This window comes from Lithobates pipiens, unplaced genomic scaffold (genome assembly GCF_037356315.1).
Source record: "Lithobates pipiens isolate NorthernLeopardFrog02 unplaced genomic scaffold, aLitPip1_a1.2 Scaffold_19, whole genome shotgun sequence".
Taxonomy (NCBI): domain Eukaryota; kingdom Metazoa; phylum Chordata; class Amphibia; order Anura; family Ranidae; genus Lithobates; species Lithobates pipiens.
Window position 1 is genome coordinate 359,640,452 of NW_027507764.1, and position 72,089 is coordinate 359,712,540.

General features: G+C 42.4%; 1 protein-coding gene across 1 annotated transcript; it reads left to right on the top strand.

The window, feature by feature from the left end:
* Window positions 1-10,453: 10,453 nt before the first annotated feature.
* Window positions 10,454-49,462, top strand: MYLIP (myosin regulatory light chain interacting protein). The gene is made up of 7 exons (XM_077492229.1): window positions 10,454-10,734; window positions 22,094-22,284; window positions 35,125-35,310; window positions 39,914-40,111; window positions 42,979-43,143; window positions 44,690-45,110; window positions 49,164-49,462. Exons 1-7 carry the CDS (start codon window positions 10,519-10,521, stop codon window positions 49,251-49,253), a joined length of 1,467 nt encoding a protein of 488 aa, XP_077348355.1. The 5' UTR covers window positions 10,454-10,518; the 3' UTR covers window positions 49,254-49,462.
* Window positions 49,463-72,089: the final 22,627 nt, after the last annotated feature.

Below are 72,089 nucleotides of genomic sequence, written 5' to 3' on the forward strand. Positions count from 1 at the left end.
TCAAACACATGACGACAACCAGGTGCACCTCATTTCTGCTTGCAGGATTGCAATATATTTATATATATATATATATATATATATATATATATATATATATATATATATATAATATAATATATTTTTATATATATATATATATATATATTATATTATATTTATAAGATCTTGATTTGGTCTGATTTTGGATCATGGGTTAATACTCCCATAGCCACTGCTTCCTTGCCTGACAAAACAACACTGTCTGCCCCTTCATCCCACAAACGTAGAATCCAACTCAATAGGGGTTCCCCGCACCTCTGATTGTATTGTTTTGCCAGCTCGTTGAGTTCAGTTTGTGTAAACTTCTTTACTGCTTCAAATTCCACATCTCTGGGGTTCGGTGTTGCCAACCTACCAGATTGAAATTTACTGACACAACACCCAAAATTTACTGGCACAGTCCAGTTTTTACTGGCATATGCAAAAGTTACAAAATCACAGTTTTAAGTGCAAATTTCAGTATTTAGGCTGCAAACAAGTACAATATACAATTAACAAATTGATTTAAGGTAGCTATTAAGGCAAAAACATATTACTTATTTTATTTTTGATATAGAAAATAAGTAGCTCAGGGACAGGAATCGAGAGGGCAAGAAATTAGAATGGGCGCCACACACACATGAAATTGACCCTCACAGTGACACTGACAGCAGAGTGCAGCAGCACAGATGATGATGGCACCTTACCAACATGACACCTCCCCTCCTGAGTCACCTTGACCCTCTCTCTCCATGCCAGGTGGTCCCTTCAGTCCACTCCAGCTTGCCTTCTTCCCGTTCCATAGACCTGCACATGAGGCTCCGGTTGCTCCGTTCCCTTGCACCATGACTTCAAGCGACACACTGCTGGCACAGTCCAAATGCACTGTAGCAGGTACTCGGATGGTCTCAACCAAACGTCACAGCCATATTTTTTACTGGCAACCTTTTTCTTTCACTGCCATTTACTGGCAGGAGAAAAGTGCCTATTTTTTACTGGCTGCCAGTAAAAATACTGGCGGTTGGCAACACTGCTGGGGTTGCGATAATGCACCTCCCCATCTGCCATATACTCTATATCATGTTGCCCTTTCCTACACTTAGTAATGAGAGGTCTGGCATACTTTTTCTTTCCCACTGCATGACCATCATCAGAATCATCAAACTCTATCTCCTAATCCTCACTATCAATTGAGGCGAGCACGCCCTCACAATCCCAGCTTTGGGGCGTGGCAATGGCATGTACCCTAGCTTTAGTAATTTTATGAGACTCGGCTAATCACAGATCAGAGTAAGGCCCCTTACTACATGATCAGCTATTAGCCAATGACAGCTGATCATGTGATGTAAACAGAAGACCAGTAACCGTTTTTTGTTTTCCCTCACCCTATCAGCGTGAGGAGAAAGAAAAGCCAATCACTGGCTTCTGTCAGAGGGACATTGGTCACTCACACAGAGAGTCATGGCCGCCTCATCTGTGCCCGCCATTGCCACCTGCTAGTGTCACCTATCAGTACCCACCAGTGACACCTACTAGTGCCCACAGTGCCACCTACCAATGCCACCTACCTTTACCCAACAGTGCTGCCAATCAATGCCCATCGGTGCCTCACCATCAGTGCTGCCCATCAGTGTCACCTACCAGTGCCACCTATCAGTGCCACCCATTAGTGCCAACCATCAGTTCCACCCATAAGTGCCCACCTATCAGTGCCCATGAGTGCAGCATATCAGTGCCCATGAGTGCAGCATATCAGTGCCCACCAGTGCAGCCTCATCAGCGCACATCAATGAAAGAGAAAAATTACCTGTTTTCAAAATTTTATCACAAACTATGAAACTGTTTGTTTTTTCCAAAATTTTCTGTCTTTTTTTTTTTGTTTTTTAACAAAAAATAAAAAACCCAGCTGTGAATAAATACCACCAAAAGAAAGCTCTATTTGGGTGAAAGAAATGATAACAATGTAATTTGGGTACAGCGTTGCATGACCGCGCAATTGTCATTCAAAGTATGAGAGCGCTGAAAGCTGAAAATTGGTCAGGGCAGGAAGGGGGGTTTAGGTGCCCAGTAAGCAAGTGGTTAAAGTATGAATATTTTACTAAGGCTTATGCTAAATTTGTAACTGAAAAAGTCTGTAATTAAATATGTTTATCGCTTGGCTGATGACATAAAACACAGCTAAAAATAAGGTAATATTAATATCTTATTCTAAAATTATATTATTTCACAATAAACTGTAATCAAAAACCCTTCCTTCTTTCAGGACAACCAACATCAACCATGCAACATTTTACTCATTTAGCTGTTCTATTAAAATCTAAGTATAATCTGGTTTATTCACTTTAGAAATGCATATGATTTACTTGAGTCATACTTCCTATCCTAATCTTATCTTCACCTGCTTCTGTTTCCTCAGGCGGAGACGGCACCTCCATGGCTTTCCAATAGCTGGGAATAATCATTGTAACAATTAGTAATCAAATTGTTGTACAGCCTCTTACAATAGAAGAGAGTGTTGAATTTTGAAACAGCGCTAAAAAGTGTCTGGCTTGATCTGATGGTATAGGTCAGAGGTCTTCCAACTGCGGCCCTTTGCTTGCTTTTATCCAGCCGTTGGGGCACTTTTCCTTCCACTGACACCAACAATGGGGCACTAGTTCTCACATTGATGCCAACAAAGGGGCACTATTCCTCAAACTGACACTAACAATGGAAAACTATTATTCCCACTAACAAAAATGATGGGACACTATTCCTCCCACTGACACCAACAATGGGGCACTATTCCTCCCACTGACACCAACAATGGGGCATTATTCCTCCCATTGACACCAACAATGGGGCATTATTTCTCCCACTGACGCCAACAACAATGGGACACTATTCCTCCCACTGACACCAACAATGGGGCACTATTCCTCCCACTGACACAAACCATGGGGCACTATTCCTCCCACTGACACCAACAATGGGGCATTATTCCTCCCATTGACCCCCAACAATGGGACACTATTCCTCCCACTGACACCAACAATGGGGCGTTATTCCTCCCATTGACCCCAACAATGGGATACTATTCCTCCCACTGACACCAACAATGGGGCACTATTCCTCCTAATGACACCAATGATGGGGCACTCCTCCTCCCACTGACACCAATGATGGGGCACTTTTCCTCCTGCTGACACCAATGATGGGGCACTATTTTTCCCACTGTTACCAATGATGGGGAACTATTTCTCCCACTGACACCAATGATGAGGAACTATTTCTCCCACTGACACCAAGGAAGGGGCACTATTTCTCCCACTGACACCAATGATGGGGCACTATTTCTCCCACTGACACCAATGATGGGGCACTATTTCTCCCACTGACACCAATGACGGGGCACTATTTCTCCCACTGACACCAGCTATAAGGCACTATTCCTCCCCCCAATACCAAAGATGTATTTTTTTAATCCCACTGACACCAGGATAGTTTCCATTCCCAAAGGCCACAGCCCCCCCCCCCCCCCCCCCCGTAAAGTTTGGAGGACAGTAAACTGGCCCTTTGTTTAGAAAGTTTGGTGACCCCTGGTCTAGGTGAACATCAGTATATGGCCTATTTATACAGTAAATTCTTTTGAGTGGTAAAGTACCCATCTTGCTTACACTTTCGTTGTCGAGTCTGCCTAACAAAGGGAAACGTGTTTAAAACGCTTGTGGTGGGAATTTTTCTTTAGCTGTTTTGAAGATTTCTAGAACCAGACCTAGAATCATTTCCAGGTCTGGAGGAGCCTAGCGTAAAAAAAAACAGAAAAAGAAAACTTTTCCACAAAAGTGACCAATCAGATTCCTTGTTTCATTTTCACAATGAATAAAAGCTAAAACCTGGTTGAACTCGATAGGCAAGTTTTTTTTAACTTTGGTGAAGAACTTTCACTTTTTGCCAGTTTAAATAAATCCCCCTAACTTGTGAAATAGAGGGATAACTTCTCACTCAGAGCTTGGCTAGCATGTAGGGTTAAAGAGAATTATTACATGGGGTCAGAGGCGCTTGTTACGGTATAATAACAATATTTGTGTCCCACTCAACTGCAATGCAATCTAGCACTGCGCTGCAGCATGCTGTGATAAAATGTAGACAAGCTGCATTTTAACACAGCACACCGGCCCGAATTGCCCTGTAATGTCAGGCAGTGCAACGCGTTACGCCACCCGACATTGCAGAGAATGGAGTGTACATTTTGTACACTTTAAATAAAGCTGGTACAAAACAAAAAAAAAAGTGGGGCAGTGCGATGCACTGAATCGTGCACCAACCTGCCCCCTAGCAAGCTGTCAACGCAGATCGACCTGAGCTCTGAATCGCTCCGGCTACTGTGCCACTTAACAGTGTTGCAGTGTGAATTGGCCCCAAAACCTCATAAATACTGGGTGTTTTTTTGCCCAACTCCTCTGAACGTCTTTTCTCCTTGAAGGAGCAAAGCAGCTCCTAAGGCTATTGTCACATCTATGCGTGTGCGGTTGATGCATTTTTTTTGTGCGTTTTGCATTTTTTTATGTGTGTATTTGATGTGTTTTTTTTTTTTATCCATTCAGCATTTTGGGAAATATTAATTTTGCTAGAAGGAGGTGTCTGTTGTTATGCAGGAAAATGCACCAACAAAGGCATGTACATGCGGTTTTTTATGTGTTTTTGATGCGATTCCATTGAAATCTATGGCACCAAAAATGCACAGTGCTTTAAAAAAAAAAAAAAAAAAAACCCACACTGATGGAGACTGCATAGATGTGAGCGTGACTCATAGAAACCAAAGTTAAATTGCATTTCTGCAAACGCACTGCAAAAACGCATAGGTGTGAACCTAGCCAAAGCTGTGTTTTGCAAACACGTTTAGGCACGTCAAGAGTTTGGGTGTTCATTCATTCCACTGCCCAGAATATTCATTTATTCGGACCGTTATAATGAAGGAACGCTCAAGAACTAAATGCGCTAAGCGTTTTTTCAGCTAAAAAGTTCCTCACTTGAATGCACGAGTGTTTTTTTTTTCCTGCCTCTAAACGCCCCTATGTGTACATGGACACCTACCTAGACTAACATAGATGGGCGTTTAGAGGCAGAAAGAAAAAAAAACTCCTGTAAAAGTGTCATTTTTGACTCCCAGTAAGCATGAGCCCTTAGGCAGAACTGACGTAATTTTAAAACAGACTGTGAATAGGCAAGCTATTATTGCCAAGGACTCATGCAACATCTCTTCTGTGATAAAATACACTGCCTGCTCACAGCTGCGCATGCACAGATCAGCTTACATCACCGGTGTGGCCCCTGTTTGCTGAAATAACTGGCTGCTGCTCACGTGTAGAAGTTACGTCATCCAATCAGGGCCGTCTTTAACACGAGCAAAAGGGACAGCTGCCCATGGCCCGGTCATTGTTGTGGGGCCCAAATCAGCTGCCGCTTGAGCCCACGCGCAGTTGATAAATGGATTCGGAAGGGCCAAGAAAATGTTTGCGCAGGTTCCAATCAATATTAAAGCCAGCTCTGCTTCCAGTACCAACCAATGGAGATGTCTGAAGACCAGCATCTGGGGGGAAGATGCCATTAGCAACGAGTGACCGTACCGTTAGGTGCCTATGGTATATATGGCCAATATACCTGTATACCTTAATAGGAGGGACTGCATATAGAGGAACCAATCCCCTCCTTGTTCCTCCTGCAGCTGCTGAATGCCCTTTTTTCCTCCTCTCCGTCCCGCAGGCATTTAGCGGCTGCAGGAGGAACATTGAGGGGATCAGTACTTCTATATGCTGCCCCATCCTATTCAGCTTCCTTCTGCTGCCCCCCAACCCCCCTGTGCTCTCTTCTGCCCCCCTCATTACAGCTCTGCCAGGTCCCCCCCGTGTTAGGATGGAGAGTGGGGAAGGAGCTGGTAAATATATAATTTACCAGCCCCATCCTTGTCTGAATTGACAGGCAGTGATTGGTATTGATCACTGACTGCCCATCCATAATTGAGGCATGATAAACTGTGTTTCCTATGCTTCAGTTTGTGAATGAATGGGAAGCACCGTACAGAGCTATTCCTGTTCATTCATTCTGTGCTGCTGAGGCTGCAGAGATGGACATTGAGGACGGAGCCCTACCTTAACCACTTCAGCCACGAAAGATTTTACCCTCTTCTTGACCAGAGCACTTTTTACAATTTGGCATTGCTACGCTTGTGCCATGTTGTACCCAAACAAAATTTGTGTCCTTTTTTTTCCCACAAGAGCTTTCTTTTGGTGGTATTTGATCACCTCTGTGGTTTTTATTTTTTGTACTATAAACAAAAAAAGAGCAACAATTTTGAAAAAAAAAAAATATTTTTTACTTTTTACTATAATAAATACCCCCATTTAAAAAAAAAAAACGAATTTCTTCATCAGTTTAGGCCAATACATATTCTTCTACATATTTTTGGTAAAAAAAAAAAAAAAATCGCAATGATCGTATATTGATTGGTTTGCGCAAAAGTTTTAGCGTCTACAAAATAGGGGATAGATTTATGGCATTTTTATTATTATTATTTTTACTAGTAATGATTGACACATTTATACAGTGATCAATGCTATAAATATGCACTGATAAATGTCACTGGTAGGGAAGGGGTTAACACTAGGGGGCGATCAAGGGGTTAAATGTGTGTTCCCTTAGTGTGTTCTAACTGTATGGGGATGGTACTGACTAGGGGAGGAGACATATCATTGTTCCTACTGTGTAGGAACAAACGACATGTCTCCTCTCCCCTGACAGCACAGCAAATCCCTGTGCTAGCTCTCATGCACGCGATCACGTGTGGCCGACGGTGATCACATCTGCCGGCCACACACATTGGGTCCCCCGCTATGCAGTGGGCACTCACCTCCTGCGGCTCTTAAAAGGAACCCCGTACCTGTACAGGGTTTCGCGCAGGGTTGCCATTCTGCTCTCCCCCCCCCCATAAAAAGACGTGAGTCAGTCAGGAACCGGTTATAGCTCCATTTGTCTGCCTCCCCTCCCCCCCCCCACAGCAGGGGGGGAGTGGATACTTGGATTTGACAGGTACCCGCTCCCCCTTCTGTCTCAGTTTGCAGCTGCCTCAACTGCCAGTTTTCTGGGACACTTGACAAGTCCCAGAAGACTGCGGCCCATTCACAAAGTGCAGTCCGCTTGGAGCATGTGCAGTAGAAATTTGGTTATGAAGTTGCAAAGCTTCCGGTTTCCCTTAGGGCTAGCTCACACCACAAAAACATCCTCCAGAATCATTCTTGATGCGTTTCTGCATGTGCATTCTAATGCCGCGTACACACGGGCGGACTGCATGGCGTACTTAGTTCATCATACAATCCGACGGACAGTCCGTCGTACTTTTGCCTGAACGGACTTGACCACACACGGATGCACAAACAGTCCGTCGAAAGCTTGCGCGATGACGTGTACAGCACGTACGACGGGACTAGAAATAGGAAGTCCAATACACAGCAAAGCACCCTTCCGCCGTGTAAATCCTTTCTGGGCATGCGCCATTCTTAGTCCGTCGAACTAGCATACTGACGAGCGGATTGTCCGCTGAAACCAAAGTACGACGGACAGAATTTCGAAAACTCCGAAATTCTTAGTACGCCAGACTGCACGCTGAAAAAGTCCGCTGAAGCCCACACACGAGCGGACTGTCCGCTGAAATGTGTTTCGACTGACTAAGTACGCCATACAGTCCGCCCGTGTGTACGCGGCATAAGTGCTTTTTTTTCTTGTTTTTTGGGTTCCAGTATGTTTTTGATGCGTGTAGGGGCGTTCTGGTGCGTTTTACTGCGTTCCAGTAAAGTTCTGTGCAGGAAAAATGCAGCATGTTCTACTTTTTTCTGGAACTAAACGCATTGGTGTGAACTATGACATTGAAAATCATATAATCTACTTTCAATGCCTTTTGGGATGAAGGAAAAAAAGCACTGGAACGCATGGGGCATGAACTAGCCCTTAGTCAAGATGGTGGTGCCAGGACCTGATAGCCAGCTCAGGTGAGGACACTGCTGGATCCCTGGACAGGCAAGGAGCTAGAGATCTTGATGTCACCACTGGCAAGAGCCGTGGCTGGTTTGAATACACTGAATGCCGTTTTGTTTGGATGTCAGTGCTTACGACGTTTTAAGAATAATTACCTTTTAAATTTGAGTACTGCACCGTGAAGCCTCTTCTTTCCATTCCATTAATACATCCCTAGGAATCTATCCTACTAGAAGGTTCGGAGAGGAGTATTTCAGCAGAGAAAAACCGCTACAGGAGGAGAGATCCGTTATTGGAAAAATCAGTGGATAGAATTCCTTGGCCAAGTGATCCTTCCTGTCTGTGCCTATCCGCTCTCTATAGAGATCCATCACAACTGGTAAGAGGCTCTGTTTTACTTACTTTTGATGAACAGAAAAATCGTTTGTTCTTCTGAGACGTTCGTCCTGGTTATTCACATTGGGTTAAGCACTTTTTGGACTACAAAGTTTTAATGTTTTCTTATATATTTGTATTTGCATATTAGCACTTTTTATAGCACAGGAAATCAACATTGCACATGCGGGCATTTATGCATGCCTCTTCATTTGATTTTTGGATTGAGCGTCTTTATTAGTTACGTTTATGGACTGAATATATATTTTTTTTTTTTAGATGCAGTGCTGTTCTTTTTATACATATATTTGATATATATATTTTTAAATATATATTCACTGTTTTTGTTTGTTTATTGGGTTTTAGCGCAGATATCCTGCTATACACATGATTTGTAGCTGCTTACTTTGAATTTTTTTGGGGGGTGGGGGCTCCTCTTTAACTGCTTCCCAACTGCCTCACGCAGATATACTGCGGCTGAAGGGCACATACAGGCAGAATCATGTGTCACTTAGCCCCCCCCCCACAGTTAGAATCACTCCCTAGGACACACTTAACCCCTACAGCGCCTAGTGGTTGACCCCTTCACTGCCAGTCACATTTACACAGTAATCAATGCATTTTTAATTGCACTGATCACTGTATAAATGTGAATGGTCCCAAAAATGTGCCAAAAGTGTCTGATCTGTCTGCCATAATGTCGCAGTCGCAATAAAAATCGCTGATCGCCACCATTACTGATAAAAAAATTATTAATAAAAATGCCATAAAAATATCCCCTATTTTGAAAATGCTATAACTTTTGCGCAAACCAATCAATAAACGCTTATTGCGATTTTTTTTACCAAAGAATATGTAGAAGAATACGCATCGGCCTAAACTGAGGAAAAAAAGTTTTTTATAAATTTTTTGGGGATATTTATTATAGCAAAAAGTAAAAATGAATACTTTTTTCAAAATTGTCACTCTTTTTTTGATTATAGCGCAAAAAAATAAAACCGCAAAGGTGATCAAATACCACCAAAAGAAAGCTCTATTTGTGGGAAAAAAAGGATGTAAATTATGTTTGGGAGCCACGTCGCACAACTGCACAATTATCAGTTAAAGTGACGAAGTGCCGAATCGCAAAAAACGCTCTGGTCTGGTTAATCTGCTTTCTTTGTCTCAAAGGGGAAACATCAGAGCTCTGTTGGGCAACTAAAAAAAAAAAATAATTGTATTGTAAAAAAATAATAAAAAATAAATATTGTAAAAAAAATAATATTGAAAAAAAAAAATTTAAAAAAAATATAAAAAAGTAATATTGTAAAAAAATAATGTAAAAAAAATAAAAATAAATAATATTAAAAAAAATATTAAAATAAGTTATATTGTAAAAAAAAAAATAATATTGTAAAAAATAATAATACAATAACAAAATGTGAGACGTCTAAAGCTTGGCACACACAATGAGATTATGGGACGGTTTTGTTTTTGCACGCTAGTCTCATCTCAAATGGAAATGAAGAGGTTACTAAAGTTATGAAAATTCTCCTAGGACAGAATAACAATTCACAAGGGATGCAATGTATTGTATTGTATTTATATTTTTTTATAAAGACCAGTTAAATGTAAATCGCACGGGAACATATTGGGTGTTTGTTCCTTCATATAATATCGGATGAACTGTCCCGATCGGCTCTGGAAAGCTGCATACTAATCAGATTATCGGACGATCGCTTCTGATGGTGTACATTTAACCCCCCCACACCACTCCAGCCAAACTTCGATAAACTTCACAAACAACCCACCAGCGCTAGAGAAGCGGGCGGCTCCCCCTTCAGTCAGCTGGAGGGAATGCAGCCAGTCAGGTAGACGAGAACTCCTCACGCCGCACCAGCTCAGCTGGATATCCCGGCTGGAAGGTGAGCAGGCGGCTGGCGTCTGCTGGGGGCGGGACCGCAGGAACTCACTCGCACATGCCCAGCTGTCAGCGAACCAATGAGCGGGAGAGGGCGTTACTAGGCTGGTGGGAGGGATTATGTGCAGTGAGAAGAGGGACTGTGTGATTGGCCCCCACCATTCCCTGTGCGGAGGTGGCTGCTCTCAGGCGCCTTCCTGCGCTCCCTCTACATGCTCCTGTCCATAGGGGGGGCACGGACAGTGACCAGGGCGCTCCAGGATCCGGAGCCTTCTATTAGTGGGCTCAGCACTCACACAGACTACAGCGGAGCAGGCGACAGAGGACTCCCTGCTTATACCATGCTGTGCTATGTGACGAGGCCGGATGCGGTGGTCATGGAGGTGGAGGTGGATGCCAAGGCGAATGGAGAGGACTGTCTGACCCAGGTGAGGACCTTCATAGGGTGCTGATCGGACTCTTTACTTTACACCCCCTAAATAGAGTACAGGACCCCCCATACTTCTCTACTGGCTTCAACTCTCTAAATTCTGTGTATAGAGGGGAGAGCACCCCCAATGCTGCTAGAGCCCCCCTCCACCCCCCCATACTGCTAGAACCCCCAATACTACTAGAGCCCCTCTTTACCCCTCCCCCAATGCTGCTACAGCCACCCCTCCACCCCCCCATACTGCTAGAACCCCCAATACTACTAGAGCCCCTCTTTACCCCTCCCCCCAATGCTGATAGAGCCCCTTTTTCCCTCCCCCAATGCTGCTAGTGGGAGCCCCCCTCCACCCAATACTGCTAGTGCCCCTCTTTCTCTCTCCCCCCACCAGTGCTGCGAGTGGGAGCCCCCCAATGCTGCTAGTGGGAATCCCCAATACTGCCAGAAAGGACCTTACCCCCCAATACATGCAGTGAGCCCCTGATACTGCTAGAGAGCCCCCCCCCCCAATGCTGCTAGTGGGAATCCCCAATACTGCCAGAAAGGACCTTACCCCCCAATACATGCAGTGAGCCCCTGATACTGCTAGAGAGCCCCCCCCCCAATGCTGCTAGTGGGAATCTCCAATACTGCCAGAAAGGACCCTACCCCCCAATACATGCAGTGAGCCCCTGATACTGCTAGAGAGCCCCCCCCCCCCCAATGCTGCTAGTGGGAATCACCAATACTGCCAGAAAGGACTCTTCCCCCAATACATGCAGTGAGCCCCCAATACTACCATAGTGGGCCTCACCCTACCCCCAATACTGCCAGAAAGGACCCTACCCCCAATACATGCAGTGAGCCCCTGATATTGCTAGAGAGGGCCCCCTCCCCCCAATGCTGCTAGTGGGAGCCCACCCTACCCCCAATACTGCCAGAGAGCCCCTGATACTGCTAGAGGACCCCCTCCCCCCAATACTGCTAGTGGGAACCCCCTCCCCTTAATGCTGCTAGTGGGAGCCCCCCAATGCTCCCTAGAGGACCCCCTCCCCCCAATACTGCCAGAGAGGTGCCCCCCCTCATCCCCAAGCCGATGTGTCTCTGCAGGCGATCTACCAGGGTACCCCCTCCCCCATATGTCTGTACACACCATGTAATGCTTTACCTATCAGCCCTCTGGGGTTTATGAGTCTGTACACCGTGTGTTTACATATCTGCCAGGACTCACCGGTGTCTGTACCCCTGTATACATCTTATTGTTATAGAGCTGCACCTGTCTATACAATATGTAATGTATACATGTCTGAGGAGTGATTACCCTCTTCTCCCCAAGGGCTGATGTGTCTGTATACACCATGTATTCTTTATATATCTGCATGTAGACACATCAGCATGGTATGGGGGCATATTGACATTACAATGTTTACCTGTCTGCCAGGTGTCACCCCCAGACTGATGTCTGTGTACATCATTTAATAGTTTTATATATCTATCTGCCAGGAATATGACCCCCCCCCCCCCCACCCCAACTAATGTGTCTGTACACATCATATAATGTTTATATATCCTCCAGGAATGAACAACCCCCACCGTGTCTGTACACCTGTATACATGATATGTTTATATCTGCCAGGAATTGCCCCTCCCTCTTCCCTCACAACTGTCTGTATATATCATATAATGTTTACATATCATCCAGGCCGGGTGAGAGAATAGGCCACTAGATGAGTCCGGGGGTCCCTGCACTGAGGACAGCTTTGGTTTGTACCCCCAAGTTCCGTACATTGATACATTACCTTGCTGGTGACTGGGCTGGTTTTTGTTGTCTGCGTTTTGAATGTTGAGTGATTCACAATGGCTTTTATTTTCACTTCTTCTGCTTCCACCATTCCCGGATGGTGTCTCACCTGTACCCGTACCCCACCTCTTACTTGTTTTGTGAATGGAACCTTGTTTTGGAACAGAAGTCAAACAAACAATTACAACATATATATTCTATTCTGCAGTGAAATTGCACAAGGTAAAACAAGTGAGAGGATGCAAGCAGCTTTCTTCTATCTGTAAGACTCACAGCTACAGAAGAGCCATAGGTACATAATCCAAAAGTGGCCACAGCCTGTGAGCTATGCATGGGTATAGATCTCAAAAGCACAAAAATATTACAAAAAAGATCCTACATTTTCATAATTCTTTTTTCCCCCATATGGACTTAATTACACTTTTCACCATAATACTTTAGTGAGCCCTGTTGCCATACGCAACATTTTTTCTAGGCCATCTTTCAGCTCATTGCAATCTATGAGCAAACAGATGAGATGAAATGTTTTCCATATGCAAATATGCTTCTTCGTGCAATGTTTGTTCTTGCATTGGTTTCTGAACAATGTTTTTAAAACTGCAGGAAAAAACGGATGTAATTTTTTTTTTTTTTTCTAAGGGTTAAAACCGTAGAGATTGAGAGAATATTGATATTAAATTATCTAAAAGCTATCTCTAATTTTAATTGTCCTCTAAAAATAGTTTTACTGCCCACCTAATGCCTACTATACAGCCAGAGGGGTTGTTCACATGTGGCGATGCTTTGTGGCAAATTACAGTGTGTACTGTGGAAGACCAGATGGTCTAGATTGTAAGCTCTATTGAGCAGGGCCCTCTGATCCCTCCTGTATTGATTTGTATTGTAAGTGTACTGTCTGCCCTCGTATTGTAAAGAGCTGCACAAACTGTTGGCGCTATATAAATCCTGAATAATAATAGTGAATGCAGGGTCCTAGGCAAGTTTGACAGGCGGTGCTGCATTTAAAGTGTTACTAAACCCAGGACCCTGCATTCACTATATCGGGGCTCCCACAGTACACACTGTAATTTGCTGCACAGTATCGCCACATGTGAACAGCCCCTCCTGGCTGTATAGTAGGCATTCGGTGGGCAGTAAAACTGCAGCGTAACTGCCTATTTTTAGAAGACCATTAAAATTAGAAATATATTTTTTTTTTTTTTTTTTTTTTTTTTTTTTTGTGGGTGGGGATCTACCTTTATCCCCCATTGATGAGAGTAAGTTTATCTAAGTGAGGGAAATTACCTCTTGTTGTCAGTGCAGGTATATCATTGGGAAGGTTAGCACTCTGTCCTAGTGACGACAACTCAAGTTAGATTTTCATTGTCATTAGGACTAAAGGGGTGAATCTTGCCAGTGGGGTCACAGATGGCAAAAACCAAACAAACATGAGGCCTCTTATTGCATTACTCGGCTCTAGCAAAATTTGAGGAAATATCACTTTAAAGTCTCCATACTGGGAATTTAAGTACAGGTGTCCTTTTTAGAAAACCATGTAAAGAGTTAATCTAATAACACATAAGACAGTAACTGGATGATAAGTGTAACATTGAAGCTATGAATAATGGTGTTTTTTTTACATCTTATCTTTGCTTCTTTGTTACATTAGCAATGTGTGTTGTCAAGACTCGCAGGTTGCACTACTTGTGAGAAGGACCAGCTAGGAAAATGTTGCGGAAGATTCATGTTGCTATTGATCATTCTTATATTTCATTTAATAATGAATACCTAAACCCACGTTTTCCTGTTTAGCCTAGGTTCACGCTGACAGCGGGAGTGAAATCTTGTGAGTTCAGCTCAACTCGCATAATTTCATTCCCACGTTTGTCAGTCCCGACTACGGGGAGGATTTCAGGGACATTGGTGCAGGTTTCTGCACAGATGCCTATTGAAATCGCACCCCAGAGTTGCCAAAAGTAGTACAGAAACTACTTTTGGGAATCAGTGTGGCGTCGCACAGATTTGGCCGTGCCATTGCCGGTAATTGCTACTTTTTTTTTTTTTTTTTTTTTTTTTTTATTAAATCGCATGCCAAATCGCTATTATGTGAACCAGGGCTTAATCACCGGAAGAAAGTTTTCAATTTTTAACAAAACATTAAACTTTTTTTTTTTTTTTTCCCCAACAAAAATGAGACAAGCATCCAGGATGTTTTAATTAAAGTTTATTTTTTTAAATAAACAGATTTACCTGCCCTGAGTAATGTTTTTTGAGCAGAGCAGCCCAGATACTTAACTTCTCGGGTCCCTCGCTGGCTCTCTTGGCTCATCCCACCTGCCAAGTGCCTCCAGACTAGGCTTGCTCCTGAGCCACGTCTCTACATATCCATTCACACAAGAGGTTCTCCCTCTCCTGATTGGCTCACAGGCTTTGGCAGCAGTGGGAGCCAATGAGGAGTGAGAGCCCCCAGAGAGCCAAGGCTCTCATGCACCTCATTGGATCAAGGTGGGGCTCGGGTAAGGTTTTTGGGGGGCTGCTGCACACAGCCTTTTTTCTTTACCTTCATGTATAGAATGTATGAAGGTAAAAAACTTTGAGCCTTTAGAACAACTTACATTTTCAGTTGGCATGTCTTTGTTCTAGATACATAAACAAGTGAACTTTAAACTCTCCAAACGGTTGGCATGCAGTGATCTCACTTTTTCTGGGCAGCCATATATTCTATTTCCTCGGTGATTCATATGTTTTCAAGTTTATTCAGCGCTTATTGCACTTGTCTGCTGACTCTATTTGACGTTGCAAAGAATCTTGATGGAGAACTTTCACAAGGTTACTGGAGTTCAGTTTTGTTTCCATGCATCTGTGCAGCATCCATTGTTGTATTAAAGTATAGAAGTATGTGAACCCTTGGCTTGTAAAACATCCCATTTAGATTAGAAATGAAAGGCAAAACATTGTGTGTATGTGTGTCTATGGATGTGCTATCATGCCTAGCGTGGTCAGCTTGAAATAGAAAGGCAGGTACTGGCAGGATCACCTAGTATTTCACACAAAAAAGTGATAAAAATATGACCGGATACTTTATTATAAGTACTGTAGGCCCATATCTTGGAGACTAAATGTTGGGATAGCATTCTTTAACAGCAAAAGGCACTGGATGTTTTTAAGAAGGGGGGGGGGGGGGAAGTTATATTGTTAAAAATGAATAGCAAAGAGTTTTTATTATCTTGCGTTTTTCTGGTAATACTTGTAATATTGAAACAATCTACCTGTTCACAGTAGGTAGACACCAGAAAAACATGACCGTAAACGGATTCATGCTATTTGTAGGGTAAGTGAAACAAAAGGCTCAAATGTGATCTTGGGGTAGTCGTGTTGCTCAGCTTTGGTGAGTTTTTACTTGGATTGTAGGAGGTCAGGGGGGAAAACAGCTAAGGGATTATTGGAGACTGGAGTTTGACTGCTTGGAATGCCTACATTTTAGGGAAATCTCATGTGAGAATTGAGGACTGCCATCAGTTTGCTTCATCTAAAATGGTTTAGATTCTTTACCTGCCTCGGAGAACCTTTTCTTCTTTTTCAGGGGGCTTTCATTTGGATTTTTTAGTCAACTTGTTCATTTTAAGACTTTATTTTTATCAACAGGTTGGCCATTCAATGAAAGTCAACAGTGTCTTTGTAAAGGTCCCACCACCTCCATCCCTGATCAGTTATATTGCCCTTTACAGCCACCACTAAAGCCCCTAGAGTAGGTTTGTGTTGGATGCCAAGTGGCGCAGTGACATCACTCCCTTGTTCATGTTATGTTTGTGCTCCACCATACACAGAAGCATCTGTATTGTTATCAGCTGTGATAGGGGGAGAAACCGCCAGAAAGCAATGGTGAAGGGCTTCTAACTGTATGGAACCCTTTACCACAATGTCACTTTGTCCTGAATGGGCAAGGTGATGGTATCAGTCTAAGGACGCTATGCTATAACCAGCTACCTTATGTGCGTTTAGGTCAATTCACAAGTAAGGCAAGGATAAGGATCTTATCTTAGCCGTGTGGTCATAATTTGCAAATCCCTTTGGACTTGGCTGAAAGACTCTCATTTTGTAAAATAAAGTTCTATAACTGGTGTTTAGCTTTAATGAGTCAAGAAAGGGAACTGTACTAGGAACATTTTACTATCTATAGTAGAGCTGCATAATTCTGGCCAAAATGAGAATCACAATTTTTATTTATTTTGCTTGGAACAAAAAGATCAGGTTTCTCGTGACGTAAAATCTTTCACATTATACAAAAAATTAAAATAAAAAATAAAGGGGTAACTTTTAGTGTTTGGTGTGGTTTTTTTTTTTCCAAAAAATTGCATTTGAAAGACCGCTGCACAAATATAATGTGACACAAAATATTGCAGCAACCACCATTTTGTTCTCTAGGGTGTCTACTAAAAAATTGGTTTGGGGGTTCTAAATCATTTTTTCTAGCAAAAAAAGATTTTAACTTGAAACCAAAAAATGTCAGGTTTAGTTTTTAAGTGGTTAAACTTTTTTCACTTGGGCTGGATTCACTACTATGCATTTTTTTGTGCTTTTTGCAGATTTGCACTACAGAACGTGTTCCATAGGAAACCATGTTAAATGAATTGTAGTGCAAATCTGCAAAATGCAAAAAGCACTAAAAATGCATAGATGTGAATCCAACCTTACTATTCCATTGACAAATTGTTACAATGTTTATACTTAAGTTCAACTGATACAGAATGTTTTGATTCTTAGCAGACTGCCCAGCTTTTTCCTTTTGATGACTGTGGCTTCAGAAGAGGAGAGAGAATTCTTTGCATAGAAAGAATTCTGAAACGCTTTTTAGTCAAGATCTTGACGATTAATTGTGCAGCTCTAATCTAATAGTAACCTGAGACCTTGGGTAATTTTTTTATTTTTTTTCCCTGTGGCCATTGCAGGAAAAAGACAGCTGGTGGCTATATTTTATACCATAAGGGCTCCTTCATATGGACATTGCCTTTGACAGATGTTGCCATTCATCAACAGGAGTACCTTTTTAGTAATTTGGAGCTTTTATACTAGGCGCTCTTCTGTACACCTCCAAGAATTGCCACCCAGTGAACATTTCCTTGCCAGCTAGGACCAGAACATGGGCCGCATACTATATTTCAACCTTGGATCTACTGGTTTGAAGGAAAAATCACTTGTAAGGTAGCTCCTTCTGAGCCTAGTCAACTTCTACTGCTTCAGTGCTGTCGTAGACAGGCATACGTATGAGGCATCTACTAGAAATGACATGTATTGAACGTTCTATCATCCTGACTCTGTTACAAGTGCATGGCTGAAACACAAAGCACTGCTCCAAGCTCCACAGACAGATGACTTTGGTGATTCACTCCCTACCGGGTGAAGCTCCCCAAGGGCTTGTCCTGCCTGCTCATCAACAGGATAAAAGGGAGCGATGGAAGCGCACACCAAAAGCCACTTGACTGCAGCTCTGTCCCTTCCCAAACCACACCCCTCTAACATTCATGGGCTTAATTTCAGAGGTTTAAGCCTATGATGGGTGAAACCTGTTAGATGGACATGGTTTGGGAGGAGATGGAGCTGAAGTCTTCCTGTTATGTTTGTAATATAGTGTCTTTCGGGGTGCACTTCCATCTTTTATCCTGTTGAAGTACATGGCTATAATTTCCGCACCCAAAGAAAAAGTGCTGTTGGCCTATTAGACCTTTGCACTATGCAATGTAGGCTTACTTTTTGCCAGTTATGGCTTTGAGAAAGAATGTTGCAATGCATCTAGCAGCTGTCTGAGGAGTTGTAAAAGAAATTCATTTATTAGAACAAAGTGAATTCTGACTCCACAGATATCTGTCTTGCTATTCATCTGTTTATCCGTCTTTAATAGAGTAGCTGGACGCAGTCTAAAACAGATAACTGTAGTTTGGCACTACAATGTGTCTGGTCTTAGAAATACCTAGGATTCTTTATTGAAGGATAAGCACTGGCTCATGAGCTTTAAAAGGGGGTCAACCTATCTCCAAAGACCTTGCCACTCAAGCTCCCAGGCATGCTAATCTATCTCTGAGAATTCAACAGTAAAATGCCCCCCTTGCTATAGGAAGGTCATGTTCTTCACATGGGGAACAAAGCTTGGTGCTCTGTTGGGAAGGTCCTCCCAACTGGCACTTCCAAGTTCTATAAAAACCCAGTCTGATTTCAGCCTACATTGTTTACCCATACAAACCCACCACTTCTGGAGGAGGTGTGCACTTGAAAATGCAGTTGTTTGTGGATTTTAAAAGGGCAAGTCCACATTTTGTTGAAGCAGTGATCTGATAAGGGTTGTAACTTTAAATTTAGCAGTTATTTATGACACAATTTTTGTTTTTACCAGTTATCCCAAAAAAAAATCTGTTTTCAGTACCATTAACAAAACCAATTAGGAGTCGATGTGGAAAAATGTCCCTTGAGCCAGGCTAAGATGGATCAAATATCTGCTAGTTCAGCAGGAACGGCCTGATATTTGAACCATGTATGGGCAGACTGAATGTACCCAAGTTGATCAACTTGGGTACAACCAGCCTATCTAATTTCACATGTGGTTATTATTGGCTGCTAGCGATAACCCACTGTGTTCTCCCGGCAAGGACTGCCCATAGCTATAATGCATCAGATCATCAGTCTTGCCTATAGTTGGGGGTTTGCGTTGCCCCCAGGTTGAAAAATGATTTAAAGGTAACAGTTAAAGTCACTAGTGTTCTATAGGGCTGGTTCACACAGGGGGCGACACGAGGCGACACTACTTGTGAAGCCAAGTCGGATACGACTTGTATCCGACTTAACAGCGCGACTTGGGGCGACTTACAAGTCGCCTCCAGGACAGGGAACTGTACAAGTGAGCTTTCACCCCTTGTGACATCATTCCTGTTCCTGTCTTCTTCCTTGTTCCTGTTTTTGCCAGTTGTTCTGTGTCCAAAATGCTCTCTGTGCGTTACCTTATGTCAGCTGTCCTAACAGCTGGTTTGGCAGTACTGATGGAAGAGGAAGAAGAAGAAATGAAGCGGAGGAGGAGGATGGGAAGAAGACGTCGCTACTGGATCCATCCAATCATTGCCAATCGACATAACAGAGGGCAGTTCTGGGCTATGTATGAGAACTTGCGTAGTTTTGATGACAAGTTTTTCAAGTATACACGGATGTCGATCACAAGGCAAGTACATATGCTGTATGTCATTGTCCACTTTCCACGTCACTTGCCATACAGTCTTGGCATACAGACACCTTCTCTCCCGAACAAAGCGTATGAGGGACTCATTGTCCACTGGTTCTCTCCTGTTCATAGCAGACATTTTGCAGGACTGAGCTCTTGGTCTGTGTGAGTTCAAGATAACCAGGAAAACGAAACTAATGTGTATGGAAAGGAGGGGCTGCCTGCAGTGGGGGCTGGGTGACTTCCTGTCAAGTAGCCTGCAAGTAGCCTACAGATGAACAGGAGAGGCGACTTACATTGACATGAATGGGTACAAGTCGCCTAGAAGTCGTTTCCAAGTAGTACAGGAACCTTTTTTAAAAGTCGGAGCTACTGCAGTAGTGTATATTAAGACAGCTCCATTGACTATCATTGTTTTTAATGCAGCGCGACCTGGAGGCGACTTGAGGCAACCTAGACCGACCTGAAGTCGGATCGCAGTCGCCCGCAGTGTGAACCGGCCCTTAATGGTTGCACAATAAACCCGTTATCTTGAGGCAAACAAATACCAGTCACATTTGAATCTGTTATCAACATTTCTTTTTAAACAAGGTTGTTGGCCCAGGATAGTCTCGTAATTCGTACTGTTCATATTAACACAGTGCTGCAACAATTTTTGTTTGAGGACATATTTGCACTCTTGTGGAATAGGTTGAACATGCGGCAGCTTGTCCATTTTTAAGACTTGGCTTTTTTTTTTTTTTTTCTTTTCCCTCCCACTGCTTTTGCAGTAAAAAAAGTGTTGTTTTTTTCTTACAATGACTTGTATATAACCCCATGATGGTCCTCATATCCTCAAAGTCTCTAGCATTTTGTATAGCTTGGTGGTTAATTCATTAGTGGTGTACAATCTGATGTATTTACAGCTAGCTTGCCTTTCATTTATTGTGACTGGCGTGTGTGTGTGTGTGTGTGTATGGGCAATGCTTTCCTGAGTATGCCATGGTTTGGAAGCTGAAATTCTGAATTGCAAAGCTCTACCTATTGAAGTGACTTCACTTGTACAATATCCAGTTCATCAGATTCTCTGCAAGCTGTAAATCTCTTTAAATGACTAGTTGTCAGTTGGCCAAAGAACTAAATATGAAGTAACATTGTTGACTTCTGTACAACCAGGGTGCTCATACATGCTGTTGATATGGCCAACATTCGATCCATGTATGGCCAATGTATGATTTAAAGTATATGTAAAAGATTTCCCTAAGCTCTGCTACGAAGTGTCATGTGTTCATTTCAGGGTGGATTTGATTTAAATAACTAGTAAAAAGACAATTTTTAAAGTGCAACTGTCATCTGTCCCGCAACGGCTCTTCCTCTTAACCGCTGTTGAATCACCGACAGTCCCATTAACTTTGATGGGACAGCTGGTGACACAACCAGGTGAGAGATGTGGTGGCAGGGGAGTGGATGCCCGCTAACAGGAGTTGCCATTATGGATCTGAAATGACAGGTGCTCTTTAAATGGAAGGACTTATTCTTGCTGGTAGTTAGAATCTTTAATATTTGCAAACAAAATGAGTTTCCTATGTAGAATAAGCTGTCAGGTTAGTAAAACAGCGCTATCCGAACCAATTCAATCATACAGTTTGTAGTGTACATAGATTTGTAAAACAATGGGATAAAGGAATGTTCCTGAACTTTTATGGTTACTGTGAAACTGTGTAAATGCATCAATGCAGTGCTTTTTTTTTTCTCAGCTTGCAGAGCTCGGATTCACTGAATGAGTTTACCAAAAATGTAAATATTGCAGAATATACAGCCTCATGCTGCACAACGAAGCTCCATTTCATGCTGAATAAACTAAATTATTAATGTATCTGAAATGGAAAACTTTTTACTCCAAAAGCGTTTTATTAAATTTCGATAAAAAAAATCAAAAGAAGCGATTAAAAAAAAAAAAAAAAAATCTATTTTGGATATCGATATTTTTCCATTGGTGTTTTAAAAAAAAATAAAAAAATTTCCACCCTGGTTCATTTTACGGTATTCCGGTTACTGGTGAACATGCCCATTCCCGCATGTGCGGTAATGTGTATAAATCGCGCCCATTCCTGCACCCACAGGGAAACGGGGCTAATTTTGCAGTGTGTGTGTGTGCGCTTTTTTTATTCATTTTGTTTTGTGCAGATCTTTCCTGCGTTTGCCACAGGTACCCCAGTTCAAGCCACACCAATTGCGTAGGTGTGAACCTAGTATAATGCTCAACACCTACCTTGTGCATTTAAAGACTCTTAAGGAATGTTGGCTGGCCTCTTTTTTTTTTTTTTTTTTTTTTTTTTTTTTTTTATAATACTATGTTATGTTTTAGGAGGAAAATGAGTGTCTCTTCTTTTTACAACTTTATTTCTTGAATTGTAGGTATGCAAGCGGCTGGGCATTATTGAAGTGGATTACTTCGGCTTACAATTCAGTGGTAACAAAGGAGAGAATTTATGGCTGAATCTGCGAAATCGAATATCTCAGCAGATGGACGGCCTGGCTCCATTTAGAATGAAGTTAAGAGTCAAGTTCTTTGTGGAGCCCCATCTCATTCTCCAGGAGCAGACCAGGTAAATGCATTTTAGCTTGCACATGATTGGATGATAAAATCAGCAGAGCTTCCCCCTCAGATTTACAGCAACTACACTTGTAGTGCAAAGTGCATTTGTCTTTTGTAAACAACCCCAAGTATGTCTTCTCAACATTAAAGTATTCCTACCTGCTTAATTGCAATGCACAGCTCAATGTAAAATTTCAGCATTTGCTAAGATGAAAGAACTTCTGTACATGGTGTGACAGTGATGTCATCGCAGCTTTGGCCAATCAAAATGGCCAAAAATCTGAAACCAGAATAAAGCTGGCTGAAGATGTCAGCTGTCTGTGGGAGCTTGTGGACTTTGGCATTGCTGTAGTGGTGGTGAATATAGTTATGCCTTAAATAAAATAAAGATGTTTGTTTGAAAACAAGTGTCTTGATTTAGGGTCCTAATGAAAAAGAAGGCAAATGCTCTATTGTGGTCATACTGCTACTTTGGGGGGAAAAACTGCAGTGTATAAAGCACAGTGATGTGCATTGCTTTCCTCCAATTGGTGTCTCTGCTTTAAGCAGAGAACTCCATGGGGTGCCACAGGCTCCACACCAGGGGCCACATATGTCCAAATGGACAGTAAAATGTGGGTCACTGTGTGCACAAACTAGCAGTGTCCACTTATTTTATTTGCCCCATATCCCTGACTATAGTTTTACTTTAAAAGGTGACTACTCTGGTGGGGAAGAAAAATGTTGTTAAATACATTTTTTCTCCTCAAAAAAGGAGTATATTTTCTCTTCCCAAGACTTGACCCCTGGTATCATCACTTATTTGCCAGGCAGCTTCCTTTTACGCATTTTTGGGATCAAAGTAGAAGTCACAGAGCACTTTGCCACACAAAGTACCTGTCGGAAAGTTGTAGGACTTGTTGGAAACGTTCATTACAACGAACAATAAACTTTAATAAATATGGTACATTTTTACATCAAATTGTTAAAAATTCAAAATTTACAGTATAGCAGAAGACATTTCGATTTAATTGTTCACTACATACTGGGCATAGCGGAGCACAAATTCTGCCCTGTAGTAACCTCATATACCAGACTGTGTTATTATAGGTCATTCACAAACACAAGTACAGCAGAGCAGGAAACTCCCTCCCTTGAAAAGCGCTGAGCTATTTTCCAGTGCTGGGTGCCAGATAAGTCTGTGTTTTCAGGAAGCATGTTACATATACATGCCTGAAACCTTTCTCTTCCAGAATGCCTAACTTGGTTAGAGGGAGAAAAGACTGCCTGTCTGCTGTTTTGTCTCAAATGCTGTCTTTTCAGCATGTATATAATTTACATGTATGTATTCTGGTTTGGAATCCTGAATTATTTATCACTGCTGGAAGCTGATTTTATAATGCATTGCTAAGGAAAGCAGGTGGTTACAATTTTTAATGACCCTAGAAAAACGTAGAAAAGTTATTAATAGTTGTTGCTATATGGATGGATTTTAGTACCTTTTTTTTATAATCAAGGCTTCTTGAACTAGTTGGATCTTTTGGCATTATGTATACCTTTGCTAAAAAGTTTCTTTGTTTTATAGCAAGTGTTAAGGTAAATGTCACAAATCTGAGCAAGGCAAGTTAAGCATTATGGGGGAAGAAAGTGGAGGTTCTTTATCTACGCTTAGGCCTCATTCACACCGTGAGATGACTTCTGTGTCTGCTGTTGTGCTGCCAGGCACAACATTGGACGTCACATTCTCCTATGGTGCCCGTTCAGATCAATGCATCATGGGGCAGTGCATCATTGTGCATTTTTTTGGCCCCATAGGCTTCAATTAAAGCGCCTGAAAGGCACATCTTCTTCTTCCTCCCCCCTTCCTTCTTTCTTCCTTCCCTTTTTTTTATTTTTTTGCAGTGTTTTGTATTGAACAACCGGTCTTCTATAAAAGCATACAAACAGAAATATGCACTTAAAAACACCTAATTGTGCAGCAGCAGTAGTGTGAACCTGAGCTTAACTCTGCATATAAATAAGCAGCTAAAATTGCCTGCAAATATTGACTTCCAGCCTTGCTGCATTCAGTTTTGCTTTTTCTGTTGGTCATTTTGGTTGTGGGGGGGTGGGAGGGGGCTTTTTATTTATTCTATTTTTTTTTTTTTTTTTTCACATATTAGATAATTATGTGCGTCATCCAGCTATATTTGCGCATGTGTGGGCTCTGCTTCATACTTGTATTGCTACTCCTCATCTAAACAGATGTTTACTTGCTAAGCGGCCGCAGAGGCATACAGATCCTATAGTAAATAGTCCACATTTTAAATAAAATGTGAAAGTCCCAATAAGTTTCTTTAAACCCTGCAATAGTTCCAAAAATCTGCCCACTAAAAATATAGAAAGGATGGATATATATATATATATATATATATATATATATATATATATATATATATATATATATATATATATATATATATATATATATATATATATATATATATATATATATATATATATATATATATTACTTTTTTTTTTTTTTTTTCTGGAACACTGGTGTGAACTATGCCATTGAAAACCATATACCCCAGTAACCTATTTTCTATGCATATTATTTTATATCTATCTAATCTGCAGTGGACCACACTGGCCCTAAAGGATAAGTTCTCCTTTCCTAAAATGTTACACCCATATCCAGGGTGTAAAATGTTACTGATGTAATAGGCCCCGTTGTGATGGTGGGTGTGGGAAGAAGATCCACTGTCACAATTTAAAAGAACACTACTGTAAATGGGAGAACTACAACTGCAATGGCTGACAGCTTGCAGTTCTCCAGGACCCCGATTAGCACTCTAGGTAGTCCATTGATGCTTCCTGTTACTGCCTGCCCATATGAGGTATAGCCAAACAGTCTGCAGGAGCCTGAGATTGCACCCATGATCTGCTGATGAATGCTTTACAGCCTTCTAATATAAATTAAAAAAAAAATACATTTTATTTATGCCTTTATAAATTTTCCAAAATTTTTTAGTTTTGGGCATCATGCACACTGGGCAATTATAAATGCCAGTAGCGTAAGCTATAGAATGAGTTTTGCAGTTTTTCAGCTGTAGTCTTTTTTTTTTTTTTTTTTTTGTAAGCAATACTATACTCCCATAAGCTTACAGCTCAAACACTGCTTTTGGGCACCATGCATGCTAGCTTTATTATATTTTTTTTAAGCTCCTAGAAGATTTATAGTTATTAGTATATATTATGTTATCCTGTGTCCATGCCCACTACTTTAGGCTATTGGGACCCATTTGCACCTGAGCGTTTTGTAGCTTGAAGCCTGAAGGGGGGGGGGGGGGGGGGGATTCTCAATAGAGATGTTTCACATTTCCACTCCATGTCGCCTGAAGCTCAAACAAGTTCTGGACCCTTTTTTTGCCGCTCAAATCGGGCAGATTTGGGCATTTTTCTTTTTACATTGGTGACCTTTTGCCCTGCACAAAGTTGCTGCAAGTTTGCGCGATTTTCTGCCTGAAAGCGCTACATTCAGGTGTGAATGGGGCCTTAGGCCCCTTTCACACTGGGGCGGTGTACGTGTCGGCGGTAAAGTGCCACTATTTTTAGTGGTGGTATGCGGCCGCTAGCGGGTTGGTTTTAACCCCCGCTAGCAGCCAAAAAAAGGGTTAAAACCGCCGCTGCAGTGACGCTTTGTCGCTTTTCTGGCGGTATAGCCGTGCTGCCCCATTGAATTCAATGGGTAGGAGCGGTGAATACACCACTCCTTCACTGCTCCAAAGATGTGGCTAGCAGGACTTTTTTCACCGTCCTGCCAGCGCACCGCTCCAGTGTGAAAGGGACCGTTTTTTTCAGGCGCTATTTGTGCACATTGTAGCACCTAAAAACCACCCCAGTGTGAATGCGGCCTTAGTGTTTTTTGAGCTTCAGCATCTAGGAATAAAATTTGTGGGGGGTGTGTTTTTTTTTTTTCTTCCTCTTCTCTTCTTCTTCCTTTCCCCCAGCCAGAAAACTCGCCTGCCAAAAAAACGCTAACAGCCTATGTGTGTATGAGAGGCAGTCCAGTGTGCTATTTATTTTTCTGCATCAAAAACAAATGGAAAGTAGGTTAATGGCATAGTTCAACCCAATGCTTCCAGTTCCAGAGAGTAGAACATACCGAATTTCTCCTGGACTGTACTGGAACACTCGTCCCTATTTAAGTTTAAGGCTGGGTTCACACCACTGCGGCAGCGAGAACCGGATGTGATTCGCACTGCACTGCAAATCACATCCGATCTCTGTGCGATGCGAGTTCAGCCATACAGATAGTATGGCTGAATTCGCATCGCAACCGCCGCAAACTCGCACAGGACCTTTTTTTTTTTTTTTTTTTTTTTTTTTTTTTTGGTCTGCAGCAGAATCGGATCGCATGGGTGTTCACACCATGCGATCCGATTCCTGTCCGAGCATGCAGATCACACTGCGATATGCGAACTGATCTGGGGGTGTCATTAACATTTCACTGACACTCCCAGCAGTCCGCATAGGGCAGTGTGAACTGCCGGCGGGAGGCATGCGATGTGGGAAAATGCTGCGGATTTGCGGCGTTTCCGCATCGCTCCAGTGTGAACCCAGCCTTAAAGTGGAGTCAGCAGCTACAAAAAGTGTAACCACCTGTGCCACAGTCCAGTGATGCGGGTGCAGGAAGCCTCACTCCTCTCCAAGGTGGCCAGCATTCTAAATGTGAGTGCCCGGCTGTGGCTTCACGGCCAGACAAGCTGTGCTGTGAATGGCCGGGCAAGCTTCTGGAGCTGTGACGTGTCCCAGGAGAATGCAGGGAGGGGGAGAGGTGATCTTCCTTCCAGAGCCGTGGTGCCAGGGGAGGAAGTGGGAGCTAGGTGCCATAAGAATAATATATTTTAAAAAAACAGGGTACCTGCTTCTTCCCCCAAAAAATTACATGCTAAATGTGGAGTGTTGGGGGGGTCACCAGCACTTAAAGTGGAAATTCTATTTTTTTGGGGGGGGGGGGGGGTGGATGCACTGTACGCATAGGAACGCATCAAACGCAAAGGGATGTATCAAAAGGTGTCAAAAATGCACATGCAGAAAAGCATCTGGGCTATTTCTTTGGTGTGGACTGGCCCTGCTGCTAAAAACGGCAGCTGTAAAAAATAAAAAAAAATAAAACTCTAGTGCGCATAAGGCCTCTAGTATTTTGTTTTTGTGTTGGGGTTTTTATTTTATTTTTTCTGCTCCCTTTTTGCTGCACAGTCCAGCCTAAAGATTGCTAGCTAAATAGTTTTTCAGTTTGCTACTTGCAAGCCTTTAGAGGAAGTCGTATGACTTCAGTATATGATGACATGGTGTAACTATGGGTCATTGACTCAGAGTAACCTCCTGTAATAACTACTTGCTGGAGATGTAGAATATAGATTGCTGTAATAGGACACCCAGCCAGTTCTTGTTTCTATGCAGAAACCGTCACACCAACCTCTTCCTCCTTACAAGAGCAAAACTTTTTTTGTAGAAGTGAAACTGTTCTAAATGTAATATCAGTTTTAACGTAATATAATTTTTTTTTATTTTTTAACCATTTGTGTATGCATGGTGTGTTTTTTTTTTTTTTATTTTTTATTTATTTTTTTTTTTAGATCAGCTTAATTAATAATGATGACTATACACAAGGGCAATCTTTACTTGAATATACAAAAATATTTATTTGCAAAGGGAGTTCATACAGAGCTCTATTGCTGAATGCTGCAATATGGCTCGGTATAAACTTGTGTACATTGAAAAATTAGGCTGGCCATACATTAACCACTTCACTACCGGGCATTTTCACCCTCTCCCTGCCCAGGCCAACTTTCAGCGCTGTAACATTTTGAATGACAATTGCGCAGTCTTGCGACATTATACCCAAATTAAATTTTGATCACCCCCCCCCCCATAGAACTTTCTTTAGAAGGTATTTACTCACCTCTGTGTGGGGGTTTTTTTTTTTTTTTTTTTCACTTCACAATTTTGAAGAACATTTATTATTTTAATAAACGTTTCCTCAGTTTAGGAGATTTTTGAAGAACATATATTATGTTTATTATTTTTTTTTTTATGTGTATATACTCACACTTTATAAACATAATGTATGTTCTTCAAAATTGACTGTTTTTATTTTTATTTTTTTTTTGTTTACAGTGGAAAAAAAACACCTGGGGGTCCTCCAAGGAATCCTCTTAGGCCCCTTTCACACATGCGGATGGTATGTCTGTATTTCATCCATCCGTTTGCGGATGAAATACGGCCATACATTCATCCCTATGGGATAGCGGGTGTCTGCGGATGAGCATCCGCAGACGCCCGCTATTGTCCGCCTCCGCAACTGTCCGATTCTGCAGACGGAGGAAAATCCTATTTTTCTGTCCGTCTGCAGAGTGGATCGGATGAACACGGGCAGACGGTCCGTGCTCATCCGATCCCCATAGAGGAAAGTGGAGAGCGGACAGGGCGGTCCCTGCTCAGTGTGCGGAGACCGCCCTGTCCGCCGCCGGCTCAGCGGGGACAACGGAGCGATCCCCGCTGAGCGAGCGGATCATTACGGGGCAGATCATTACTGATCCGCCCCGTGTGAAAGAGGCCTTAATTTGCAGGGATTTTCTATCACTTCCTGTTTGGCTACTGGACAGAAAGTGAAGGGAAATCTCTGCAATGGGACACAGATGGTGGGGAAAAAATAACCCTTACTTGCTCTTTTCGAAATTCGGGGGGGGGGGGGGGGGGGGGTTGGAGGTTCAGACTGGTGACCCTTTGCCCATCTTTACTTCCGAGACACTCTTGACGCTCCTTTTTATACCCAGTCCTATTGCTGACCTGTTTTAAAATATTCTTCCAGCTCTTTCTTATTGGTACCACTTTTCCAGGTGTTTGTTTGTTTTTTTTTTTTTTTTTTTATGATTTTTACACAGCGTCCCAACTTTTTGGGGATTGGGGTTGTATTTAAACGCAGGAAAAATGTATTTGGAAACTAACATTATTTTCTTAGGTCTAAGTTCTTCTGTGTTTTTATATACATTTGAAATGTATAGTTTGCCCCTGAATGCATAGATTTTGTTTAGATGGGTGAAGAAGGAAAAAAAAATACTTAAAATGCAGACAGTGTGGATTATGGCATTTTAAAACAATTATATGCATTTGTAGATTTTATTTTATTTTTTTAAATGTCCATAGGCCTAAAAAAAAAACTTCTTAGTTCTCAAGGGTTATTAAACCAGGTGTTTTGGTGTGTGTTTTTTAAATATTTTTTTTTTTCTTCATTATAAAGTCAGAGCCCATAAAATATCTTTATTGAAGCGCTGGCATCTCTTGGTTACTGTATAATCTGTAACTGACTGCAGGGTTGATATACTGTAAGAGGCTGTTCAGTGTATGACCTTCCCTCTGTAATGTAGGGGAAAGGTTACTACAGTGCACACAATAAGACTTGTAATTGGAGAGCACCAGGTGCACAGAGCTTCTCTCCACCCTCTATTGTGGCTGCTGCTTATCTATCCTCTATGGGCACCATTTCCTTTGTTAGTGTTTTCTGTATTCAAGACAATTAAAAGTAGGAATTGCTAACCTCTAAATCGCTTGCTCTTTATTACTCTGTGCATATCAGTTTTTAAACCAGAATCATCATCCATATATGTGTGTATGTGTGTATGTATGTGATCATGATGATTCTTAGGAACCCATTTGGAAATTGAAAGTTTAGCTATTTGTTCTAGATGACAAGGAACAAATAGAGGTACATTTTTATATCCAAATCAAAGGTTTCCTATAGGCTGGATTGCTGGAGTTGTGCGCCAGGTTAATGGCTATAAATGCAGTTTAAATATAGCAAGTTGGTTCTAGTAGCCAAAGTATTTATTTCTTTTGAATTAGTTAGTCCTGTGATTAAAGCTGGCAATAGATGAATCGAAATTCAGTAGGTACCGGAGGAATTTTGATCGGTGTCTGGCTGTCCCTGTTTAACCAGCTGGAAATCTGCCAATCGGTCGCAGGCACCGATGATCAGTGTATTCCAACAGCCAAGGGTCGTCTATAGCCAGCTGTACACGAATGAGCCAGGGTTGGTGGCCTCACTTAAATTTTATTTTTTTCTTTACTGCAGTTAAACAATTTGGTCACACTTCTTCCTTTCCCACTCTGCAACTTGGAGGTTATTCCTATCCTGTAGCTTTTTTGTTGGCGCACATTTAGCGAAGTCTAACCTTTCCTCTCTGACTTGGGCTGGCTTTTTTTTTTTCCTTTTTTCAGCCCCTCTCCACCAGACTGCCCGAATTTCAGTTGGTGCATGGCCAGCTTTAGTTTTGCTATCCAGGAGATTATCCAAACGCTTGTATTTTTTTAGAAATTAATATATAGTGTATGTGTGTAACTTTTTCTCAAAAAAATAAAATAAAAAGCTGGTGCCTGTGTTAACACAGCAGTGAAATTTTATCAGTTACAACCTGAGAGCCAAAATGTGTATTTTCTCCTGAGACACTTCTCAGCCGTGCAGACATTACAGCAAAAAAAGTTCCATCAAACAAAGGCCTCATGCACACGAGACGCAGATGAAACCTCTGTTAAAAAAAAGCTGAAACGCGCGTTTTGCCGCGTTTGCATGCCGCGTTTAGACGCGTTTGCGTTTAAACGCGTTTATAAAGATAACATCATGTAGACCCTCCCCAAGCTCTCAAAGCATTTTTTTTAACTATTTCTGCTATTTTGATCAGAGTGAGCAGCAGCAGCATAGAGAGCAGTTGTACACTTGCATTTGCCGTGTCACTTGCCACGGCACCTGCCACAAGTTGTGGATTGTCCACTTGCCACGTCACTTGCCACAAGTTGGGGATTGTCCACTTGCCACATCACCTGCCACGTCACCTGCCACAAATTGTGGATTGTCCACTTGCCACGTTACTTGCCACATCACCTGCCACGTCACTTGCCACGAGATGTGGATTGTCCACTTTCCACGTCATCTGCCATGCCACCTGCCACCAGCTGTGGATTGTCCACTTGCCACGTCACCAGCCACATCACCTGCCACAAGTTGTGGATTGCCCACTTGCCATGTCACTTGCCACGTCACCTGCCACGTCACTTGCCACAAGATGTGGATTGTCCACTTGCCACATCACTTGCCACGTCACCTGCCACAAGTTGTGGATTGTCCACTTGCCACGTCACTTGCCACATCACCTGCCACGTCACTTGCCACAAGATGTGGATTGTCCACTTTCCACGTCACCTGCCATGCCATCTGCCACAAGTTGTGGATTGTCCACTTACCACGTCACCAGCCACATCACCTGCCACAAGTTGTGGATTGTCCTCTTGCCACGTCTCTTGCCACGTCACCTGCCACAAGATGTGGATTGTCCACTTGCCACATCACTTGCCACATCACCTGCCACAAGTTGTGGATTGTCCACTTGCCACGTCACCTGACACAAGTTGTGGATTGTCCACTTGCCACGTCACTTGCCACATCCCCTGCCACAAGTGAATTGTCCACTTGCCACATCACTTGCCCCATCACCTGCCACAAGTTGTGGGTTGTCCACTTGCCACATCACCTGCCACAAGTGGATTGTCCACTTGCCACGTCACTTGCCACGTCCCCTGCCACAAGTTATGGATTGTCCACTTGCCACGTCACATGCCAGTCACCTGCCACAAGTTGTTGATTTTCCACTTGCCGCGTCACCTGCCAAGTCACTTGCCGCGTCACCTGCCAAGTCACTTGCCGCGTCACCTGCCAAGTCACTTGCCGCGTCACCTGCCAAGTCACTTGCCGCGTCACCTGCCAAGTCACTTGCCGCGTCACCTGCCAAGTCACTTGCCGCGTCACCTGCCAAGTCACTTGCCGCGTCACCTGCCAGGTCACTTGCCACGTCACCTGCCACAAGTTGTGGATTGTCCACTTTCCACGTCACTTGCCACTTCACCTGCCACGTCACTTGCCACAAGTTGTGGATTGTCCACTTGCCACCTGCCATGTCACTTGCCACAAGTTGTGGATTGTCCACTTGCCACGTCACTTGCCACAAGTTGTGGATTGTCCACTTGCCACGTCACTTGCCACAAGTTGTGGATTGTCCACTTGCAATTGTTTAAAATATTTTTCTAATGGTTTTTCATCATTTGCAATCATTTTTGAGATTTTTAATGTAAAAAAAAGGTCACCTTTAAAAACGCATGCAAACGTGGCTAAACGCGGGTGCCGCGTTTAGCCGCGTTTTGCGTCTGAAACGCAGAAATTTTTGTTTCTGAACGCATTTTTTTGCTTCTGGAAAAACGAGATTAAACGCAACTGCATATAAACGGAAAAAAACGAGACTGTGTGCATGGACACATAGGATAACATTGAATGAGTTCAGGTGCAGTTGAAAAAACTGTCCAACTGCATCTGAACGCGCGTTTAACTGCGTCTCGTGTGCATGAGGCCAAACCTGCTTGCTGGTTAGCAATTCTGGGGCCGTCTCCTTGAACTGCTAATTTGTCCTTCTAGAAAAGAAGAAAATTGCTGTGTGATCAGAGCCTCGGCCACATATATGCTTTCAGAAAGGCAGAAATTCCAGTGTCTCGGATGAGACGTGTGTGAACACATTTTTGTACGTAGTTATCAATCCCTTTTACAAATCCTTGAGACTGAGACCCAAGTTGCAACCTGTAGCACAATCTGAAGAAAGATTAACGTTTTGGGGAGATATGCAAGTGACTCTTTGTAATCTAAATTGGTCCTTTGTTCTTTTTCAACTAATGTTTTCTGTATCTTTTTTTTTTTTTTTATCAATTCCATATTTTGCAAATGTGACATGGACAATTGTTTGCGATAGATAGATATAGCTTTAAAAAAAAAATATATATAAATGTTCTTTGGACCCCTTTCATAGTTTTTCACCCATCCATTGACAGATTAAAAAAAAAAAAAAAAAAAAAAAATATCTATGGAAAAACGGATGTGGATGATTATCCCGTTTTTTTTTTTTTTTTTTAAATTGATCAAAAACCTAGTTTTCTTTCTTCTTTCCCCCCTTTTTTTTGTCTACACTGACAAATGGTCTGGTTTATTTTTTTATTTTTTTTTCCCTCCAGTTTTCTGCATCCACTACCAATGCAAAAATGATTAGCAGCTGATGTAAACTTCATCTTTATTTTCTTTGATAAGGTTAGGTTTCCACTAGTGTGACTGTTCATGCGATTTGGGACTGAAAAGTCAAATGACAAGTCGTACCCTATGATTTCCAATGGGTACCATTCATATCTGTGCGACTTCAAGATGCAGCGACTTCAAAGAGGTCCCTGCACTACTTTGGTCCCACTTTGATGCGACTTGAGGTCCTTAGACCTCAAGAATACATACGCATTGCTTCAAGTCACAGTAAAATCACGCAACTTTGGGGATGCAATAGTGGAAACAGCCTAAGACAGGGATATACAATTAGCGGACCTCCAGCTGTTGCAGAACTACAACTCCCATGAGGCATAGTAGACTGACAGCCACAAGCATGACACCCAGAGGAAGAGGCATGATGGGACTTGTAGTTTTGCAACAGCTGGAGGTTCGCTAATTGCATATCCTTGGCCTAAGATGTTGCTGAACTGTTGAATGTGTGGAAGGCTCCTAAAGATCTAGATCACTTGATCTCTGGCTTTTGCTGGTGTTTCATCTCATGAGACTGGAGTCTTAGAAGTGTAGGGTTATTGTGTTTTGGTGGTTTTGTGTGTTGCATAATCATTCCTGCCTAGGTAGATACTGCATCTATCCCCTGTCAGTTTGAAGACTGAGCCGCTCCTTTTTCAGTGCTTCCTAAGTCACCAGTTCTATGCTCTATCCCCCTGCACTCACTGGAGTGCTGTGATGTGGGGGGGCAGGAGCAGCATGCTCTCTCCGGCTCGGTGAGAGGCTGAGCCAAATGCCGGTGCAGGCACCTCAACCACGTGGCCTCAATCCAGTGAGTGTCCACTGACCATAATAATTCATTGAGAACTACAAACTGACAGCTGCAATGGCTGTTGGTAGTTGTATTTGTTTGCAGAGCTCTGTGAATGATGCGTCTGTGGGCAGAGCCCTGCAAGGCCACGTGTTTTTCAAAAAATGATGGCTTGTGCAGGGAACTTTTCCCATGCTGTTGTCACAGCAAGAGCTCAAATCGCCAAGCCGCAGCAGGAACATGTTCCCCAAGCTAAACTTCTCTCCCAAGCCCTCCCCCCTCCTTTTGTATTTATTTTTCTGATCTATTGAGAGAGAGGAAAAAAGAGGCAACGTGGAAATATGCCAAAAAACTTTGAAAATCTCTACAAAGCTACTACTGTTTTTTTTTTTTTTTTTTTTTTTTTTATATGTCCGGTGTGCATGAGGCCTAAAACAAAACTGAAATTTGCTGCCAAAATTAACACTGGAAACCAGTAATGGGGGCAAATGGCTGCATGGAGACTACAGGCAACAAAGGTTATCGCTCTCATTTCTAGAATGGTTGTCATGTATATATTTTTCCTCTAGACATTCAGGCAGATTTCTAAAATTACCAGATTGCTCTAAACCTAGGATTTTTGTGTGTGCCACCTACATTGCTTGTGTACTGTATAATATAGTTTGGTACCATACAGATTTGTATGTTTTTTAGGTCACCATGGCATTCCTAGGTTATTGTAATAGCCTAAGATGGCCATGAGCTAATAAGAAATGATCGCTGACTGCTTTTAATGGTAGTCCCAATGACTTGGTATTTTCTGTTTTTACACATTCTTGCTTGGGGCATCCATGGAGCAGTGTATATGTATATAAAATTTGACTTGCCCTATTTTAATGTGTTTGTTTGTTTTATTTTTCTACTCTCCCTCTCTCCTTTTTTTTTTTTTTTTTTAGGCACATGTTTTTCTTGCACATTAAAGATGATCTATTGGCAGGCCGTCTCCAGTGTTCTCCAGAGCAGGCGGTAGAACTGAGTGCACTCCTGGCGCAGCTAGAATATGGCGATTATAATCAGAACACTGCCCAATACTGCTACCAGAGTTTGTGCTCTAAGGAGCTTGTAACTGCTACTTTAGATAGGTAAGTCTTCTTTATATAGGCCTTTGAGCTTAGAGTTCCTAATTTGTGGCATAATTCGTCTGTGTATATCTTTATTTATTTATTTTTTCTAGCCATCCTGTCTGTCTTCTCTATTCTTTTGTAACTATTTGCTTGTCTTGACTTCCTAATTTTGCTATAGTTTGGGGGAATAAATAAAGGAATGGCTTGTTTTTTGGTAATGATGTTCTGTCATTGCAAGCTGCAATTATACTGTGAGTACATTTTCTAAGGCAATTTGAATTTTGCCCTGAAGAGTTAGCCAGGCCATACACCGTTCAAATCTCACCTGGTTCATCAGGAACCGGCCAAGAGTCGAATCGTGTATGGGCAGGCTGAAAGTACCAAGTTGATCGCTCAACATGGTTACAACTAGCATCCTGGTTTTTACCTGCAATTATTGCTAGCGGATGTTATAGCCACTAGCAATAATTATCACTGTTTTCCCCCCCGGTGGGAGAATGCAATGGCCCATAGGAGGGATTCCTGCATCAACATGTGTTGATGGGGGAATCAAGCGAGTTTTTCTTCCATCTCGTGATTGAAGGAAATAAATTTAGCCTTTGTATGGCCAGCCTAGAAAGTAAAGTCTGTTTTACGTTCTAAACATAGAACATCTGTTCTTTCCTAGTAAAAATGACTTAAAGCGGGAGTCCACCGGGACTCCGCGTTTTTTTTTTTTTTTTTTTAAAAGCCAGCAGCTACAAATACTGCAGCTGCTGACTTTTAAATAGTGACACTTACCTGTCCAGCGCGCCCGCGATGTCGGCACCCGAAGCCGATCGCTCGCTCGGCGGCCGGGTCCCGCCGCCATCTTGGGTATGGGAATCAGGAAATGGAGCCTTTCGGCTTCATTTCCCGGTTCCCTACTGCGCATGCGCGAGCCGCGCGGCGCAATCCGGACGGTCCCCGCTGCCTCTGGGAGCTGTGTGTTTCCCAGCAGGCAGCGGGGCACTTCCTGAAGGGGGCGGGCGCTTGCGGAACGGGGGCGTAACCTACGCTCGTTCCGCAGGCAGCTAGCCCGGAAGTGGGTGCAGTTACCTGGATTATCCAGGTAACTGCACCCCCCTCCCCCCTGAAAGGTGCCGATTGTGGCGCCGGAGGGGGGGAGGGATCAGATGAGCGGAGGTCCATTTTAGGGTGGACCTCCGCTTTAAGTTGCATGTGATTTAAGGTTTTGCCATGCAGATACTGTTAATTTAGGAAAACTATTATCCTGTACAACTAGTCAGTGTAAACATAGGTGTGGTGAGCTGGAAGATGTGTACTTGCTGCACGTAATTTTAGTTTTTCTGACAGGCTTCCTATTTTTCCATATGGCTTATATCTATCTGTATTTGTAGGTACTTGTTTTTGAACATGTAAATTTTTTTTAAAAAGTGTGTGTATTTAAAATAGAATTTATCTTTTACCCCAAGTAAATAGCAGTTGAGACAGCACAGTTTACCGTAACAGTTTTTGATGTGCCAAAACAGCTGTGTGCTGCTACATTCCTGTCTGATATGTATGAATGGTGATGTTTGTAAGTGTAAGTTCAGCTTGTAGGAATTCTTTCAGCCATAATCCTTATACACTGCGCTCTCTCACTTCTAGAATAGGAACAGTCAAGCCGATCCTGTATTTGTTTCTCATGCCTTCTTTTTAAAGGCACTGTATAGTCTGAGTTGACTGACACACAAAAAAAAATACACTTCCTGTAAAAGTGATCGCATCTTAATAGTTGTTTAGCAATTGGGTTTGCATATGCTTTAACGTTTCAAGCTTTAACACTTGTGAGATGGATAGATACAAGTTTAAAGCCGGGTTAGGTTATAAATTAAATAATGAAAAATAAAAAGTCCCAAGCTTTGAACATCTTGTGGAGCACTGTTCAATCCATAATCCAAAAATGGAAAGGATTTTAATACAGTTGCATTAAAGCATTAATCAAAAGCAGCCAAGAGGCCCATGGTAACTTTGCAGGAGCTTCAGAGATCCACAGCTTGGGTAGGAGAATCTCTCCACAGGATAATTCATAGTCGTGCACTCCCCAAATCTGGTCTTTATGGAAGAATGGCAAGAGGAAAGCCACATTGTTGAAAGAGCCATAAGAAGTCCTGTTGGTCAGAAGCCATGTGGTGGACACAGCAAACGCGTGGAAGAAGGTGCTCTGGTCAGATGAGACCAGAATTGAATTTTTTTTTGGCCTAAAAGCAAAATAATGTGTGGCAGAAAACTAATGCTGCACATCATCCCCACCATGAAACATGGAGGCAGCATCATGTTGTGGGGATGCTTTTCTTCAGCAGGGAAGCTGGTCAGAGTTGATGGTAAGATGTATGGAGCCAAATACAGGGCAATCTTATACCGCATAGGCCCGACCGGACTTTCCGGCAGACTAGGCCCGACCGGACTTTCCGGCAGACTAGGCCCGACCGGACTTTCCGGCAGACTAGGCCCGACCGGACTTTCCGGCAGACTAGGCCCGACCGGACTTTCCGGCAGACTAGGCCCGACCGGACTTTCCGGCAGACTAGGCCCGACCGGACTTTCCGGCAGACTAGGCCCGACCGGACTTTCCGGCAGACTAGGCCAAAACTAAGTTCAACAGCCAGTAGCTTCCCTTGCATCGTATTTGGTCCATCGGACCAGCATACAGGCTAACTGTTTTCCCGATATGATTTGAATCCCTTGGATAGTTTTGAAACATGTTCTATTTCTATGTCCGTTGGATTTTTAAAACTAAAAACTATCGGCTTAGCCCAGACATGATCGGATTGTCCGGCAGACTGATCCCATCAGACCTAGTCTGCCGGAAAGTCCGGTTGTGTGTACACGGCATTAGAAGAAAACCTTAGTCTGCAAAATATTTGAGACTGGGCTGGAGGTTCACCTTCCAGCAGGACAACGGGCCCTAAACCTACAGCCAGAGCTACAATAAAATGGTTTAGATTGAAGCATATTCATGTGCTTTAGAATGGAACAGTCAGTCCAGACCTAAATCCAATTGAGAATCTGTGGCAAGACTTAAATTGCTGTTCAGACGCTCTCAATCCAATCTGACAGAGCTTGAGTTATTTTGTAAAGAATGGGCAAAAATTTCACTCTATATGCTCAAAGCTGGTAGAGATATCCCAAAAAAGACTTGCAGCTGTAACATGACATCCTGTTTTTAAGATGCAAATTATGCCCATCTCTGCCAGCTATGCTCCTGTGTTTTTATGTATACAAAGTGTCAGTTTAATACATCGTGCTTTAACAAACTAAATGTCCTTTTGTTGCTTAACTGTTTAAACTACCGTATATACTCGAGTATAGGCCGACCCGAATATAAGCCGAGGTCCCCAATTTACCCCCAAAAAACTGGAAAAAATTATTGACTCGTGTATAAGCCGAGGGTGAGACATGCCTGTCCATCCCTGTGTGTCGTCCATCCCTGTGTGTGTCCATGCATCCGTGTGTGTGTGTGTCCATGCATCCGTGTGTGTGTGTGTCCATGCATCCGTGTGTGTCCATGCATCCGTGTGTGTGTGTGTCCATCCATCCCTGTGTGTGTGCATGCATGTGTGTGTGTGTGTGTGTGTGTGTCCGTGCAGCCTACCTGTGTCCAGCCTGCCTGTGTCCGTCCCGGCCTGTGTCCGTCCCGGCCTGTGTCCGTCCCGTCCCGGCCTGCGTCCCGGCCCGTCCCGCAGCTCTTCGTCGGTGGCCATTCTAGGATTCAAAAGCCGCGCCTCCGTCGGTGATAGGCGGAACACTCAATTTCCCACTGACTGCTGGGAAATTGAGTGTTCCGCCTATCGGATGTCCGTGATAGGCGGAACACTCAATTTCCCAGCAGTCAGTGGTCCGCCTATCATGGACGTCCGCTCATCCTCATACTACGGACGAGGATGAGAGGACGTCCGTGATAGGCGGAACACAGACTGCTGGGAAATTCAGTGTTCCGCCTATCACAGGCGAAGGCGGAGACGGAGGCGCGGCCTTTGAATCCTAGAATGGCCGCTGTCTGTCTGCTCGACACGCTGATCGGGCAGACAGACAGCGATGACTCGAGTATAAGCCGAGGGGGGCACTTTCAGCCTCAAAAAAGAGGCTGAAAATCTCGGCTTATACTCGAGTATATACGGTAGATGTAATTGCTAAGCTATTGTAGCAGCAAATCTACTCTACCGCTAATTAAATACAAATGAAAGATGAAGCTTTATTAAAGATGAGTCGCATGAAAAATGACTTCTGGCTGCACACTGCTCTATCATACACGTGTTCACTGAAATGCACTAGAAGTTTCACATTACTGGATGTGTCTTTTTCATATTAAGTCAAATAAGGGTAAAGCATGAATGTACTGGTGTTTGCCTTGCTTACTAGTAGCTTTATGCAATCTCTTGTAATGAGATTATCCTGTAGCAATATGTGCATGCAGTGGACCATCTTTTATACTTAAAAAGGATCTTAGGAAATCCATAAGCGATTAGAAAGGGATGTTCGTGTAATATGGTCAACAAGTGCTAGTACCAGTTTTAAATATGCATTAGTTAAGTGGCTTGCATAGTTTTGTGCCATGTAAATCATCATCATAATTTTTATTTTTTCCCCAACCTAACAGTATTATTGAGAAGCATAAAGGTTTGGAAGAACTAAGCCAAGCATCCGGAGAATATCAAGTTCTTCAGATTGTGTCCACACTGGAAAACTATGGGGTGGAGTGGCATTCCTCGCGAGATGCTGAGGGACAAAAGCTCATTATTGGAATTGGCCCTGAGGGTGTATCCATTTGTAAAGAAGACTTCAGCTTGATTAACAGGTAGCTACTATAATTCACTGCAATACCTCCATTATTAACGTTTTTAACTGGGACACATGAGATGTCATTAAACTGTAAAGGACAGTTACTTACAAATGCATTTGATTTATTCTATGCTAAGCAAGTCATGCAGGCTTCAGAAGGAACGCATACGCGTGGGATTCAGGTTCAGTTTCTCTTTGGCTAGGTTTTTTTCTATAGTATTGACTCTCTAGTGATAATGCTACAATCCTTCAGTTTAAACTTTATTTTAGCATTACCAAAACATTAACACCCCTTTCACACCAGGGCGTTTTGCAGGCGCTATAGCGTTAGAAATAGCGCCTGCAATCCGCCCTAAAGAAGCTGCACCATTTTATATGTAGTGTGAAAGCCCCCGAGAGCTTTCACACTACAGCGGTGCCCTGGCAGGACGTCAGAAAAAAGTCCTGCCAGCAGCTTCTTTGGAGCGGTGTGTTTACTGCTCCTCCACTGCTGCTCCCCATTGAAATCAATGGGGCAGCGCTGTATCACCGCCGGCAAAACGCCGCTATTGCCGGTGGTTTTAAAGTGGTTGTATACCCACATTTTTAACTTTTACCTACAGGAAAGCCTATAATAAGGCTTACCTGTAGGTAAAAAAAATATTCCCCTCGGTATGCGTCGCTGACTGCAGCGGCGCATGCGCACAAGGGGTTTCTCGCCGTCAAAATCCAGCAGCGGCCGGACTGAAATCTCCCGCGCGCATGCGCGGGAGTGACGATATCGCGGCTCCGGCCACTCACAGCGCCGGAGCCGCGATACCCGGAAGAAACGTAGGATCGGGCCAGATGTCGGGGCCTCGTTCTAAGGTAAGTATTTCATAATGAGCTAGTATGCGGTGCATACTAGCTCATTATGCCTTTTGCTTTGCAGGTTTAAAAAAAAAAAAAAATGTGCGGGTTTACTACCGATTTTAACCCTTTCGCGGCCGCTAGCGGGGGGTAAAAGCGCCCCGCTAGCGGCCGAAATACGCCGCAAATCCAGCGGTAAAACGCCGCTAAAAATAGCAGCGTTTTACCGCCGACGCAATGGGCGGTGTGGTGTGAAAGGGGTCTTAGGGTGCATTATAAAGCCTTAGGCTGGCCATACATTATAACATTTTCTTGTACAACTTTCCTTTAGATTTGGAAAAAACATGAGGTCAATCCTAAACACTTTCAATTTGTATCGGGGTAGATAAAATTCTGTGTGGGGTGTTTTTTCAGCATGAAATGGAGCTTGGTTATGTAGGATGAGGCTGTATATTCTGCAATAGTTAACTGCTGAGAACACGCACTGCATGATGCATCCACACAATCTCACAGTAACCATAATATAAAACAGGTATATTCCTTTATCCCATTGTTTTGCAAATCTACAAACTGAATCGGTTCTCGTATCGCTGTTTTACTAACCTGACAGCTTTTATTCTAAATATGAAACCTTGATTTTGTTTGCAAATATTCAAGTTTTTAACTACCAGCACGAATAAGTCCTTTCATTTAAAGAGCACCTGTCATTTCAGATCCATCATAGCAACGCCTTTTAGTGGGCATCCACTCGCTGCCGCCACCTTGCTCCCTCACCTTGTGTCACCATTAAAGTGAATGGGACTGTCGGTCAACAGCAGGTCAGAGGAGCCGCTGTGGGACAGGTGACAGTTGCTTGTTAAATGATTTAAATCAAGCCTTTTCACTAGTGATTTAAATCAAATCTACCCTAAATTGGATGCAATCAGGCAGGCCCTTGCACTATTGCACTACATAGTTGAGGGTAAATCTAAATGAAATAGAATAGGAACATTTTATAATGTCTTATATTGTGTGTTTTTGTTGGGTGTCTGCCTTACCTCGACTCTGATGAGGAGGTTGGCCTGGTCAAATGACTCGTCAGTCTTAAATATAACGGCCTCCTATCTGTGTTCTGCAGCATTATGCAGGGCTGTGCATGCACAACACCTCACCCTGCATTTTATGAATGACATGTCAAATGCAGATCTAGTGGGGCATAAATACATTGCTGTCCTTTTTTAGAATGAGGGGTATCTAGTCTGCCTGATACTGCTTCTAGTTTGTTGTTCCCTGTAATACCAAAGCTTTTTATGCAGTAAACAGTGGAATTTGTAAACTGCTGTAATAACAAATGGAATGTAATAGGATTGGGATTGTAATCGCAAACATGAATACCAAAAAACACGAGACAAGCATAGATTTGCACTTGGTACCAGATGCGGTAGTAAGGGTACATTCATACTGGGGCGGTGGCGGCATTAGTGGTAAAGTACTGCTATTTTTAGCAGCGCTCTACCACTGTTAAAGCTGCACTTTTAACTCCCTGCTATCTGCCGAGTCCTGAAAGCACTTGTACTTTCACACTGGGGAGGCATGACTGGTGATTTTCAGGTGCAAATATAAACCGTATGAGGTCAGACCTTAAGGGTCGGTTCACACTAGGACGACTTGTCAGGCGACATAGCCGCCTGACAATTGGCGTCCCGTTCTGTACAATGGAACCGTTCTAATCGGACCGACACAAGTCGCTCCGACTTAGACAAAGGTTCCTGTACGACTTTGGGGGTAAATGCATTGACTTCTATAGAGAAGTCGTTTTGCAAGTTGCCACAGCGGTTGCGTCCAGGTCACCTGAGGCAGTCGCGCTGCAAGTCGTGCTGCCTCAGTGTGAACCGGACCTAAGAGTTTTTCAATTTGTATGCCATCAGGCAGGCCCTTGTACTACATGGTTTTGGTAAACCTGAAGACAAAAATCTGCAGAAAATATGTGTGTATGGGGCTTAAGAGTATTGTTTGTATTTCGATGTGTATATTATAGTGTGTAATAATCCAATGAATTTTGTTTTTCCCTAATAGAATTACATATCCAGTGATTCAAATGGCAACTCAGTCGGGGAAGAATGTATACTTGACGATAACGAAGGAGTCTGGGAATAGTTTGGTTCTTCTTTTTAAAGTGATCAGCACAAGGGCAGCTAGCGGTCTCTACAGAGCAATAACGGAAACGCATGCATTTTACAGGTTTGTGTGCACTAAAGCTGAAACGTTAATTATGATTTCAGTAAATTTTAAGTGACTCTTGATTGAGTTGCATGATGTTGCATATGCCATCAGATCTCTCAGAGCCTCCAAATACTTTGATTCTTTTAATTTGACCAGTAATATGATCGGTTCTGAAAGTTTCTGGTCTTGGACATTGCATGTTATTCATTATAGCATAGGAAATGTTTCGGGTCTACAGTTCATATGTTGGCACTCAACTTGCTCCTTCTCTTTGGCCAGTAATCCCTCCCCACCACCCCCTCCAATTTTCACAGCTTTAACCCTTTTATAGCCAGATCCCTTTTTACAGCCAGATCCCTAAGTCGTACAGACCTGACAGCAGGGTGTTTTTTTTATTTTATTTTTTTTATTTTTTTAGGCTCCATTCACACCAATGCCTTTTTTCATGCTTTTGCAGAAACGTGTGTGTGTGTGTGTTTCGCTTTTTTTTTTTTTTTTTTTTTTTTTTTTTTTTTTTAACATAGGTTCCTATCGAACACGTTCACATCAATGTATTTTTGTGCCTCTGCGTGGCACAAAAAGGTAAAGGGTTATGGACTTTATTAATGCAAAAATGATATCATTTTTCAATGGAGAAGCTGCAGAAAAGCATGTAGTGCGCTTTTTGTATTTTCCGTTTTTTAAATCTGCCCAAAAAAAGCAAAAATGCAAATTGTGTGTGTGAAAAAAAAAACATCCCTGTGTCAAACACTGCAGAAATTCTCAAAAGCAACATGCATAGATATGACTCAAGCCTAAGAGACCTCCAGACATCTGAAGTGTGTATCTGACACGCTGGTTGTCAGATGGAAGCAATCTGGCCACTATGCAGCTGCCTAATGGCTTCTAAACACCCCCCTGGTAATGGGTGTAAAGAGTCACTTCCGGGTCCCCATGTCGCTTTCTCCAGCCTTTATGGATGGGGAAGAATGTAATGCAGTACAATTTGCACTACATTAGATTCATTGGAAAAACAGGTGAGACATTAGGGGATTTTTATTCCTGTGCCAAGAGAAACATTTAAGAAAAAAATAAATAAACTTAAAATTGCACTAAAACAAAGTTTCAGCCCTGGAGCGCCCCCCTCCCCCTTCCTATGGGCACACTCGAACGTAAATGCATGTGTCTTTAGTTTTTGCATTTTCTAAACTGTCGCTTGTGCTTATCATATATCCTATCATGTAACAAAATTTTTTAACTCCCGACATTATTTTTGTTTAGGGTGTATGATTTCAGAAAATATACAATATGTAGGAGGTTTTATGTTACCTTCGGGCCTAAAATGCGTTTTTTATCTGCACACATAAATAAGTAAAAAAAACTACTCTGGCAAAGAAAGGGGTTAAGTAGCCTGTTAGATGTGAATCATCAAAAGTTTGAAATACTCTAATCTGACAGCTGTGATCATGAATGGTTATGCAATTACACATGTTTAGACCTGCAATAATCTAGTAGAATGTGAAGTGTTCAGCCTACAGTAACTATATTGGATTCATTTTGATAACTTTCTTTGCTTTTATTCAAGATGTGACACAGTTACAAGCGCTGTTATGATGCAGTACAGCAGAGATCTTAAGGGTCACTTGGCATCTCTTTTCCTGAATGACAATATCAACGTTGGCAAAAAGTATGTATTTGACATCAAAAGGACATCAAAGGAGGTTTACGACCATGCAAGGAGAGCCTTGTACAATGCTGGCATTATGGATCTGGTGCAAAGGAGTGACCATAGTGAGCCAAGTTCTCCTCTCAAGTCATCTGAAAGTTCTCTGAACTGCAGTAGCTGTGAGAGCCTCAACTGTCAGCAAACAAAAGCCCTACAGGAGAAACTGAGGAAATTGAAGGAGGCCATGCTGTGCATGGTCTGTTGTGAGGAAGAAATCAATTCTGCCTTTTGCCCATGTGGGCATATGGTTTGCTGTGAGGGATGTGCCAATCAATTACAGGTAAGAAATGCAGTTCATAAAAATTTCAAAAATTGATCCCATCGTTTGCCAACTATTTTTAAATGACCAGTCCACACGAAGCATATTTTCTGATGTTGGATGTTATATAGTTAAAATAGCTGACAGTTTACTCAGTTACCATGAGAATCTCTAGCTGTATTTTTTTACACCTGCTTCCTGTCCAACTGCCGTCATATGATGTCCTTGACTTTGAGCGGGCATATCTGAATGACAACTGCCGCTATAGGAATCATTCAGATATCGTCTTTTAGAGCCAGCAATTTCCCTGCACCATAAGATTGATCATAGCGGCTGTTCAGCCACTTTATTGTTCTTAGGGGGAGGGCGAGACACCCTCGCCGCCCTCTGGTGCTTCTACCGACTCACCCCTGCCATCGGTGAGTCAAAAGGATCCGCCAGCCCTGGATGTTGACCATAGAGATTTCCGGAGGACCAGATGGTCCTTGGAGTCTGATTGTTCGGAGGCTGGGCGTGATGTTATGACATCACTCCTAGCCTCTGCATTTGAAAAAATAGTGCCTCCTTGGCTGGGAAGGTGTTTGGTTTTGGGTTTTTTTTTTTTTTTTTTCCCAGGCCTCCCAGCTTAGAGGCGAGACGTGGGGGTCATATCTCACTGTAAAGAGGACCTGTAGTGCTTATTCCTATTACAGGGGATGTTTACATTGGAGATAAAAAGTTGCAACAACCGCCATTTTTATTCTCTAGGGTGTCTGCTAAAAGTTTGGGGGTTCTATAACTTTCTAGCAAATTTTAAGATTTTTACATGTAGGAGCGAAGTGTCAGAATTTGCCTTTGTGGCAAGTGTTTAAAGGGGACCCTGTTCTCCCAAATGGATCCATTCCTGTAGTTGGAGCTCCCTCTAGTATTAAATATCAGGAGTATATGTATGAAGGGAATGGCTGCACACCAACTGTGTGAGTTAGTCACTTTTGGGATGTCTCAATAAGAAACAATCGCCACAGGACAGTAGCAAGTATGGAGGTTCACACGGTTCACACTTACATTGTGCCACATACCAGTAGTAGCTCAGCTGCCAGGCTCTACCTAGAATTAAAGTTGCTTTTGGATGGAATGACCTTTTTAAATACTGTAAAACAAAGTGAGGTGTGTGTTTGTGTTTTTTTTTTTTTTTTTTTAAGATTCATTTAGGTTAATGGATTAGAATTTGACTACTCCTTTCTGTTGCCCAGTAATACACTACTAGTTCCCTTACCCTTTCATCACATTAAATGCCACAGTGGCTGTAGCTTGTCTTGACAATCTGTGACATTTCATTTAGGAGTGTGGCAAATGTACTCCTTTAGGCTGGATTCACACCTATGCGCGTTTAGTGCATCTTGCAGATTTGCATCACAGTCCATTTAACATGGTTTCCTATGGAACACGTTCTGCAGTGAAAATCTGCAAAATGCAATGCTATTGACTTCTGTTATGTCCCACAAAGTTTGGTTTGTTTTCTGAAAGTGTACAAAGACCGCAAGACCCAGTAGAAGTCTAACAAAGCACAACTAACCTGCACCAAAACAGCAGGTACAGTGCACTGTGGCCAAAGCTCAGCGGGGTAGTTTGAAGCCTCCATAAGTCCCCTTTTACACAAACCAGATCTGGCTTTGCTTAGTGGGGGCTCTGTCCCCTGTTCCCCTGCTGAGCAGAGCTACTGGATGACAAGTCTGTGTCCACTTTGCTTATGCAGAGCAGACAGACACAGACTGCTCTTCTCTATGGGCAGCCAGATGCAAACGCACCAGCTGTCTGTTTTACACCCGACTGCCCTCCAGTCTGGCCAGACAGAGGGGATTCAATTTGCTTTTATTGGACTGGAGATAGCCAGGTGTAAATTGACACAAGTCTGTTTACGTCTCACTGCCCATAGAGGAGCATGGAGAGTCTGATCAGGTCTGTCTGAAAACCAGACAGGCAGACCTGATCGGAGGGCTCATGTAAAAGGGGCCTATATTTGTTGGGATATCCATGAATTCTTTGCAGTTGTCTTGGTTCAGCCTAGGTTCACATTGCAGTGATTTGACATGCCAAATCTGCGGCTATTGTCAGCAATGGCACCGTCTGAATGGGTGCGATGCTGCACTGGTTCCCAAAAGTAGTTTCTGTACTATTGGCGACTTTGGGGTGCGATTTTGTATAGACGTGTGCAGCAACCCCATAGATGTCTCTGAAATTGCCCCTGAAGTAAGAACTGATATGCAGGAATAAAATTGTGTGAGTTCAGCTGAACTTGCACGATTTCCATCCCACTGTTGGAGCAAACCTAGGCTCGCAGCCAGACACAAATGTGACCATTTTATGATCAGAGGCAGGGAAATTTTACCTGCATGGCTCATACAACTAAACACAGTTGTGCATAAATTAGATCAGTGGTGTTCAACGCTGCTTCTCAAGAGCCTAAGAGCCCAGTTAAGCAAGCACTGAGCTATAGCTACACCAAGGTGTTGAAGTTTTCTGCAACGTGTTGTGATGTCTGTGTCCTGAGTACAGATTCAGTTCATGTTAAATTTCTGCAAAATACACTGCATGTACATTTGGTTCATATATTAACCCTAAGGGCGTTGTACACAGCCCTCCATGGCTTATGGGTGACTATGCAACTATTTTACAGCTGACCTTTATACTCCTAACCAGTGTCTATGTATTCAGGCATTTCTAAGAATTTTTCATTTTCACCCAAATTGTTTGTTTGAAACCATGGGTGTTGACTGTTTTGTATAATGCAGTCATCTCTACTCGCCAAGTAAAATGTTAAAAAAATAAAATAAAATAAATAAAAATGCCAAGATTGTGGCCAGTCTTAGACCTGGATACATTTTGAATATTCACTTAATGGCACAAGATTTCATAATAACTTTGTCAAATATAGCTTTGACATAGAGCTGCATGATTAATTGCGATTAAAAAAAAAAAAAAAAATCTCGCTTCAACCCCCCTCACGATCTTAATCCATCTTTTCCATGATTCAGTGCCTCTGCTTGCTCACAGCTGTGAAAAAAAAAAAGCAGGCAAATGTGTGTATTTATTACATTGCATACACAATGTGTGTATTAAAACATTTTTTAACAGAGACCCTAGAGAATACAATGGTGGTTGTTGCATTTTTTTTTTTTTTTTTTTTTTTATGTCACACTTTTTGCGCAGTGGTCTTTCAAACACAATTTTTGGGGGGAAAAAAAAATGCACTTAAATATATGATCTTGTGCGAGAATCATGATCTTTATGCTAAGCAAAAAAATGTGCTTCCCATTTTAGTCAGAACCATGCAGCTCTACTTTGACATATCCATCAGCACCTACATAATTCAGTTTAATATACAAAACGCTCCATTTATATCACGTTGCTGCATTAGGGGCCAAACAAATACATAATTAAGCTCAAGTTGCAGTTCATTTTACAGTGAATTCAAAATAGAAATGAGGATAGGCGGATGTGGTTTTATTTTTATATAGATCCATTCATAACCAATGAGAGAATCAATTTTCTTGTGCACACTTGAACATGTTTTGTAAAAGGTGTTTGCCCTTAAAGTGGTTGTAAACTCTCATTGTACCTATAGGTAAACCTAGAATAAGACTTGCCTATAGATATGTAAATCTCCCCTAAATGTGCACCGTCTACTAAAAAATTATGTATGTATGCTGATGACGTTGCATGCGCTCTGAAGGAATGGCCACCCATGCCGTTCCTTCAGAGTCCTGTGCCCATGACTGGCAGCTTATGCGTGGGAGTGACGTCAGGCGGCTCCGGCCAGTCACACAGCCGTAGTCCACAGATCCGGAAGGAAGACAGGTGAAGATGTAAGTGGCCTCCAGCGGTGACAACTCATTGTGGGGTGTTTGTTTGCAGGCAAGTTTCATATAATGTGCTAGAATGCGATGTATACTAGCACATTATGCCTTTACTTTGCAGGTAGGGAAAAAAAGGCCAGTGGTTTACTTCCTCGTTAAGCATAGACTTGAGCGTAGTTGTGTAAAAACAAGAGCAGGCCACATGCATTCTACTAACAATTCTTCCTTCTCTCCACAGTCGTGTCCAGTATGCAGAGCTTCAGTGGATCATGTACAGCATGTCTATTTACCAACACACACAAGCTTTTTAAATCTGACTGTCATTTGAGGCGACGCCTAGGACACTTTATAAAAAAAACTGTATCTATGTATATTACAAATGGACTTCACTACAAAGTGCTACAACCATCGAATTTGCTACAACTAAAGATATTGAAGATAAAACGCAGCTTTCTGCAGGAAGACTGGAGATGTGTTTTTCTAGCTCATATTGCTGTTGTAAATTGTAATTTTTTTTTCTGTGTTTTTTTTATTTTTTTTATTTTTTTTTCTCTTTAAATTTTTATTTTATTAACTGAACATGACACAGAACCGTTCAGTGTATATTCCAAAATTAGGATTTTATAATAGTATTTTAAATTGAGTTTTTTTTTTTTTTTTTATATTTTTTTTTTTTTTTTCGATCAATGGGATTTTTTTTTATTTTTCAAAATATTTCATTTTGGTGATCAGAGCCAGTTTTTTTTTTTTTTTTTCGTCAGCATCCCTAGAGATTGATTTTTCTATGGCCCATACTGACTGAAGCTAAAAACTGCTCATTCCATGTTTTATGTAACATGTACACTTTAAGGGCTAAGTTGGAAAAATAAGTCTTTGGGATGTATTTTTCCTTCCTAAAAAAAAAAAAAAAAAGCCAGTTTCCATAAATTCCCATCAAGTCATTAAGGACTTTCCCTTTTTTGTTATGCAAATTTTGATTTCTGAGCTATAATGGAAGTGAAAATTCAAAATTTTAGAATTGGATTCAACAATCATTTACATTTAACTGAAAATTGGTGGTTCTTTTATGCTAGAATACTTTTTATTTCCGTACATTTTAGATTTTAAATGCTTTCAGCAAGTTTTTACTTAAGTTGTGTGGGTTTTTTTTTTTTTTTTTTCTCCCCTTCTGAATAATATTCTTAACCAGTATTAAAATCTACTCCTATACACGAGTAACTGCCTTTTGAGTGTTAGATTTTATTTAAAAATTAGTAGCTTTAGGTACTTTTTTTTTTTTTTGTCACTATACAGCAAATGTAGAATAGGTCAAAGAGGATATGTAGGAAAGCGGGTGCTGGCTTTAAAAATCTGCAGGGTAAACATTCGCTTCACTTTTTAGAATGCCACTTTGTTTCAACAATGGGGTCATTCAGTATTTGTCCTCCTGCCCATTTTAAATATGTACAGATTTTTTAAAGTTCTATACACTAGTGTTCTGAAAACTTGTGTTTATTTTATTTGTGTTCCTAATGCTGCTTTTTTTTTGTTGTTGTCTTGTATCCTGTCTAACATCCTGTTCTTTATATCTTGGGCATTATGGTTATCTAGAAGTTCATTATACGTGTGCTTTACAGTCTTCCTTTTGTAAAACTAGAATGTTGTAATGAGCCAGAAACTTGCCACTAAAACCAAGGAAGCATTTAGCACCAGTATAGTAAACTCTAGATGGCCATTATGGTGCAATACCCAGCTTAATAAGGGAAAAAAAGCTGGAAAAATACTGTCACTTTATGGAAAGATGTTCTTTATACCTTTCTTATTGCCTTAATGTAGCAGTAATTTGTTCCTTATGCATTTTTGTTTCTTTGCACAGACATTTTGTCAAAACTAATTAGAAGATCGCTCTACTTTTTTATGGCACATTGTTGTACAGCCTCAGTTTCCAAGAGGTATTTATTTTTTCACTTGGTAAAGAAAAAATGGATTTTGCTTCCACATTCAGCACTGGGGTAATTTCCTGTATAGTGTGGTAGACAATATTTTTGTCTTTTTATATTTGGTAAAATAAAGTATTTCTGAAAAAAAACGACTTGTCTTCCTGCTTTAAAAAGGTACATTTTTAGAAAAGTCTGAAAATTGATGCGCGATTCCTTATACAAGCAGGCAGTTTGCTTGCTGAGAGCTTTTCGGTGTGTGGGTTTTTTTTTTTTTTTTCCCTCCATGACCTTGCTTCTACTAAACCTATGATCACTGGTAACCTGATGTTCTGAACATTTAATCCTGAGCCTGCAGGGAGGGATTTCCATTCTTATTTTTGGCATCTAAATATAAATGCACCTACTGCAGCCATGCAGCGTGTACACTGAAAACAGATGTGGTTGAAACAAACTGAGCTGAAAGATAGTGTAACTTTGCACGTAGTTTAAGAAACCGTTTTTTACCTGGTTTGGGAAATGCTGATAATGGGACATCTGTTTTCTCACCTGTTCTGTCTCACAGGTAAACGTCCATATACCCTCCTGCTCCTATTGGCTCATCTCCCTGTACTTGCTGGATGCAAGCTGCTTCTCTAGCTAAAGCAGGACTAAAAACAAACAACATATTCCAAAAGCTATTCAATATTCTAAAATAAACCTGGTACAATTTTATAGAAGGCGTACAAGGAAAGACGTGAGTTTCCAAAGTTTCCAAAGAGAAATGTGGGTTTTGTTGGGATGACATTCTGGAAACTCGCTGAAGGCAAGCGTGCGTAAACCACTGCTTGGAAAAGTTACTTTTGTCCTTTGCTTGTTGCAGGTCGGTGACTTTTTTCGGTAGTAAAGCAAGGCTCAGGAAGAGTGCTCTGAATCGTACGTATTCACAAACTACAATGGTATCTTGAGGAGCTAAATGCTCTGCATAAAGTGTCTCCAGTCTTTACAGGGCTATGATGTAAGGTTCCGTGCGCTGGACTTTCATTTATTTTATTTTTTATTTTTTTGTCTCTAGTTCCAACTGGCCCCACTTCTACTGCCTTTGTAGAACTATGCATCCCAGTACACTTCACTTGCATCTCTGTTCATAGAACGAAGTGTCCTAACAAATTCTACTTGGATTTCTTAGATCTTCATAGGACTATTAGTCCCAGCACAAACTTTTTTTTTTTTATTTTTTTTTCTTAACGAGGACTTGTGTCATTACAAGTGAAATGCAGGTAGAGTTATTGTAGAACTACAAGTGCCTACTCAAACCTGGCAGCAAAAGACCACTTTATTAGATAAAATGCATACAGCCCCAAACGAACCCCAAAAATGCATACAGCCCCAAACGAACCCCAAAAATGCATACAGCCCCAAACCCTAAACCTGTATGTGTGGTAAAAAAAATAATGTAAACATATATCACTTTTTTTTTTTTGTGAATAAAGATGGATGCTCTGTCAGGTTTTCATCACTATTGGACAGTTTTATCTACAGTATGCTAGGTTTAGTCTATTAACATTCTATCCAAAGCACTGGTTGACGTTCTGCATTAACCATGTAACCCCCTTCCTGAACAGAGCACTTTTTACAATTTTTGGCACTGTCTATTTAACTGACAACTGCACGGTCATGCAATGCTGTACCCAAACAAAATTTGTTATTTTTTTGCCCCACAAATAGAGCTTTCTTTTGGTGGTATTTGATCACCTCTGCATTTTTTTTTTTTTTATTTTTTTTTTTTTTGCGCTATAAACAAAAAGCAACAATTTTTTGAAAAAACTATTTTTCACTTTTTGCTATGTCCCCAAATGAAAAAAAAACAAATTTCATCATCAGTTTAGGCCGATTGTATGTTCTACATATTTTTGGTAAAAAATAAAAATCGCAATAAGCATATATTGAGCAGAAGTTATAGCGCCTAGGCAGTGAGCTGTGATTTTTTAGCGGCATTGTGACAGACAGATGGGACATTTTTTTTTTTTTTTTGGGACCATTGGCATTTTATACAGTGATCAGTGCTATAAAAATGCACTGATTACTGTGTGAATGTCCACTGGCAGGGAAGGGGTTAACGCTAGGGGGCGATGGAGGGGTTGAATGTGTGTTCCCTCAGTGTATTCTGTCTGTATGGGGATGTGACTTACTAGGGGAGGAGACATATACATGGCTGCCTGTCATGCACATCTGGTCCCCTGCTGTGCAGGGGGCACACGCATGTCCTTTGGCTCTTAAAGGGAAAATATATTGTGTGGTTTTTTGGTTTGTTTGTGTTTATTTTTTTTTGGTGTGTGTAATAATATAAATGTATGTAGCACTGACCCTTGAAGGAGCAGCTGATTTTGTTCTTGCTGTTACCTTCTTGACCTCGTGTACATCTAGGGGTTTCCCGATTTTGTAGATGACCCAAAGATTTGCAGAAACTGACACTGGATTTGCTTTTGGGATTTTTATTTGCAAAAAATAGTAGACAAAACAGTCTCTCAACAAGGGTTAGAGGGTTCAGGTACTCCTAGATCTGTTCAAAATTAGAAAGTCTCTCACTATAGAAATCCAGATAATGGCCACTCACAACTGGATTCTCACAGCTATCGGACAGACCTCCTCTCACTAGGCCTAGCAGCCGATTAGTGTTCAGATAAAGCAAAGCCTCTGCCATAGACTTGGATGTAGAACGTTTGAACAAAGTTTCTGTCAGACTTGTTGTAGAACACTTGTAGTAACTGAAGGATGTAGACAAATTTAGAGAACCCTCATGGTACCAGTATCTTGCAGCCGGTCTGGCGATATCTACGAGTGCAGATTCACTTGGTCTTTCAACTAAGCCTCCAGGCACTTTCTGAGAAGCCAGGCTTCAGGGTGGCCTTCTCCCGAAGAGTCCTCCTGGTTGCCTCCTCAGTTGCTGGGCCTCTCCACAGATGAGACGGCACCGGACCACCTTTGAATCCTCCTTCCAGTTACTTTGCCTTGGGCTAGCCAGCCCCGAGACTCCAGAATTGGATGGATCTGCACCCCAGGCCATGGGGGCTGGTCAGGAGGACCAGTACCAAACAGACAAAGATCTTCTGAGCCGGAACCCAGGAGCATGTGATCTCAGTATCTTAAGTACCCTGTCCCAGAATGCACAGCAGGATGACACTCCCACTGGGCTGGTTCCGAGAGAATGGCACTCAATACACCCAGCTGAACTGCATTCTCACACTTGCCAGTGATGATGGCGCCACCTGCGGCCAGGCAGAACAGTGCAATCCAGCTAGACTGGCACTGAAATCATAATTTGGTATAATTAAGGCCAAAACCAAACTGCGGTTTTAGGAACTTTAAATGGAGAAAAACACAGCGCGTGCTCTTCAGGAGCCAGCGAGAGATATCTATCTATATCGGATTTCACCTAGGAGAGCCATTGTGGCACAGTAAATCTGCGTGAGCTGTTTGGGGACCAGTTAAGTACTGACAGTGTAATCTTTCCATGAGCTTCTTACAGAGCAGCTATTTTGATTTGTTCTATAAAGATCTCTTTAAAAAATGGTTAAGCCACACACCTGCACAGCAGAAATTGGGCTGTACACGACAATATCAGAGAGCCAAGCAAACTATTACATTACACTAAAATCTTAATGCCAACATGTTGCAGGCACTTTGATAGTAGCAGGAAGTTTGTATGTAGTCTTATAGGAGAAAAGAGCAAACCTTGTTTTGGGAACAAGACGACACCTTTTAGATATAGAACATTTGGCCCTTCTTATGTTGTCGGTAAAACATACTAGAATAGTCATGCAGGGCACTTTTAAGTCGATAGGGTGCTCTAAAAGGGGTGAGTGAAAAAAATGAGGGGAGGGGAAAGGAGAAGGGCAGAGATAGGGTAGTCGCCATAAGTTAGGTATTATAATATATGGGCGGAGTCATGAGGTCAAATTATGCGAGTTATCAGACTGTGCATTTAGGATTGGATAACCAAACATCCCATTTGGTTCTAAATTCTCATTCTCCGCATTTCCTCCAGCAAAGGGCGGTGGCTGATAGTAGAGGGCTAAAATAGCTCTCTATAGCCAACCCGTTATTCCAAAGGTGTTGAGTACTGCTTGAAGATAACCCCAGTGGACCCTGTCGAACTCCTTCTCCGCATCCAAGGAGGAGCAGAGAAGGCGTTTGAGAGGATACAGCCTGTGAAATTAAATTGATAAGACATCTAGTCCCGTTGGGGGCTTGGCGGCCATGGACAAAGCCCACCTGATCCGGGTGGATGAGGCATGGGAGGACTTTTTGTAGTCGGAGAGCTAACAATTTGGCATCGAGTTTTACATCTGTATTGAGGGGGGATATGGGTCTATAATGTGCAGGATTGATGGGATCATTGTTCGGTTTTGGGATTGTCACAATTTCTGCCCTTAACATTTCCTGTGGAAAGGTGCCAGAGGATGGAGCAAGATTGAAGACTGATTGCAAGTATGGGGCAATTTCTGTGGAGAGGCGTTTGTAATATTCATTTGAAAAACCGTCATCTCCTGGGGATTTATGATTGGGTAATTTATTGATTTCTAAGCAAATTTCTTGGGTTGTAAAAAGCTGCGAGATTAGAGAGTTTTATTTCATGCAAAAAAGCGTTTATAATGGCAGATGACTGTTGCGGGGTAGAGGTTTCATTGTGGAGATCATAAAGAGACTGGTAGTATTCTGCAAAGATATTAGCAATATCCTTTAGATTGGATAGAGTACTGTGGATAAGGTGGTGAGAGAGGCTATTTTTTGTTTCATCTGTTTTGCTTTCACTTTCCTAGCTAACCAAGCTCCCGCTTTATTGTGGAGACCATAAATATTTGGCTTTAAGGTTGTTTTCGTGTTTATGAAGGAGAGGCCGTAGCTCCTGTCTATACTGTAGGATGTCTAGCGTGAGTTGAGGGTCTCGTTCTTTTAGAGTTGTGGAGTAAGTCTGAAATCTGCTTCATCCTCTGCCTTTTGACATAAGATGCCATTTTAATCAATATTCCCCTCATATACACCTAAGTGTTCCACAAAGTGAATCTATTCATTTCAGGGGAGTCGTAAATAAGTCGCAATGTTCCTGCATGATCTTTTGGCACAATATTTTGTCTTCTAGTAAGGTGGTGTTTAATCTCCAAAGTGGGGGAGGAGAGTTACGCAATTTATCATCAAATTGTAGAATGATTGGCGCATGATCTGACCAAGATATGGTGCCAATGCTCGCGCTTAGAACATTTTGAAGTGATCTTTTATGAGGATAAAAGTCAATAGAAGAATATGAGGAGTGTGCAGCAGATAGAAAAGTCTTTCAGATCTGTGGGGGCATCTCCAGATATCATTCAATTCATGTTTGTTTAGTAAGGGAACAATGAAGGAGACCGATTTCCTGGTGGGGGTGGTGGAGTCCAAGGAGGGGTCCAAAACTGTATTAGTCTCCCCCCCCCCAGGATAAGGGTGCCCTGCAGTACCTCAGCAACTTTGGTAAACCGTGGGGCAAAAATTTTGCGCTGTTTGGTGTTCACAAACTTAAAAATTTGCTGATTTCATTCGCAAATGAGAATGTACCTTCCTTGGGGGTCTTGAATGGTGCGGATGTGGCGAAATACAATTGAATCTTTAATAGCAATAAGGACTCCACAGGCTTTCTTGTGACCATTGGTCATAAATAGGTGAGGGTAATGATGAAAATTTAGTCGAGGATATATGGCGCTTGAGTGAAAATTACATCCACTTTTAAGTTAGCAGGCTTTTTTCATTGACGCTGTGCGTTTAAAGGGGCTATTGAGGCCCTTTGAATTCAGGGACATAATGTTTATAGGCATGGTAGGGATCTGTTATTTGTCGGAGTTGCATAGTGTACTCGGATTGCAAGAATAAGGATGAGGGACAGAGTACCTGTGGGGTGAAGGTTTAAAAGTCCAAGGAGTATATCCGTGGCCGGTACTGGAGTGAAAATAGCACGTCATTTTCACGATGAGTAGCGAGACTGTGATGCCATTGGTGAACACTCAATGCAAGGTCGGCAAGCCCGGTCCATTCAACGTGGGTGATGTTTCATAGATGGTGACTGGAGAAAGCGAAAACACTGGGAAGGAAGAGAACAAAAAACAAACATGGACAACAGGTCCATGAAAACAAATGGTGCACTATGTATCAGAAAGGAGGTACAACATAACGCTACTGAGGAGTTTGTGATGGTAGAGAGAGGCTCACAGTTATTCAAGAAGTTAGGTCCATTCTGTTACCAGACGTTCTGGGGAGGGTTGAGCTGGTGGCTGTGCATCCGGAGGAAGCAGTTGCCATTTCTTAAAAATTTGTATGCCCTTTTCCATCGAGTATATTGGAAACATTTTGCCATTCCATGTGACAAGTAGTTTCGTTGTGCAGGACTTTTGTAAGCAGGAAGTAAGCTTCTTTCTGTTAGCTGCTGTTTGTTGAGATATATCTGTGTTCAATGAGATACCGACAAACTCATCTGGCACTACAGGGTTTTGTTTAGCCGTCGCCATGATTCGTTCTTTTATATCGTGGTAATGGATACGTGCCAGGATATCTCTGGGTGCTGTGTCAGGCAGGAATTTTGGTTTAGGAATGCAGTGGGCTCTGTCGACACATAGTTCAATATTAGTCCGAAAAGATATGAGAGCTTTCATGAGGCGTTGGACAAAGTCTGTTAATTCAGCAGGTGGAATTGATTTGGGTATTCCTCTAAATGTAATATTGTTTCGCCTCGAGCGGTCTTCTAAATCCACGATTGTTTTGGAGGCACTGTATCTCGGAGTGCTGGTCAGTATATGTGTCAACAAGATCGTTGTGTGGCATAGAGTTCCGCTATTTTGGATTCTAGATGATGTATCTGGGTGGTGGGCATTTGCACAGTATCATTCAGAGAGGCAAACATGTCTGAGACGTCATTGAATAAAGATCTCCTGAGGGAGCATGTTCTTCATAGTATTCTCTGATATGTTTTGATCTGATGCTGGGGAATGCATCTATCAGAGGCTCAGTGTGTTGTCTCTGTGTGGAGACTTGTGTCAGAGTGTGCTGCAGCCCAGGAGTCTTCCCTACGCTGCCTGGTTTTAGCTGGGTTGTGCGTGGGGGGGGTGAGATCTCTCTCATCTCTGTGGATTTGCAGTGTAACTCACCCCTGTGTGCTACTGTGGGGGGGAGCGGAGCGTGCCCCTGGAGCTGGGGGCCGGTGCCATCTTGGCTGTCTTATGGACCAGCCGCTGGATAGAAGTCTGTGAGGCGCTGGGGCTGCTCTAGCTGTTTCCTCCTCTTCAATATCGCTGTGGTGGGTGTTCGGCGATTCTGCTGTGTATTTGGGAGTGCGGGGACCTCTTCTGTAGCGTCCTGTGTTGCTATAATAAGCGGAAGGCCACCCCCTCCAGAAAACCTTTTTTAAAATGGGTATTGTAGAACTCCATTTAATTGGTAATAAATTTTAGCTGTGTGTAAGGTCCACACATCTTCTGCTGGCATATACAGTGGAAGCTGCTTTGGAACGGTGCCTGACAGACACTGGTTCTGATGTTGTCTGCCCTCTCCCTCTGCTGTGCCATTTACAACTGCAACCTATGATGATGCTGTGACTGTTCTTTTTGAATGGCAAAGTAGAAGGGAGGGGTGACGGAGGCACAATATCCAAACTAGTGTCTATCGTAGACCATTGTTCTGATGTCTCTGGAAGTCTAAAGTACGGCTTCCTCTAGGTGGAACATACACCCTGCTATTTAGGTAACAGTCATTACCCAAACAGGAGTTGTACCAAAAAAGTATAAAAATTGAAATATTACTGTGAATGGAGTTGGGCATCAATCCAGATACCAAGGACAGGGTATGTTTAAACAAGAACTGGCAGCAAATGTCCACCTATTGAAGATGCGATGCACTCTTTGGACACTGTCTTGATCCAACTCTGGGGGGGTATACAGGTGATGTACTGGTGATTTGACACTGGACATTCCTGTTACCTATTTGCACTTGTTAGAAAAGGCATGAAAGTACATTTACTTAAACTAAAACAAGATGCTGGAGCATACGCTGGTCTTTTGGTTGCTATGGTGATGTTATTTCAGCCAAGGTAAGGGCTGGAGGATGTTGTCAAATCATATGGGAACTCAGGTTTGCATAAATACCTTTTGTCATTACTTAAGATGACAAAGTAACTTATATTTAGGACAAATGAGGCTTTCCTTTGGTGTTCTTGTCTTGCAAAAAAAAAAAAAAATGTATTCAATCCATAGACACAAAACATTTTTCTACTTTGATCAGTGTTCATCCCAAAATAAAGTTACTGTAGATAGACACTTTTTATTGTCATTCGTCTCCTGTTTTAAAGGCTGAAGGATTTTTTTTTTTTTTTACTCCAATGCATTCTCTGCACTATGGTAAAAAAATAAAAAAAATAACTTGTCAGCTCTCCCCAGCCCCCCCAAATACTTACCGAAGCCTGATCTCAATACATTACTTTGCCCTAGAGCAGTGGCGGTGCTTGTTCTCTTCCTCCTCACTGGACGTGGTGATTTACTAAAACTGCACACATCTGATGCAGCTATGCAGAGTAACCAATCCACTTGCAAAACCACCACCTGCAATTAACCACTTGACCACTGGGCACTTAAACACCCTTAGGCTGCTTTCACACTGGGGCGGTATTCAGGCGTTACAGCGCTAAAAATAGCGCCTGTGTAACGCCTGAAAAAAACCGGCCCCTTTAACTCCAGTGTGAAAGCCGGAGGGCTTTCACACTGGAGCGATGCGCTGGCAGGACGGTGAAAAAAGTCCTGCCAGCCGCATCTTTGCAGCGGTGAAGGAGCGGTGTATTCACCGCTCCTAAACCGCTCCTACCCATTGAAATCAATGGGACACCGCGGCAATACCGCCGGCAAAGCGCCGCTGCGGGCGGGTTTAACCCCTTTTCGGCCGCTAGCGGGGGTTAAAACCACCCCACTAGCGCCCGCACACCGCCACTAAAACGACGGTAAAGCGCCGCTAAAAATAGCGGCATTTTACCGCCGACGCCGTGTGAAAGCAGCCTTAATAACCAGACCAATTTTCAGCTTTCGGTGCTCTCACATTTTGAATGACAATTACTCAGTCATGCAACACTGGACCTATATGACATTTTTGTCCTTTTTTTCACACAAATAGAGCTTTCTTTTGGTGGTATTTAATCACCGCCCGGTTTTTTATTTTTTGTGCTATAAAAGAAAAAATACAGAAAATTCTGTAAAAATCAGATTAGTAATTTTTTCTTCATAAATTTTGGCCAAAATTTATACTACTGCATATCTTTGGTAAGAATAAGTACAAATTGGTGGATATTATTTGGTCTTTGTGAAAGTTAGAGTCCACAAGCTATGGTGCCAATATCTGAAAATTGATCACACCTGAAGTAATGACGGCCTATTTCAATTCTTGAGACCCTAACATGCCAGAAAAGTACAAATACCCCCCAAATGACTCCTTTTTGGAAAGAAGACATTCCAAGGTATTTAGTAAGAGGCATGATGAGTATTTTGAAGTTGTCATTTTTTCCCCACAATTCTTTGCAAAATCAAGATTTTTTTTTTACTTTTTTTATTTTTTTCACAAAATTGTCATATCAGTTTATTTCTCACACACAGCATATGCATACCACAAATTACACCCCAAAACACATTCTCCTATTACTCCCGAGTACGCAGATACCACATGTGTGAGACTTTTACACAGTGTGGCCACATACAGAGGCCCAACATGCAGGGAGCGCCATCAGGCGTTCTGGAGCACCCAGGAAAATTCTGACATTTCTCTCCTACATGTAAAAATCATCATTTATTTTCTAGAAAATTACATAGAATCCCAAAACATTATATATGTTTTTTTTAGCAAACACCCTGGAGAATACAATGGTGGTCGTTGCAACTTTTTATCTCGCACTGTATTTGCACAGCAATTTTTCGAATGCTCTTTTTTGAAAAAAAAACTGTTTTGTGCTTAAAAAAAAAAAACACAGTAAAGTTAGCCCAATTTTTGCATAATGTGAAAGATGAAGTTACGCTGAGTATATAGATACCGAACATGTCACTCTTTAAAATTGCACACGCTCGTGGAATGGCGCCAAACGTCGCTACTTAAAAATCCCCATAGGCGATGATTTAGATTTTTTTTACTGGTTATATGTTTTGAGTTACAGAGGAGGTCTAGGGCTAGAATTATTGCTCTCGCGCTAACGTTCGCAGCGATACCTCACGTGTGGTTTGAACACTGTTTTCATATGTGGGCGGGACTTACGTATGCGTTCGCTTCTGCATGCGAGCACATGGGGACAGGGGCGCTTTAAAAAAAAAAAAAAATTTATTGTTCATTTTACTTTATTTCTTTTAGTTTGACATTTTTTTTCCCCAAAAATACATTTTTTGATCATATTTATTCCTATTACAAGGAATGTAAACATCCCTTAATAGGAATATGGCATGACAGGTCCCCTTTACAGTGAGATATGGGGTCAATAAGACCCCGCATCTCACCTCTAAGCTGGGAAGCCTGAAAAAATAAAAAATAAAAATAAATAAAAGATTCTGGCTTTGATCGTATTGGCGAGTCGGTAGAAGCACCGGCGGGAGGGGGGGTGTCTATGGCGGGGTATTGCAGGGTATCACCGAGTATGGCTGGGTATCTCCGAGTATGGCTGGGTATCTCAGAGTATGGCGTTGCAGGGTATTGGCGGGTATTGCAGAGCATTGCAGAGTGTTGCAGGGTATTGGCGGGTGTTGCAGAGTGTTGCAGGGTATTGGCGGGTGTTGCAGAGTGTTGCAGGATATTGGCGGGTGTTGCAGGGTATTGGCGGGTGTTGCAGAGCATTGCAGGGTATTGGCGGGTGTTGCAGGGTATTGGCGGGTGTTGCAAGGTATTGGCGGGTGTTGCAGGGTATTGGCGGGTGTTGCAGGGTATTGCAGAGTAATGGCAGGGTATGATGGGGTTAATTTTCGGTGAGCAGCGATGTGGGCACTGCAGATGCAGCCCACAGCGCTGCTGACACCGATCTCTTCCCCCTCCGCTGTACCGATCGGTACAGAGAGGGGGAGGGAGGAACCGGCGTCATATGACGCCGGTTTGTTTACAAGTGATCACTCCGTCATTTGGGGAGGACATCATATGACGGCCTCCCAGAGTCAAACAACCACCCTGTAGCTGTCATTCGGCTATGGGCCAGTTGTTAAGTGGTTAAGCCTTGACCGTAAAATAGAAGCTAACTGGTACTATACACAGGTCTGTACGCTGGCTCCTGCTACTGTCTATCAAATCCAGTAATGGAGCAGGGGTCTAGCCATTGTGTGTGTCCATGGACACAAAGCCTAGCTCACGACCAGGGCGATCAGCCGATTCCTATGGTGGGACACGAAGAAGAGGAGGAGCAGGGAGACCCGAGAAGAGAAGGATCGGCGCTGCTCTGTTGCAAAACCATTAGAGTCGGTAGCTATGTCCATGTTATTAAAAAAAATCTTTTCTATCACTTTAAATTGGCCATAAAAATATGATTTCGGTACAAAGCATTGAAAGTTATTCATAAATAAAACAAAGGTGCTTTTTGCAATTTTTTGATTTATTTTTAAATCCACACTAAAATAATTTACAAATAAAGGAAAAGCTCATTCAAAAAAAGGGAGAAGGGAAAGGAGGAGTTAAAGTGGATGTAAACCCGATTCATGAAATTTGAGCTGGGCACATATATTTGCAATGTTTTGTTATCTCTCTTCAAAGCCCTATGTCCCATAGCTTTCTCCTGCTCTGTTCTTCTATTATCAGCTTGATAACTTCTGATAAGTTCTTCTCCACATGAGACAAAGGCAGCCAGAGTTTTGTGTTGGGGAGGATGCTATAAATAGATTATAAAAAGAAAATATGCATCAAGTGCAATAGGGGCAGAACCCTTTGGACTTTTAAAGCAGAAATGGAAGTAGAAAAGTATGTAAAAGGCAACAAGGTGCCACTTTTAATGAGTACACAATATGAGAACATTTGTAAACATAGCCATAGACAGTAATGTTAAAATATACAAAGTATATCAATGAACCAAGTTTTATATATATAATGTCAAACCCAAGGCGAATAATCCAGGTACTGCCAGAGTCAAGCTGAGGTCAGTCCGTGAAGATTTATAGCATGTAACCCAACATATTTCGGAAATTATTATATTGGTATATATTTTCCTTTATTGGGATTTACATTTGGGTGACTTTATTTTTATCTAAAATATAGATATAGCTACATAGTAGTCACACTGCAATCCATGTGAACAGTAAGTGCAGTGCTCAGAATAAACTGAAAAATAATATATATATATATATATATATATATATTGCACATAAATGATCTAAGAAGAAACTCAAACAACATAGATATGTGGACAATGTGTATAAACTCTAAAATATATTTGTATAATAGACCAAAAACGTAATGTACTATGTGACAATCAAAATATGAGTGAGTGATGTCCAACATGGGCGTAACTAGAAATCACAGGGCCCCATAGCAAAATGTTGTATGTTGCCCCCCTTGCAAACAGCCCCCCCCCCCCCCACAACCACCCTAGTGTCAATGCAGTGTGACCTGTGCCCCATACATCGTGACTCGTGACCTTTGCCCCATACAGCGCAACCCGTACCCAATTCAGCGTGACCCGTGCCCCATACAGCATGACCCGTGCCCAATACATCATGAATTGAATTGCCCAATTCATCATGAATTGTGACCTGTGCCCCATACAGAATGATCTGCTCCCAATTCAGCATTGCCTGCCTGTGCAGAGAAAGAAGCAAGCAGATCAGCAGAGAGCTGGATTGCCCTCTGTAATCACTTTCATTTAAATTTCCCATGTTCCCGGGGCTCATCATCACATAGCCCCCCTCTTGGCCCGACGCCTATGATGACGTCACATCACACGTCCTGCATTGGACCGGTGTTCTGCCTATCAAAGGCACCGTGCCAAGAGGTGGAGCTATGTGACGTGAGTCCCGGGAACACTGGATGTTCTAATGAAAGCTATTACAGAGGGCAATTCCGCTCTCTGCTGATACGGACAGCTCGCCTCTTCCTCTCCTCTCTCGTCCCCTGGCTGGGAGACTATGCCGGCAGTGCTCTTATCCTCACCGGGCCCCATAGCGCCCCGTGGGTCGCTATGGCGGTAGTTCCGCCTCTGATGTCCAATAATGTGGCACATAATGTAATCCCATTTAAATCAGAAATAATTTATTCAATAAAAAAAAAGGAGGAAATACACTCACATTTAGTGAGGCGCATTTGGTCTTAAAAGACATCATCTGGGGTGTTGCTGTAGGCACTGTACTTATATAATAAAAGGGTACCCGGGTAATGAGCCACAGGCTCATGTGTCAATTGTGTGGATTAACATCCACTTCCTGAAACAGAAAAAATGGCGCCATGGCTTGCACTCCAAGCCTCATTCTGAAATGGCAGGAACTGGACATGACATCACTTCCAGGAACGAACAGGATGTCGTCACCGCATGTGTTCCAAGCCTCGTTATGGAGAAGTCAGAACAGGAAGTGACATCACCTCCAGGAACAAGCAAACCAGCGTTTCCAAATGCTCTCCAAGCCTTACTGTGAAGAGGTTGGGAGCAGAAACCACATCACTAAATAGAAAGAAACCATATATTAAACGGAAAACATGAGCCACAAACCAGAAATTATCTCACTAGGGACAGAATGACATCACTTGCCGACACGTCGCCAGCAAAGAGGGATTCCCTTCCGTGTCAAAGACACAGGGGAGACAGGTAGGAGCTCCTCCCATCACATAAGGCCAGGTGGGGAGAACCCCCTGTCATCCATCAGCCATGCGCAGGTGGAGCCTACCCGCTGGGTGGTGTGAGAGCAGGGTAACCCAGTGGACCAAGAGGACAATGGCAGCCAACATGTTTACAATGATGAAAAAACAAAAAAGTAGAAATGAAACAAAATAATATAATACAAAACCAAGGTTTTACATGTATTGCCTTTGATGGATTTGTATTGACTTGCTACCAGTTGCACTTGATACATATTTTGTTTTTCTGTATTTAGGATATTGGCGAATAATGGGAGAATATTTCGGAGCAATGGTCCTAAGTCTGTTAGCTAACATCACGTCTGGTTTATTCACTTTACCATAGAATTTTTGTTGGGTCCAACATAGACAAAGTTCTGCTAAATTGGTAAGCATAAATTGAGTTTGGTTCATGCCTGATTGAGAGCTTTACCATTCGTTATCGTGGGAGACGATTTGAAGACAACAGATGCTAATTAAAATTATTTCTTTAGTTTCTGTGAAAGCCACAATCAAACTATCTTCTGTTTAAATATGATTTGGATCACATTTGGTTTTGTCTGCTGCAGGGGGGTAAAGTGCCACCTTGGAAATATGGGAGGAGAGAAGCCTAGCTGTGGGCTTCTGTTTTTACTTCCATTTGGTTTGGCTATTCATGTCTGATAGACGGGAAAGAATTTCACCATATTGACAGCTGTGGCAGTTTTCCTTTGTGAGTCAGGAGTCCGTTATATGGGTGTATGAAGCCAGATGGTGCAGTATGGAGTTACTACAGGGCTTTCATGCACGTCCACGGTGCCCCTTAGATTTACTTTTTTGTCCTAAAGAAAAAACAGTATTTGTATTAGTTTATCTTGATTGAGATTGAGAAAGGTATTGGGGAATAAGCGGTCCCATAGCATAAACTGGAAAATTGCCCTTGTCCATAGGAGGGGTGCAGAAGAGAGAGTTGAATTGGTTAAAGATGGCATGATTGTTGCAGCCCCAGCTTTTCTCTTGAAGTATCATAAAACTCGAATACTAGTAAAGCATCAAATAACTAATGACACACATGTCAGAGGTTGAACTCTTCTCTATTTAAAAAAAAAAGATTTGCATACAGACACACTTTAAATAAACCAGAGCATTAAGAATTAATATAATTCAAAGAACTAGCACAGTTTGTTATTGCTACATAAAAGAAAAGAATGTTCCCCACTCCAATAACATGCTGGTAGGTTAATTGGCTCCTGTCTAAATTGGGCCTAGTATGTGTGTGTATGATTGTGAGTTAGGGACCTTAGATTGTAAGCTCCTTGAGGGAAAAGACTGATGTGAATGTACAATATATATATATGTAAATCGCTGCATAAATTGATGGTGCTATATAAGTACCTGTAATAAATAAATGTTTTTTAGAGTTTATTCACGCAACTGCATTGCAAGAATGCATATCACATTTTTGTGCTGTGGTGCAACGTACCTGGACTAAAACAGAATCAGCATGATCAAAATTTCTGCTGATACTATTTTTGATCCTTTGCAGTACATTTGGTAGCCTTTTCAAATAAAAAGGCTGGGCCCTTGAATAGAAATACAAAAAATAAATAAAAAATGTGCATCAAGGAAAAGGTAGGAGATACAACATTTTAAAATATACAAGGTGCCAGAAAAAAATATGAATAAATGTTATGCCTGCGAGTGAATATATTTTACTTTAATATATATCACACTTCATGATGATACACATTAAACACTTCATCTATTTGTGTTATATAACACAGGTGAAACCGGATTTGTATGGAAATGAAGCAGAATAAACCAATGCCAGATTGTGAAATTATAAAATGTAACTCATTACACCTATATCATAGCTCCCAACTAGGGTTGCCACCTCATCCCTTTAAACCCGAACACATTAATTACATAAGTTCTGAGGCTGATTTAATGCAGATAAGGTGCTAAGTCAAGGTGCTAAGAGGGATTTTTTGTAGTCTGCATTTGTTCAAAAAGTTTCTAGTTGTCTCTTTTTAACGATGTCCGGGGGGTCTTTTTGGGTTATTGAGTATAGGTTCTCATAATATTCTTGAAAGGCCTGAGCAATCTCTGGGGTTGAAAATACCTTTCCCCCTTTCCCTCTTTCCCTGATTAGATACTTTTAATAAAATTGACTTTATTTAAATTTTTTAACATTTTGGCAAGATGTTTGCTCGACATATCCCCCCATTGGCATCTTTCTTTTTTAAACCGATAGTAAAGGGCACTATTTTCTTGTTCGATAAGTTCTTTTAATTGCTTGCGCTTTAAAATAATTTCCTGTTCTGCCCTTTCCTCACCTGTATTTTCCTGGCTATGTTCAAGGGCGTGTATTTCTTAATAAAGGCCATCTCTTTTCTGTCTATTTGCCCTTTTTTTCGGATTCAGTTGCAATCAAATCTCCCCTAATGTAGGCCTTATGGGCCTCCCATACCATAGCTTCTGAAATGGAGCATGAGCTGTTTGTTGGGAAGTACCATTCTAGTTCTTTTTTTAACCTCTCAACAACCTCCGTGTCTTGCAACAGAACTTCGTTCACTCTCCACCTATTAGCCCCTTTGCGTTCCCCCTCCGCCTTTAGTTTTATTGACACCGGGGCATGGTCTGAGAAAACCCCAGTTTCTATGTTTGAACTCTCCACCATGTTCAACATCCTGTGTTCTACTGGAATTAAGTCAATCCTTGAGTACGTCCCTTGCACAGGGGAGTGGAATGAGTAGTCCCGTATTTTTACATGTTGTGTTCTCCAAACATCCATCAGTTGATGCTGGTGCAACTTCTTTTTAAGTAATTTCCGCTGCTCATTCTCACTCCTCTGTGCACGAGACGTACTGTCTACACCCGGGCCCATGCTAAAGTCAAGTCCTCTTGCACTGGAGGGAGGAACCCAATGAGAGCATCACGTGGGCGCTGCTAAGCCCAAGTCTGCGAACCCTCCTGACTAGGATGTAGTGCCACAGAGCTGTGCTCCCCCCCGCCCATCGGTTGCCTGCCGGTTCTCCGTGTCCTCACGCGAAGGAGCTGCTGGAGCGTAGCTCTGGAGTGCAGTGGAGGACCCCCGAGTGTTCTGGAGGTAGCGGGTACTGCAGCAGCCTCCCCGGTCAGTGGTGTGCACTCCAGGGAGAGCGGTGAGGAGCAGGTGAGAAAGACATCCCGGAGACATCCCGGCTTGGCTGACGTACCTGAGAACCTCTCACAGAGTGCCGGGGTGGTTTGAGGATATCTGCAAGGGTGTCAGCTCCCTCAGGACATTAGAGGAGATCCCCCCCCCCCTCATATAGTGGTCCGGTACAGATTTTCGGCTAACCCGGAGGCAAACCAAAGGTAACCTCTTTTTTTTTTATATCAACAAAGAAAAATCCACTAAAGGCGCAGGGTAAACAATTGGAAGCTGATCGATGGGTAAGAGATTAGAGATAAGACATCAGGTTATGAAATTATGCCTGGATATGTTTGGATCTTAATGTGGAGTGTGTCCCGGTGTCGTCCTCATGCCTTTTGGGACATAGACTTATACAGAGGTTTTGCGGTATTAATGTTAAATCAATTGATAAGATTGTAACCATTTTCCTCAGTGCCGGACATAACATAGCGTTACCGTATTTATTCTGTACTTATATATGACATGAAACTGTGCACCTGAGGTGATAATGAGTGCAGTCTGATACATATATGTATCTATCCATGGTGAATGCTTCTGGACATTTATATGAAGACAAAGCTGATATAGTGTTTGATACCTATGTAACACCTTGGGACATCTGGTACACCTGAATTAACTGCTATATATCTGAGGTACCCTGTGCATAAATCTTGAGTAGTTGACCCCCGCTGTCGACTGTTAATGCCTTCTTCCGCTTTTTGGCGATTCCTGCTGCCCCCTACCTTTTTTTTTATTTTTTTAGCGCTCTCAGGGACTCTCATTTACCCCCCTTTTTCCTCCCTGGACACCAGACTATACTGCCCTAAGTTGAGGGCTATAACTGAAGACTAATGGGTGTTCAAATCCCTCTTCAGGAATATTAACTGCGATACACAGGCAGGTTTGCACTCCCCGAAGGGGTAACTGGTCGGAACTGTTCTTTGACAGCAGTAATATTTCCTCGATCCCCAAGGAAAAAATATATATATTGTCGATCAGCTATAAAGCTTAGGGGGAGAGAGGGAGTAGAACTGTGAAATAGGGTAGCAAAAGGGAGAGAAAGTAGAAAGTGCGTGGAACTGAGAGGAAGAGAAGGCATCAACATAATGAGGGGGAGGCCTGCAAAAAGTACAGGGGCATGTGCAAACCCCTCTAAATTAAGTTTCAGTCTAGGTACAATCAAGAAATATATGACAGTGGAAAAAGGAAAAGATAGTCCAGGTAAACTGACAGGGGCCAAAAGTAAAACCTCAGGGGGGAGAGAAGATCCCAAATAGGTATAAATACCCCAGTACACAATACAGACCCCTCGGCCGAGGACTCTGTCTCAGAAATAAGATCGGATAAACATCTACCAACAAAAGACGAGATGGTCGAGATGTTTGCTAGGTTGGAAGAATCTATACAGGGGAAATTAGTGACCATGCACGAGGATATGAACCATATTCTCCAAAGAGTGGAGGCGGTAGAGGAAAAAGTGGAATCCCAATCAGTGGCCATGTTACAGCTTAAAGCACAACTGGATGAATTGCAAAGGAAACAAAAACATCTTCGGTATAAACTGGAAGACCAGGAAAATCGCAGTAGGAGGAAAAACCTACGGATTAGAGGGTTGCCAGATTTGCCATAAGTAACAAGCAAATGGACAAGGTTCTAGGACCGTTATTAGGAGATGCAGACAAAATTTTAATTAAATATGAGAGAATACATAGGATTAGAAAACCAGAAGAGATATCAGCTGAAACACCTAGAGATGTGATTATAAGATTCCATAACTATAAAGATAAAGAGAGGATATGGACGAACCTCAAAACAACCCCAGCCAAATATGAGCAATCCCCTCTAGGTCTTCCCGGATTTGGCACCAGAAGGAAAAAATGCTGAAACCCCTATTGGGTGTATTAAAAGAAAATAGCATACAGTATTTCTGGGGATTTCCAGCTTGCCTAACCGGTAAGAAAGAGGGCCGATCGGCTACACTAAGATTCCCAGAAGACATGGAAGCATTTTTCAATAAATTGGATATCCCGTTGGTAGAGATTCCTGGGTGGTGGGAACCACTCGAGAAAACACCAAACATACAGTCGCAACAACAATGGCTTCCAACAGATAAAAAGAAGAAAGCCCCCAAGAAGAAACCAGAAAAGGGCTGAGGGGTGGGGGTTGGCAGGAGGAAAGTGGGAGCAGAGGGATGATCGGGGGAAGAAGGCGCTGCAGGAGGGGGGGAGGCGGGATGGGTGGGGGTTCCCCAATCGGGGAGGCAGAGGCTTGTCGTGGGAACCATAGATAGAGCTCAACCTTCTGGGGAGGGACCCGGAGAGTGGGTATGTGTGGGGAGACTACGGGTCCCAAGGCCTTTCTCAAGGCAAACTCCCCAACAGGACGTGGGGGCGGGGGGAGGGTAAGTGGGGGGTTGGGGTTGGGGTTGAAGGTGCAGGTTAGGGGGGTAGGGGAGGTCTCTCCAATATGCGGTACAATGTAGTCAGATGGAACACGTCATGAGAAGCTTAGGATGGGGGGCTGGCGGCTGGATGGACGAGTCTATAAGATTGGGGATGAGGGGTGGCTCTACTACAGATGACTACATTAAAGGTTGTGTCCTATAATGTTTGGGGGTTAAACACACCCTGCAAAAGAGCTAACATTCTAAGAGAAATGAAACACCTAAATGCAGATGTAGTTCTACTCCAGGAAAACCATATTGCACAGGATTCTAGCTTAAAGATATGGTCCAGCGAATATCCGCTGTGGTTCTATGGGGACTTCCCAATCAAAGGTGCTAGGGGAGTCCCCATAGGATTTTCGAGATATATAAGATTTGTCCCTGAGGAAACTAGGGCGGACTCTGAAGGGTGTTACTTGTTTCTAAGGGGAAGTATAAATGCAATAAGTTATTCAATAGCAAATATCTATGGACCAAATAGAAACCCAATAAAAAATTTTTTGGGGGCGGTAGAAAAATTCATGGAGTTCAAAAGGGGCTGGGCCATGATGGCCTGTGGTCAACTAATTTTGCACTTCTTGATTAGAATTTGAACATTGCTGATTGGCATTCTCAATTCCTTGGATATCTTTTTATATCCCTTTCCTGTTTTGTACCTTTTCCCACAAGTCCTTTGACTCATTACTTTCCCCATGACTCATGTAAACTTTTGATCATGGTCATTTGGGTAGTTTTTGTTGCCATTATGATTTAAAAAGAGTAAACACAGTTGATTGATAATAAATGGCTTCAGCCAAACACTAACCATGAGTGAAAGAAATGTTTTTGTGTTATTCATATTCTTTGAAAAATGGCCAAGAAATCATAAATTCTGCCAGGGTATGTAAACTTATTCGCACAACTGTATATAGTTGTAAATAAAACGCACCATTTATCTAGCCAAACGTTTTTTTATTTTACAATGCCAAACCCTTCATCACATTTCTAAATTGTTGCATCTGTAAATTCTAAAAGCCAGTATAAAGGAATATTAGTGGTAAAAAACAAAACAAAAAAAAACACTTGTGGGTTTAGAGCCCATTCACACAGGGGCAACTCCTGATCCGACTTCAGGTCGCCCCTAGTCGCCTCAGGTCGGACAACATTTAAAAAGCAATGTAAGTGAATGAGAGCCGTCTTAATGCACACTACTGAAGTCGCTCCGACTTCAGAAAAGGTTCCTGTACTACTTCTATCCGACTTGTAGGCGACCGGTACCCATTGATTTCAATGGAGATCGCCTCCAAGTCGGATCTCCGTCTATACGGAGGCGACTTTGACAGAATTATTAGCTCTGAAGGGGGAACTCCACGGCAAATTTCTGAAAAAAATTTGGCGTGGGTTCCCCCTCCGAGAGCATACCAGGCCCTTAGGTCTGGTATGGATTCCAAGGGGAACCCCCTACGCCGAAAAAACGGCGTGGGGGTCCCCCCCAGATCCACACCAGACCCTTATCCGAGCACGCTACCCAGCCGGCCAGGAAAGGGGGTGGGGACGAGCGGGCGCCCCCCCCCCTCCTGAGCCGTACCAGGCCGCGTGCCCTCAACATGGGGGGGGTGCCTTGGGGGAGGGGGGGCGTGCGGCCCCCCCCACCCCAAAGCACCTTGTCCCCATGTCGATGAGGACAAGGGCCTCTTCCCGACAACCCTGGCCGTTGGTTGTCGGGGTCTGCGGGCGGGGGGCTTATCGGAATCCGGGAGCCCCCTTTAATAAGGGGGCCCCCGGATACCGGCCCCCCACCCTATGTGAATGAGTATGGGGTACAATGTACCCCTACCCATTCACCTG

Bases quoted from the DNA above. Each gene is read 5' to 3' on its own strand.
- MYLIP (XM_077492229.1), top strand. From the start codon at position 10,519: ATGCTCCTGTCCATAGGGGGGGCACGGACAGTGACCAGGGCGCTCCAG. The intron at 22,285-35,124 runs GTAAATGCATTT...TTTTTTTTTTAG, and splicing joins ATTCTCCAGGAGCAGACCAG to GCACATGTTTTTCTTGCACA. The intron at 35,311-39,913 runs GTAAGTCTTCTT...CCAACCTAACAG, and splicing joins GTAACTGCTACTTTAGATAG to TATTATTGAGAAGCATAAAG.